The sequence below is a fragment of the Garra rufa genome, chromosome 4, assembly GCF_049309525.1.
Source record: "Garra rufa chromosome 4, GarRuf1.0, whole genome shotgun sequence".
Classification (NCBI taxonomy): Eukaryota; Metazoa; Chordata; class Actinopteri; order Cypriniformes; family Cyprinidae; genus Garra; species Garra rufa.
In genome coordinates, this window is record NC_133364.1 from 28,376,554 (window position 1) to 28,448,642 (window position 72,089).

General features: G+C 39.8%; 2 protein-coding genes across 2 annotated transcripts in view; both read right to left on the minus strand.

Annotated features, from left to right (window-relative positions):
* The window catches only part of gad2 (glutamate decarboxylase 2), a 24,598-nt gene extending 18,349 nt beyond the window's left edge, over nt 1-6,249 (minus strand). Inside the window, exons 1-7 of the mRNA XM_073838940.1 lie at nt 5,544-6,249; nt 5,211-5,273; nt 4,752-4,895; nt 4,006-4,239; nt 3,277-3,367; nt 2,626-2,738; nt 2,049-2,164 (exon numbers count right to left, since the gene is read on the minus strand). Coding sequence (XP_073695041.1) covers nt 2,049-2,164; nt 2,626-2,738; nt 3,277-3,367; nt 4,006-4,239; nt 4,752-4,895; nt 5,211-5,273; nt 5,544-5,616 — 834 coding nt within the window. The 5' untranslated portion in view covers nt 5,617-6,249. The remainder of the gene's footprint in view (nt 1-2,048; nt 2,165-2,625; nt 2,739-3,276; nt 3,368-4,005; nt 4,240-4,751; nt 4,896-5,210; nt 5,274-5,543) is intronic.
* A 1,314-nt stretch (nt 6,250-7,563) lies between these two features.
* Nucleotides 7,564-55,476, minus strand: LOC141332859 (myosin-IIIa-like). Its single transcript, XM_073837820.1, has 21 exons — nt 55,101-55,476; nt 48,746-48,956; nt 47,005-47,146; nt 42,914-43,067; nt 42,320-42,408; nt 39,238-39,367; nt 36,522-36,598; nt 33,505-33,546; nt 32,168-32,230; nt 31,919-31,999; nt 31,625-31,830; nt 30,002-30,113; nt 29,761-29,923; nt 29,602-29,688; nt 29,395-29,518; nt 28,066-29,206; nt 26,140-26,284; nt 21,307-21,398; nt 21,170-21,210; nt 9,620-9,805; nt 7,564-9,406 (listed from the first exon to the last, which is right to left on the minus strand). Exons 1-21 carry the CDS (start codon nt 55,474-55,476, stop codon nt 9,292-9,294), a joined length of 3,777 nt encoding a protein of 1,258 aa, XP_073693921.1. The 3' UTR covers nt 7,564-9,291.
* Nucleotides 55,477-72,089: the final 16,613 nt, after the last annotated feature.

Below are 72,089 nucleotides of genomic sequence, written 5' to 3' on the forward strand. Positions count from 1 at the left end.
AGATATTTAACATTAAAGATGTTTACATATAGTCCACAATAGATAAAATAATAATTGAATTTATAAAATGACCCCATTCAAAAGTTTACACAGTTGTTCATGAGTCCCTTGTTTGTCCCAAACAGTTAAACTGCCTGCTGTTCTTCAGAAAAATCCTTCAGGTCCCAGAAATTCTTTGGTTTTTCAGCATGTTTGTATATTCGAACCATTTCCAGTAATGACTGTATGATTCTGATATCCATTTTTTCACACTGAGGACAGCTGAGGGAATCATATGCAACTATTACAGAAGGTTCAAACACTCACTGATGCTCCAGGAGGAAAAACCATGCATTAAGAGCCAGGGGTGAAAACTTTTTAAATTTGAAGCTCAGAGTAAATTTAACTTATTTTGTCCTCTGGGAAACATGTCTGTAGCCTCTGAAAGGCGGTACTAATTATAAAAATATGATATTTAGGCAAAATAAGAAAAATGTACACATATCCAGTCTGTTTAAAAGTTTTTTACCCCCCGGCTCTTAATCCATATTTAAAGCTGATTTAAAGCATATTTTTTTACCCTTTTGGAGCATCAGTGAATGTTTGAACCTTCTGTAATAGTTGCACATGGGTCCCTCAGTTGTCCTCAGTGTGAATAGATGGATCTTAAAATCATACAGTCTTTGTTGCAAAGGGTTCAAATACACGAAAATGTTGGAAAACCAAATAATGTGTGGGACCTGAAGGATTTTTCTGAAAAACAATAGGCAGGGCAAACTCATGGGACCCATGAACAACTATCACTAAACAAAAACAAAAACAAAAACAGCTGTGTATCATTCAGGTACGCACACAGTATTAAGAATCAAGGGGATGTAAACTGAACAGGATCATTTTTATAAATTCTTATAAAAAAGTATTATTTTTCCTTGTGGACTATATGTAAAGATCGTTTATGTGAAATATCTTATTCAGGTCAGTACTAAATATAAACATATATGAATGTATAGTGCATAATGTTCCTGAAGATCCTGAAAAAAATGTACTTAACTGTTAATAATAATAATAATAAATGTTTCCTAAACAGCAAATCAGCATATTAGTATGATTTCTGAACAATCATGTTACACTAAAGACTGGAGTAAGGATCCTGAGAATTTAGCTTTTATCACAAGAATAAATTACATTTTAAAATATAATTATAGAAAGCAGTTATTTTAAATAGTACAAATTTTTCACAATATTACTGCATATGCTGTATTTTACATCAAATAGTGGGTGAGCAGAAGTGACTTCTTAAAAAAAAAAAAAAAAAACATTTAAAATCTTACTGTTCAAAAACTTTTGACTAGTAGTGTATATAATTAACCTTCGAAAAGCAAAATACCATGCAAAATATCTGAACTGTCCTACAGTGAAAATATAATACTCACTGTCTTTATATGCTGAATTTATTATTATTATTTAATAACAATAAAAGCTACAAGCATATATGAAAATGCTCTACAATCAAACCATTATGTGAAATTATATATATATATATAGGGCAGTTGACATAACATGCAATTTTGCTGGCTTTAAAGAAAAAAGCCAATATTTTTTTTTTCTCTTAGTATTTCATTTTGCTGCACAGAACACACATTTTGTCCATAATCATAAAAAATGTCTATTTGACTTTGCTTTCTTTCTTTCTTTTTTTTTTTTTTTTTTTACTGAAACACAAAATTCTCAAAATGTGGACAGAAATACAGTTTATATGGAAAAACTGGTATACAGTAGTATATTATTATTACTATTAATATATTATCTGTTTGGGGTGTGTTTTCTCAAGTGACTGGTCATAACTTACACTGCCTTAAATTAAAATAAATATTCTGATTTTAATCATTTTATTATTTCACTGTTTTGATACTGATTACAGAGTTCTTCATTGTTTAACAAGCAGAATTGTGGTTCAGGAAAAACATCATTCTTACAGATTGTTGTTAATTACTGTCATACATAAATATATAAAAATAATGGATGATATGAGAATAAGAGATAAAAAAAATATAAATAAATGGACATACATGTTCCGATGTGAAGGCCACCAGTCTCGGTACGGATGACATTCCTTTCTCCTTCACCTCAGGGAACATTTTATAGCGAGCCAGCAGCATGGCATACATGTTGGAAATGGCGCCACCTAGAGGACAATAAAGCAGTTTTACCATTCCATCACTCAGGTAACTTGACCTCTGTCAGTTGTTCCTCAAGCCCTGAATGTCATTTACTCTGGTGTAACTGTCCACATCATATCCCAATTGTGATTTGTTTATCAGTGGCTAAAATCCAATCCATTTATTTTTTTGCGAAGTGGGGGCAGAAAACAGCAGCACATAATTTGCAATCACTTGCATCACTCACTGGAAATATATATATATATGTTTTTCTTTACTAGTGTGGTTGGAATCATACATTCACCATTGGATAATAATTGTATAACTAAAAAACACAAATAACCCAGATTGTCATTTTTTAAGATGCTCAAAGACATCTTCTCATAACAAATTCACACTTTTAGCCATTTGCTCTCCTTGCGCTCATGTCGCAACAGAAACACACAGTGCATATTAAGGCAGGTCACACAGATTGACAGCTGCTTACCCGGAGAGAATATTCCATCACCGCGGCCGTCCTGCCAGCCAATGATCTCCCTCATCTTCTTCAGCGTGACGTATTCCAACAGCACGAAGACTGGAGCCACCTCATAGGTGAACCTGTTTGCACAGAGATCACATGACCCAGTTACACAAGCCAGAAAAAATGTCACGACAAGCAAAAGTCACGACAACCTGTTTCGCAACTGATGTTCGAGAGGATTTTGCAACAGTCTGCAGGTTCTACAACTATAATAATATTTAACATTTGATTTCTAATACAAGCGATTAAATAAAACTGTTACATTGTTATTACAATGTTATTACATCGTTATTACATGGTTATTACATAGTTATTATTTTTATTAACCGTCTGTTAATTAAAACTTTAATTCCCAACATAAAATAGTTGTTCTTATTAGCCTGAATGTAAATTTCCATCTTATTTTCTCTCTGTGAATGGCACAAGATGAGAAAGTGGCGGTTAAATTTGCTTTTCTAAATTCATCAGCCTTTCATTTTATGCCATTCAATGGATATCTGTGAGGTTAAGCCAGCCAACCACAAAGACCAGGCCAAAATAATGCATATGAAGGCAGAGAAAACGGAAATGACCTCAACCCGCTTTGTATTTTAATGGAAGGAGACACACACTCACATATTGGTGTTGGCAGTGGAAGTTAGCCAATCGGCAGCCAAGCCAACCATGTCTAACCCAGTGGAGAGCTGATTGAAATACCTGGGGTGTGCTGAAGATAGAGATAACATTGGAAGAATACAAAATTAACAATTTGACGTAAAAAAAAAATATTAATGTCCCACTAATCTATTTATGGCACAGTATTAATAGTCACTTGCGGCTTGAGGTAAAACACTTCAGAAGGAACGCCGGCGCAGGCAGCAAGGAAACCAATCAATCTTTTTGATCATTTATAATTATTCCCCAAACGAAAATCACTTTTCAAAAAAAAAAAAAAAAAAAGCCTCTCAGTTTAAAATGCCACCAGAGAAAATAAAATTGTCCCTAGACGCATTCATTTAATATCACGTCATGTTCTGATGTGATTCGTTTTGCCTTCAGGCACAAACACACACTGATGCCTGTGGAAAAAAAATCTTTTACAAGCGAGACAATCAATAGAAGAATTTACGTAATATATATGTTAGATTATAAATAGATGTAATATGAATACTAGAACACGAAATAAAATATATCTATTTTACACACACACACACACACACACACACACACATACACACACACAAATACCAACCAAACGAATTTTTATGCGTTGGATCTAATAGAAATATCTCATTTAAGGTAACAATTGCAGGTTACCACTTTACAGTGCATAGGCTATTATTTTCAAATTACAAAGACACTTACCGGTTTTTATGGCGTATTTTAGCGTGGCGCGACAGCTGATCAGAATATCATCCAGAGTCTCGGGTTCGTCCGAAAGCTCCCAATTATTCCTTTGGAGCAATTCATTTGGATAGTGAAAATCAATCACTTTCGTTGACCTGTCAAAAGATTCCACTATATAAGCCAGCAATATATCCACAACCTCCTGCAGAAAATTCATAGTCTTCGTGTCGCCATCCAGTGCAGGTAAAAGATCTGTGAAACAATACCATGATTGTATTAGAATAACAGATGATGGCATTTAGTGCGAGAATTAAGAGTAGCTATAATAGCTTCATTTAACCTTGAAAAAGAAACAAAGGACAACGTCTTGGAAATGCATTGTTACGTATTTATGTGGGCTACAATAATCTTTTTATCCATTAGTTTGCCCAAACATGCACAGGCATTTTATTGCATTTTTTATTATCATTATTTCTACGTACATAAATGTATTTTTAAAACGTGTTTCGGGAATAATACAGACGACGAGCAAAATCAAGAAATAGCTAATAAAATATAAGCCTATATTTGAAAGAAAGAAAAAAAACGCTTTTTAACGAAAAGCGCAGAATGGGTGAACATACAACAAACAAAAATGAATGCAAATATATTTAAATTGAATAAAATCACGTTATGTAACCAATATAAGCAACCATGAAACGAGCATTTCAAAGCAATTTGGCCTTTTATTGTAAGTTGTGATAGCGATGTGATATATGGTTTACCTGTTGAATAGAGATCAGAGAAGCACGCGGTGGCTTTGGGGCAGTTACAGGGTTTATTACAGCCGCAGCTCTCGACTGTAGACCCATCTTCTGCTTTTACTTGGGCTTGAGCTGTTTTCTCAGCCTCTCCGACATTTAACAGAGCTACAAGAAAGGGTTTCTCTATTAATTGAATAAAAAATAGCATCTCGCACACTGTATAAAAGATGTTTTAACAACACTTAATTATTTCCAAACATTTCAGTCTAGATTCTAAAAAAATAAAATAAGAGAGAGAGAGAAAAAAAAGATATGTATATATATAAACAAATCAGTAATGATACTGAACAGTTCACCGTGGAAACATACGCATGAAAACATGTTCTAATCTCACGCTGTTTATAACACACATTATAACAAGGTAGATGAGATACAAAATAAAGATTTTACATTTAGACCGCTTGTTAAAAATAAACATACCACATAATTTGGAGCCGATGCCTCCGGAGAATTTCTGGGCCGCCGCCTGGCACCATGCTCTCGCTGAAACGATCAAGCGCGAGTGATTTCAACACCATATCCGTCAAAAAACTTCCATTATGAACAGCAATAACCCATAGCGTGGAACTTGCCCTAAAATACCGAACTAAATTCGGATGTTTATTATCATACGACATGGCTGATATGACATTTCAAGGTTTGAAATTAACCTTGACACAACAAATGTCGCATTTCTTTGTCTCACAGCCTCACTAATACGTAAAACACAATCATGCTTCAATCAAGCTTCTTTCTGAACGCCATGTCACTTACGAGTGTTCGGGCTCTGACTGCCGTTTCCAGCCGGATTTTCAGCACCCATAAACCAAAACCCGTGTGATGCCATCGCGAACAGAGCGGATCAGAGCAGCGACAGAGAAACGCGAGCAGCAGCCATCCAGACGCGCGTCACGGGGGAACGGGAGCTGTCCACAGCCGTGGTGCTGAATCCTGCCCAACGCGTCGAAAATCCAGCTGCAATGTATTTACAGTCACACCTGTCCAAACGCGTCAAATCAAGTGTTTTAATTGCTAAGGTGCTCATAAAAGATGTTTAAAGCCTTCAGATGGAGAACAGCCGAGACTGCGCGTCTATATTCAGTTGGTGCGCCGTGCGCAATGATTTGGAGCAGCCGGGGACCGTCACTGAACTCATGGAGAAACGCTGGCACTGATGGAGACACAGGCATCCAATAGCTCTCATTCTCTTTCACATACCTCAGCTTTAAACTAAACTGTATATTAAAAAAAAAAAAAACACTAGTTGCAATCCGTTGCGCGGCTCTCCAACATGCAAACTTGCAACTTTAGTGGTAATAAAAGCGTCTTGTAGCGTAAAGATAATCCGCTTCACGTCACCAGAGACATTCCGACGCCATTCGGGTCATGACGAACTATTTTGCGTCGTTAATCGTGACCACACACACTAGTTTATGCCCCTCCTGGCGCACCACCCGCATCTGTGCTGAAGGCACAACAGTTTTTTTTTTTTTTTAGATTCTGTAATTGCTTTACTCCAGCAGTGAGCAGACTTCATCAAAAGCAGGAGGAGCAGCCGGGCTGCTTCATGGACCATGACATTCAGATCTGTGGTCCACATCCATGCCTCTTTTCATCATCAAACAATTTCGTATTACTAATGAAACCAGACCCAGTTTCAAACCTGAACTGGAATACCTAGAATTAATAAAAACATCACTGTGAATTTATTTATACCATTCTCAATTGTGTGCGGCGATTGTGCGCAATGGCACACATGCCATTTGTTTCACATGCATATAATACAATGAAACCCTAAATACAACAGAAATAAATTATGATTATATTATAGGGTGTAGAAAATAACAGGTTATGTAAAATAATAATAATAAGCGTTTTTGCCCACTTAGCCTACATTAGATTGTGTGGCGAAAACGAGAAAAATCACATAGAAAAACAGGCCAAGATTGTTACACCGAAAAAAATAGCATTACATTAAAATACAAACAAAAATACATTGTTTTGTTCGATCAGTTATAAAACAAAATTCGAACCCACGATACGATTCTACAATTCTAAAACAAAACTAAACTGTATTTTAATTTCATCAGTGTTACATAAACATAAAATTCAAAAACTTTTAATAGCCTACCATATAATGTATTTTACATTAAAAAAGACATAAACGGAATGAGCTAAGAAGGATGTAAGAAATTAAACTGATTTAGTAATTATTATATTTTACAGTAACTTTAGTCTGCTCAGGGCTTAACATCAGCCATATGCACTTTAACATTTTATTAGACGAATTACAGATTTAATTAAGTATTTATAAAATCATATTTACAAATAAGTGGCATTTCAAGAATACACATATCCATATGTATATGTATTATATGAAGAAGTACCTTTTTCTCCCCGTCAGATTGGGCGCGGCCATTTGTACATTTTATGGGTGTGGCTTCTGGTCTTATCGCATCCAGCTATTTTTAGCTGTACAAAAACGTTTTGCTAAATGATATTGGTAATTGCTGTATTTTATCATATTATATTTAATGTATTATCTTAATTATGAACACACTGGTGTTTAGTGCAAAAAGTTTTACTGTTTACTGCACGTTGTTATTCTTGTGTTTATTTCCCTGTAGTGGATAATGAATCTGAAGTCTCACCCATAGGTTTACTTCCACTTTGAGGAAAAAGGTGGATATATTTAGGTACTGGGAAATTATTCTAATCCATATATCAATGGTTATGAAGAAATGTAGTAACTGAAAGATAACCTAGTGGTCAAATATAAAGATCAATTTATGAATGTCTTTAAAGACGAATCTTTATTCACAGATTAGCACAGAATGTACAGAAAACATCAACTGCTAAACCCGAGTTAAAAATGAAGCAAGGGCAGCACAAATGTCCTGTCACAAGATCGGCCCTTTGGCTCCATTCATAAAAACATAATTTCTATTCATTTAATCTCTGATTAGACAATCAGTGTTATATTCTGTACAACAAAAATAATTAAGTAGTCACTATTCACGCAACTACTTTAAATAAAGTCAGCGCTTTCTGAAATAATGCAGAGGTTTTTTGGGAAACCAAACATAATGGTAACAACAAATGGACTAGAAACATTACAGCTGAGGTCAAAAGTTTACATCCTCCTTTCAGAATCTGCAAAATGTTAATTATTTAACCAAAATAAGACGAATCATTGTTTAGTTATTGAATTTATAAAAAAGAATCCATTCAAAAGTTTACATCCCCTTAATTCTTAATACTGTGTTCTTACCTGATTGTTTTTTTTTTATTTTGTTTTTTTAGTGATAGTTGTTCACGAGTCCCTTGTTTGTCCTGAACAGTTAAACTGCCAGCTCTTCTTCAGAAAAATCCTTCAGGTCCCACATATTTGTTGGTTTTCCAGCATTTTTGTGTATTTTAACCCTTTCCAACAACAACTGTATGATTTTGAGATCCATTTTTTCACACTGAGGACAACTGAGAGACTCATATGCAACTATTACAGAAGGTTCAAATGCTCACTGATGCTCTAGAAGGAAACACAATGCATTAAGAGCCGGGGGGGTGAAAACTTCTTGAATTTAAAGATCAGGGTAAATTTAACTTATTTTGTCTCCTGGGAAACATGTAACTATCTTCTGTAGTCTCTAAAAGGCAGTACTAAATGAAAAAATAAATATGATATTTAGGCAAAATCTTTACTCTGTTCAAAAGTTTTCACCCCTGAATCGTAATGCATGGTTTTTCCTTCTGGAGCATCAGTGAGCATTTGAACCTTCTCCAATAGTTGCATATGAGTCCCTCAGTTGTCCTCAGTGTGAAAAGATGGATCTGAAAATCATACAGTCATGGTTGGAAAGGGTTCAAATACACAAAAATACTGTAAAACCAAAGAATTTGTGGGACCTGAAGGATTTTTTTTCTGAAGAACAGCAGGCAGTTTAACTGTTCAGAACAAACAAGAAACTCGTGAACAACTATCACTAAACAAAAAAACACAGCTAAGAATAAAGGGGTGTAAACTTTTGAACGGGGTCATTTTTATAAATTAAACTATTATTTTCTCTTCCGGACTCTTTATTTCGTATATGCCTCTTATTTTGCTACAATAATTAACATTTTGCAGATTCTGAAAGGGGGATGTAAACTTTTGACCTCAACTGTACTTAAAGAAACCGAACAACCAAAAGACGACTATCCTCTTCTTCAGTGAGCCTTACTGGATCAGTCTGATTTGAACGAATCACCTCAACTGATACAGACCTGCCTCAAAAGAATGAGTCTTTCATGCATCAAACATTTTTTTGTGGAGATTAAAAGCCTCAGATTATTGTACGTGCATGGAAAAGAACATGTGGTTGGTACATCATTCAAAAATCCTCCTTTTGTGTTTTACACAAGAAAATCATATGGGTTTGGAACGACATTACAGTGAAATTTCTCTTCCTTTAAGGACAACCAGCATTTTTTGCTGACCTCGCTAGTCACTGACAGTATTTACAGAACTTCTAATGCTTGACGGTCAGGGCTGTGTTAATAGCCTTCGTCTCTGGGAGGTCTTCCTCAGTATCTTTCTGTAGTCATAAGGGTTGTCCTCACTTTGACTCTCTGCAGAGGGCATTCTAGAGAACGAGTGCCTGTGGACAGAGAGAGGTAGATAAACCGTGACTTCACATGGAAATGAAGACGCAAGTGAGAAAGCAAAAGAAAGCGGGGAGGTTTTTACGTCTTGATATCTGCATCTTCTGCTCAAACACATTTATCATGTCTGCTACGCAGTGTACTGCACTGAGGTCAACGTTTCGAGGATGGTATTTGTTAAACAGACAGAATGTGTAATGTTCTTTCACCTCTTTTCCGTTGGGTCCTTAGGGAGATCAGATTTAGGGACGACAGACAGTGGTCTCTCAGAAGAGTGTCTTCTTTCAGTGGACAAACTCCGTTTGCTCGAGCGCCGTCTGTCACTAGGCAGGCTTGTGGACTTATTGCTGGACAAGCCCTGGTAGTACTGGTCATCATTGTCTAGCCTTTTGGGGCTGTTGGATGCAGAGAAAACAGATGAATTTGTATGTATTAAAGCTTGATGATCAGGACTCATTCCCATCTACTTTGGAATGACATATGGTTTAGTGAATAACAACATAAATACGCTTGTTTACAATGCTGTGTTTGTAATTCTTTGTTACTAAGCCCTCCATCCTTGCCTTCAGCCAAAGTTTATTGCTCCCGTTCATAAATAACATCTATTTTGTCATAGCAGGCTGCTATTAATGGGTGGCCATTATGCCGTATTGAGTGCATTTCATAGCTGTTCTGCAGTATGTAAGCGATGGCCTTTAGGACAGGCTCTGATTCATGGCTGGCTTTTCGGCAGTGATGGACTCAAATGGAAATGTTCTTTCAGTGGACTTTACTCGTTGTCTTAGGGCTTATCAGTAGCGTTATGTAATGAAAACAACAATCTATGAAACCAATGAAGCCAAGAGCCTATGGCCTGCCAGCCAGCTGATGCAATTATATCAGTCAGCCCCACTGGCCTACTGATGCACTTCCTGTCTGTCTCGCTAACAAACCAAAACTATTATTTTAATACCAAAAATATATTAATATCAAAAGGATTATGTATATTGTATACTTACAGAACATTTTGTTATCATAAAGAATAATTATTGAATAATCATTATCATTATTATAAAAATAAAGTTAAGCTTTTTTTTTAAAAAAATAAAAAAATAATAATAATTGTATTTTTTTAGTAATCTTTTTTTTAAATAATAGTTTTTGTGCTGAATTAATTCGATTTATTATATAATTCATATATTAGTTATGGAGAATTGGTGTAGAAAACCTCATCAAATGATTGTCAAAATGGCAAAAATAAAATATTAATATAAAGCATATTTTATTATTACCATAAAAAGGGTCTTAAAGATACTACTACTACTACTACTACTATTAATAATAATCATCATCATCATTAAAATAAAGTATATAAGCTTTTTTTCTTTTTAACGGAATAATAATTTTTGTTCTAATGCTGAATTAATTATATTTATTATACAATTAATATATTAATTACATAGATAATTTGTGTGATTTTTTTATTTTGAATGCCAAAAAAACAAAAAACAAAAACGTCCCAGGTTACGTATGTAACCCTGGTTCCCTGAGGGAACGAGACACTGCGTCATCAACGCTCTGGGGAAATGCCATTGGCGAACCCGCCTCTGAATCAGTCTGTAACCAATAGAACGACGGGAGTGACGTCACCGGCGCGGTGACGTCAGCGACCAGGAAGTATATAAGCACGTGCGTTTCAAACCGGCTTCAGCTTCCAGGAATGAAGCGAAGCGCGGCAGGAATGCGGGAATTATGGTCAGAGACGCAGTGTCTCGTTCCCTCAGGGAACCAGGGTTACATACGTAACCTGGGACGTTCCCTTTCGGGAACTCCACACTGCGTCATCAACGCTCTGGGGAACGATATACCAACTATCCATAATTCCAAGTTCCTGCCCAGTGGTGTTTGTCTGGGAAAGGAAAAAGGAAAGCGTTGCTTCTGGTGGATCAGGCCAGGAAGAGCTCTCTGCCTGGGGTTACCAGGACAAGAGAGACAATATCCCTCTGTCTGGGGGACCAGCCCAGAACGAGAGGGCAGTGCCAGAAGATACTTACCTGAGGGGCACTGATGGTTCTCCGCCTGGGAAACTGCCAGGACAGGAGAAGTATTACACCTCTGTCCGGGATAAATGCCAGAGCAAGAGGGAGATGGTATATACCTCGGCCCTCGGGCTCACGAGGAAAGTGGTCGCTCAGTCTGGGGACACCAGCAAAGAGGGACCAGAAGAACTCCGCCTGGAAAACTGCCAGGACGTGAGTGTGATGACATCTCTGCCTGGGACGCACCCAGCGAAGAGGAAGAATGATGAGAACCTCGGCCCTCAGGCACACGAGGAAATAGTCCAAAACTCCGTCTGGGGAACAGCCAGCACAGGAGGCACTGGATTGGCTCCGCCTGGAAAACTGCCAGGACGCAAGCGGAATTACATCTCTGCCTGGGAAACTCCCAGCGAAGAGGGATCTGATCCGCCTCGGCCCTCGGGCACACGAGGAAAGGAGTCCACCTCTGTCTGGGGACCAGCCAGACGTAGAGGGACAAGAGGTGTCTGGGGGTACCAGAACACCAGGTTGCTTCGCCTGGGAAACTGCCAGGACGCAAGCGGTATTACATCTCTGCCTGGGACGTACCCAGCGAAGAGGGATAAACCTCGGCCCTCGGGCTCACGAGATTTTGGTCATACACCCCAGTCTGGTCACCAGCCAGATAGGGGGTTCTCCTCGGCCCTCGAGCACACGAGGAGAAAGGATGGTCCTTTGTCGGGGCTTACCCGGATCAAGAGGGACCCAAGTGGTGCCTGGAAACTTCTGGCCAGAGCACAGGAATGGCTCCGCCTGGAAAACTGCCAGGACGCGAGTAGAATTACATCTCTGCCTGGGACGTGCCCAGCGAAGAGGGAATGCAAGAACACCTCGGCCCTCGGGCACACGAGGTGGAGGCCTCTGTCTGGTGACCAACCAGACCGAGAGGAAGGAGTCGTCCCCGGCCCTCGGGCACACGAGGAGACAATAGTCCTTTGTCGGGGCGCACCCGGACAAGAGGGACACAAGTAGTGCCTGGAAACTTGTGGCCAGGGCACTGGCATGGGCTCCGCCTGGGAAACTGCCAGGACGCGAGCGAAATTACATCTCTGCCTGGGGGGTACCCAGCGAAGAGGGAACTTCTACCTCGGCCCTCAGGCTCACGAGGTATAACTCCTGTCAGCTCAGGACAGAGGAGCCTGGAGTGGCTCGTAGGTCTAGCTCGTAGAACCTAACGAAGGTCAAAGGTGTAGACCAACCCGCCGCACTGCAGATGTCCTGGATAGGGACACCTGCCATCAGAGCTTTCGAGGCTGCCATGCCTCGAGTAGAGTGAGCCTTGACGCCCATCGGTGATGGGAGGCCAGAGGACTCAACAATCCATCTACTGAAGTATGATTAGCTGCCGGGAGCCCCCTCTTAGGGGGACCGTAACAAACTAGCAGTTGCTCTGACTTTCGCCACAGTTCAGCTCTGTGGACATATGTGTCCAGTGCTCGCACTGGACACATGCAGTATACTTCCGATGGTCGTTCTCCACGAATGGAGGAGGATAGAAGGCCTGTAGGGTGACTGGCTGTGGTACCACTGTTGGGACCTTCGGTACGTACCCTGAAGGTCTCCTACTCTCCTCAGAGAAGTAAGAGCCAACAGCAGCGCCGTCTTAATGATAAGGAAGCGATCAGAAATCTCCTCTAAGGGCTCGAAAGGAGGCCTACAGAGGGCTTCAAGTACCACAGCGAGACCCCATGATGGGGTTCTGGGTGTCACCCGTGGCTTTATCCTGAGTGCACCACGAAGGAAACGTGTGACCAGAGGGTTCTTACCCACTAACACGCCACCAAGAGGGGTGTGGAAGGCCGATAATGCCGCCACGTAAACCTTCAGGGTGGAGTGGGCTAACCCGGTGGAGAGGCGAGACTGCAGGAACTCCAGCACTGTACCAACCGGGCAGTGAACTGGGTCAGCGTGTCACTCTCTACACCATGAAGTGAAAAGTTTCCACTTTAGGCCATAAAGTTTCCTTGTAGAGGGAGCTCTAGAGTGAAGGATGGTCTCAGCAACCTCGGTTGAGAGACCTCACTTATGAGATGCGCCCCCTCAGGGGCCACACCCATAGTTTCCACTTCTCTAGGTGGGGGTGGCAGATTGCGCCCCCAGCCTGAGAAAGGAGATCCCTCCTGATCGGAATCTCCCAGGGAGAGCCGTCTAGGAGGGCTATGATGTCCGAGAACCATACTCGGGTCGGCCAGTTTGGGGCTACTAACAGTAGACTGACTCCGTACCGGCGTACTCTTTCTAGAACTCCCGGGAGCAGGGCGAATGGGGAAAAGGCGTACAGACGGAGCCTCGGCCACGTCTGTACCATGGCGTCCAGTCCCAATGGAGCTGGAGGCACTAGAGAGAACCAGAGGGGACCTTGCGATGTCTGTTGAGTCGCAAAAGGTCCACCTGAGCCTGGTCGAACACTCTCCATATCTGCTTCACCCCTCGGGGTGAAGCATTCCATTCTCCGAGCCTCAGCCGGGCATCTGCTCTTGAGTGCACTGTTGGAGGAAAGCGTATGACCCAGGGGATTCTAACCACTGACAAGCACCGAAAAGGGGCGTGGAAGGCCAGTAATTCCGCCACGTACACCTTTTGGGTGGAGTGGGTCAACCCTGCGGAAAGCGAGACTGCAGCGACTTCAGTACTGTACCAATTGGGCAGTAAGCTGAGTCATATTTGGTGCTGGTTACACCACGCAGTAAACCACTTTCCCTTAAGGCCATAGGACTTCCTCATAGAGGGAGCTCTGGAGTAAAAAGGATGGTCTCAGCAACCTCGGTTGAGAGACCGGTCTCCATGAGATGTGCCCCCTCAGGGGTCACCCTCAAAAACTCCAGGGAGTAGAACGATCAGGGGGAAGGGCGTACAGACAAGGCCTCGGCCATGTCTGTGCCATAGCATCCAGTCCCGCAGGAGCTGGAAGCAGTAGAGAGCACCAGAGGGGTCATTGCGAAGTCTCATGAGTCGCAAATGAGTCCCCTGAATCTGGCCAGACACTCTCTAACTCTGCTTCACTCATTCTGGGTGAAGCATACATCCCCGGGCCTTGGCCCCTGCCTCGACAGGACGTCTGCTCTCATAAAACACCAAGATTTCCTCCACATGTCCAGGGCACGTAGGCATTACCGCGTGACCTTGAACTTGCGGAATGAATTTCCCCCTCGGGGAAAAACCCTTGGTCTTGAGCCACCACTGTAGCGGCCTCATGTGCAGCAGGCCAAAAGGTATTACGTTGGCTGCTGCTGCCATAAGACCTAACAGTACTTGAAACTGTTTGACAGTGAGTGACAGGCCTAGCTTGACCGCATTTGCTGCAGTAAGGATCGACTCGATCCGAGCAGGAGACAACCGTGCCTGCATCGTGGTCGAATCCCATACGACACATAGATAAGTGGTTCTCTGTAATGGAGACAGCACACTTTTCTTGGCGTTGGGTCTCAACCCCAATTCTTTCATGTGAGCGAGAGCAGCACCTCGATGCTGCCTGGCTTACAGTGGTCGAGTATATGGATGCTCTGGAATCATGGAGGAGCCAGAGCCGCATCCACACCCTCTGCGAAAGTTCGGGGGGGAGAGTGCTAGGCTGAAAGAAGAGCTCCCTGCTGTTGTTGAGGAAGGATGGAGACATTCTTAGATCTATCGTGACAAATTCGTCCTCGGACCTGATTTGTGACGTAACCGCCAGTCTGAACTTCAGTTACTCTGACTGAAAGATTCAACTGTCTGAGATCTAGGAAGGGCCGTAGCCCCCCATCCTTCATGAAGAGGGACCACCTCGATGGTCCCTGTCTAGAGCCTGCTCGGAGCCCACCTCGGTGGAAGCCCCGCGTTGAAGGAGGGTTCTTTAGATATAGTAACCCTTCTTCACAGAACGCAGGACCCACGTAGATACTGTCGGCAGTCATAATAACGCTGCCAGAAGTTCTACTGAGGGTACCAGCCTCTCGAGACTGGCCTCTATTTTGCCCTGAGCTTACAGCTCGGTGCCCTGTAACGGTGAACCGGCAGGAGACACCTGAACTGCAGCTGCAAGTGCGGGCGATTGAGGGAACGGAACGTCGGTGACGCTCTCCGTATCCACCTCCTCAGAGGAGGATAAACGGAGCACTGAGGGCCATTTGCTGGAGGAAGTACCGCCTAGCGGGCTTCCAAAACCAGCAATTGGCTGCCAGTTGTCCCTCCATCGATAACCAGACCCTGCTCTGGGTAGTAGTAATAAAAACGCCCCATATGCAGGTCCCATGTAGATATATTCAGCAGTAGTATTCACGCTGCTCGAAATTCTACTAGGGGAACCAGCCTCTCAGACTGGTTTCTGGTACTACCTAGGGTTTTTAATTCAGTGCCCTGTAACAGCTCACTGGCAGGAAGCACTGAATTTAATCCCTCTAAAGACCCCCGTGGGGGTGGCGAACTCTCTAGCTCCACTACGTTTCCGGGCGGAAAAACTAGAGAATAATGTTCGCGGGAGATTGCCGCGCCCTGTAACACAAGCAGGGTTGGCTGACAGATCTCCCTGTTTTAGCCGAGGACCTCTCAGACTGAAGCACGACCCTCAGATCGGGCTTTAGTTTTTGAAGCCCCCGGTCAGGAATGTTGCTAACCCCGTCCTCTAGGTATTACCGGAGGAAAAACGGACTGCAACGCTCCATTAAGAGCCTTTTATGTAAGGAGCTGATACACGGCCGGTTACTGCTCCCGTACAGCATCCGGCACGTGTACTTTTGCACATCAGGCTTGTATATATACATGTGGCCTGGAAAGCAAAGACGGAGCTTCCAGTGATGATGCCAGACTGGGTGACAGATAGCTCGTAAGCGTCTGTTCAACCCCCGGCACCATCTTATACCCGTGCTCATTCAGCCCCCATTATTAATAGTAAACTATTCAAAAAAGGGGGTGAAGAGCGGGCTAAACTGGATTTTTCCGATCTAAACAGTGATTTTCTTTTTAACTGTGTAGATTGGGAAAAAACAAAAAGGCTCCTTTTTGGAAGTGCAGATCTTAGTCCGAAGAAAACAAATAGTTTGCTTTCCTACGGCTCATCTCTAAAGCAGTGGTCAAAAATAATTACTTTATTATTTGGATTGGCCATCGCTTTATTCAGTACTTCCAAAGCTCCTAACATTGAGGCAATCAGGGGGGGCGGTTGAATACTTTTGACAACGTTCTCCACATCAACCTCCTCGGAGGGAGACAAGAGAAACGTTGAGACCTCTTTCTGGTAGGAAGAACCGCAGCGCAGGCTTCCTCATCCAGTAGGAGATCATCCGATCTGCTATGCGGGGGAGGAGATAGGGGATTACCCGTCTCCATCCCTCTAACAGATCGAGCTGCGAACCGCACGAGTGCAGCTGCCGCTCCGCCTTTTTTGCGGAAGCGGGGCCAGACCCGTGAAGAACGCTGGTGAAAACTCCCTCCTCAAAGAGAGTCTTCCGAGAACGGAGTATGTGCAGTAGAAAGCGTGCTTTCACACCGCAAACAGCCAGCCCCCTCAAGGGCTGACTGAACATGCTCCGCACCCACACAGCCACACACAGACTGCGTGTATCCCCACCAGCAGAAAGCTTTCTCTGCCGGCAGGGAGGGACACACTGTCTGTGAGGCTGCTAAACCGCTAGAAATACTTTTCCCCCTTTCTAAGTTGGTAACATATCCACTCAAATAAAAGTTGTGCAAACTGGCACAGAAAAGCAGTGGAATGAAACAGACAAACAGACACAGAGCGCTTCGCTGAATGACAAAAGCTGAAGCCGGTTTGAAACGCACGTGCTTATATACTTCCTGGTCGCTGACGTCACCGCGCCGGTGACGTCACTCCCGTCGTTCTATTGGTTACAGACTGATTCAGAGGCGGGTTCGCCAATGGCATTTCCCCAGAGCGTTGATGACGCAGTGTGGAGTTCCCGAAAGGGAACAAACGTATTAATATAAAAATGATAGCAAAAATATGTAATACTTATATTTTCTAATGGAGTAATAATTGAATTAATTATATTTTTTATTTAATTATATATTAATTAATATGGAGAATTTGTGTGGAAAACATCATCAAATAAATATCAAAATGGCAAAAATAAAACATTAATATACAATATATGAATATAATATATAATTATACAAAAAACATGTAATACTTAATTTTTTTGTAGTATCATGAAAGAGTCTTAAATATAATAATAATAATAATAATAATAATAATAATAATAATAATAATAATAATAATAATAATAATAATAATAATCTTTATTAAAATAAAGTATTTAAGCTTTTTATTCTAACTAGAGTGATATTTGTTTTTCTGACTTAATGTTAAAATAATTATATTTATTATTTAATTAATATATTAATTATAAGAAGAATTAGTGTGGAAATTCTCATCAAATAAATGTCAAAATGCCAAAAAAAAAAAAAAAAATTAAAAAAATTAAAATAAATAAAAAATAAAAATAATAACGTAAAACATATTAATATAAAAAATGTAATACTTATACTTTTGCATTACAATAAAAGGGTCTTAAAGATGATGATGATGATGATGATGATGATGATGATGATAATAATAATAATAATAACAACAACAACAACAACAACAACAACAACAACAACAATCATTATCATCATCATCATTATTATTAAAATAAAGTATATAAGCTTTTTTTAAAAATTGGAGTAATATTTGTTGTTTTGGCTATTTATACAAACCATTAATAATATAAAAATGATACAAAGAATATGTAATTCGTATATTTTTGTATTACCATAAAAAGGTTTTAAAGATAATAAATATTATTCCAATACTACTACTACTACTGCTACTAATAATAATAATGTATTTAAGCTTCTTTTTTTTTAATTGGAGTAATATATGTTGTTCTAACTTTATGCTCATTATTATATTAATTACATGGAGAATTTGTGTGGAAGTCCTCATCAAATAAATAAATAAAGCATATTAATAAATGATAAACACATTATGTAATATTTGTATTTATGTATTTCCATAAATGGGTCTTAAAAATAATAATAATCATTAATAAATTAAATATTGTATCTGTTTTTTTTTACATTTAGAATAATAATTATTGTTCCGACTTTATGCTGAATTAATTGTATGTATTATCTAATTATATATTTTATTTAATAATAAAATATTAATTTAAAACATATTCATATAAAATGATGGAAAACAATATGTAATACTTGCATTTTTGTATTACCATAAAAGGGTCTTATAGATAATAAATATTATTCGAATAAAAATTTTTTATAAAATACTTTATTTTAATAAAGACAACGATAAAGGAGAATTTGTATGAAAAACATCATTATATTAATGCCAAAATGGCAAAATATGTTTATTTTCTTCAAGCAGAATACAATTTCTTCTTTATTTTCTTTAGATTTTGAGTTAAAGTGTGACTTGGACACAGTTTTCAAAGGATTCATTCAAGCGGCAGCTACACGGTCCTGGAAAAACAGAGTGTTCTTCAACGTCTGTTTGCTCTGTCTCTCTAGTTCTGCACATTTGTACTGCAGTACACCATCATTACCTGCATGTCCTCAGCTTGCCCTTTTTTTCCCCTCAAGATACCTTATTGGTCCCATATCTCTCTCTCTGCTTTCTCTCTTTACACTGCCAATCTCTTTCTCTATTTCTCTCTGACAGAACATGGGCCAGTTATCAAACAGAGCTAGAGATTGGTCTGTCCTACTGACCTTCTCACTCTTAAAGTCAAAATAAAAAGCTCAAACCTTATTTGACTTAGTATTTACAAGTGAAACAAGATATTCAATGAGAATAAAATATACAGTACATGTTCTGATCTATCGTTCACAGCAAAACCAAAAACATAACTATTATGGAAGCATTGATACTGAAATGATGTATGCTGCTCATCTCTAACTTGCAAAAACTACTGGTCCTTGATGATGTGTGATTCTGTGAATGTCATTCTAAAGCATCCGGCACCCTGTCTGTCTGTCAGAGCTGTTTGTCACTCAGCTGGCCTGTGAAATCTCCTGTCAGCGGTGCTCATGGAGGTCCAGATTCATGTTCACACACACTATATTTCACACATGCTGTGACACTGCAGATTTGTCACACTAGCCTAACTCCTGACATCCGAATGCTAAAGGAACTAGTCGTAATATGTAGGCTATTAGCATCAGCGTCAGCTTTTGTCTATACATATTTTGTCTATATACATTTAAAGGTTTACATACACCTTGCAGAATCTGCAAAATGTTAATCATTTTACAAAATAAGAGGGATCATGCAAAATGCATGTTATTTTTTATTCAGTATTGACCTGATTAGGATATAATTCACAGAAAAGATGTTTACATATAGTCCACAAGAGAAAATAATAGTTCAATTTATAAAAATGACCATGTTCAAAAGTTTTCATACACTGTATTATTAATACTGCGTAGTTACCCAAATGATCCACAGCACTGTTTTTTTTTTTAGTGGTAGTTGTTTATGAGTCCCTTGTTTGTCGTGAACAGTTAAACTGCCTGCTTTTCTTCAAAATGAATCCTTCAGGTCCCACAACAATGACTGTATGATTTTGAGATCCATCTTTTTACACTGAGGACAACTGAGGGACACATGTGCAACTATTACAGAAGGTTCAAACACTCACTGATGCTCCAGAAGGAAAAACCATGCATTAAGAGCCAGGGGTGAAAACTTTTGAATGGAATGAGAATGCGTACATTTTTCATATTTTGCCTAAAAATCATATATATTTTTTTTATTTAGTACTGCCCTTCAGAAAGCTCCAGAAGATGTTTACATGTTCCCCATAAGACGAAATAAAAGAACCAACGCATTTGTGGGACCTGAAAGATTTACTTTGAAGAACAGCAGGCAGTTTAACTGGACAAACAAGGAACTCATGAACAACTATCACTAAACAAAAAAACACAGCTGTGGATCATTCAGGTAACAACAGAGTATTTAGAATCAAATGTATGAAAACTTTTGAACAGGGTCATTTTTATAAATTCAACTATTATTTTTTCTTAAGGACTATATGTGACCCTGGGCCACAAAACCAGTCTTAAGTCGCTGGGGTATATTTGTAGCAATAGCCAAAAATACATTGTATGGGTGAAAATTATTGATTTTTCTTTTATGCCAAAAATCATTAGGAAATTAAGTAAAGATCTTGTTTCCATGAAGATTTTTTTGTAAAATTCCTACTATAAATATATCAAAATGTCATTTTTGATTAGTAATATGTATTGTTAAGAACTTAATTTGGAGAACTTTAAAGGTGATTTTCTCAGTATTTAGATTTTTTTGGACTCTCAGATTCCAGATTTTCAAAGAGATGTATCTCAGCCAAATATTGTCCTATCCTAACAAACCATACATCAATAGAAAGCTTATGTTTTGAGCTTTCATATGTTGTATACATCTCAGTTTTGTAAATTTTAACCTTATGACTGGTTTTGTGGTCCAGGGTCACATATGTAAACGTATTTTATGTGAAATATCGTATTCAGGTCAGTACTAAATAAAAAGTAACATGCATTCTGTATGATCCCTCTTATTTTGTAAAATAATTACCATTTTAAAGATACTGCAAGGTGTATGTAAAATTTTGAACTGTATATATAGCTTTTGCCAATTTGTCTGCAAAGCAGCAGCATCTAAAGAGGGTACATTGTTGTTTAGTATAACACTTCTGCTAATTGATTTACCTTTGTTTTCTTGGCCTCCTTTTATCATCCTGGACAGACCTCTGGAAAAGACCAGAAAAAGTGTGAGAAAGATCATTAAAGCTGAAGCCCAGATAATCCTTAGATAAAGTGAGTGTTATTGTGTGATGTTGACTCACATGAATGAGTGTGTAGTATGTGGAGTCCTCTGGCGTGTTCAGGGTCTTTGGTTGTTGTGTGCGACGAGACGTTCGTGACTGCTTTGTGTCGGCTGTAGATCAGAAAAATAAAGGCTGAAAAACAACAGAAAAACCCACAGTGCCTAGTGATATTTGACCTTGAATCCAATAGTTTTAAATCCTTTCAAGATGTGTTCTTATGTCTAGCCCTATAGGTCTCCTGTGAATGTGGAGCAAGGAGAATATAACAGCTAATTCCCTGGTGGGGAGCCCCATTGCTACACGTAGAAGAATAGGATCAGCACACAACATGCAGGTGACCTTTGACCCCTTTGTTCTTATCGAACAAACCGTATGGCGTGGTTTAACCCTTGGGCTTTGCAATTTGTAATTATCCACTAACAATCAATCAGAAATGCCCTACCAGTCACAGCATGTTCCTATACTGACACAGACATAAAAACATAAGAATCAAAATGAAGCTGTGTTCTAAACCCTAGTGAGCCTTCTTGTTGTCTACTGTCTACACAGTCAGCACTCTAAGGCAGGCAGAATGCTAACTGAAAAAGAAGCTCATAAATTCCTGATTTGAAACGCTCAACATGGGCCTCACTTGAACTGCACAGTAGGATTGATTCTCAATTGTTTGCAAAGGAGTTTGCAATTAGGATGTTACTAAGCTAACAATGCAATATGTACTGAGCATAATATATCGCACAAACTGGGTAAAATAGTAAACCTCTACTTAACTATTAGACTACTTGTATTACTAAATTTATAAACTTAAATTTACAGTTGAGGTCAAAAGTTTACATACTGTACACCTTGCAGAATCTGCTAATTATTTTACCAAAATAAGAGAGATCATACAAAATGCATTTTAATTTAGTACTGACCTGAATAAGATATTTCACATTAAAATATGTTTACATATAGTCAACAAGAGAAAATAATAGTTGAATTAAAAAAAAATAACCCCGTTCAAAAGTTTACATTCACTTGATTCTTAATACTATGTCGATCCACAGCTGTTTTATTTGTTTAGTGAGTCCCTTGTTTGTCCTGAAAAGTTAAACTACTCACTATTCTTCAGAAAAATCCTTCAGGCCCCACAAATTCTTTGTTTTTTCTGCTTTTTTGTGTATTTAAACCCTTTCCAACAATGACTGTATGGTTTTGAGATCTGTCTTTTCACACTGAGGACAACTGAGGGACTCATATGCAACTATTACAGAAGGTTCAAATGCTCACTGATGCTTTAGAAAGATAAATGATAAATGAGCCAGGTGTGTAAACTTTTGAACAGAATGAAGATTTTTCTTAATTCACCTAAATAAAATATTATTTTTTCATTTAGTGCTGCCTTTCAGAAGCTACAGTAAAATAATTAACATTTTGCAGATTCTGCAAGGTGTATGTAAACTTTTGATCTTAACTGTATAATTTCTCTTATTTCTACTCAAAAAATATTTAGGCCTAAATTCAAGCTTTTTATACTTGAATTACATTAAAAAATCCATCCATTTGGATTAACTAAACAAACTAAGAAACTTAATGATATGCATATTTGAACATAAAATTTCTGTACTTAAAAAAAAATATAAAGGCATAGTTTATTAACTATTTGCATCTATTTGACGGTATTTAAATCACAAATCATATTTTAAGAATGCATCTATTCAAATTACAAAATATTTTCATTGTTAAAACAATTACATTTATTCAATTAACACGTATGAGGTTAAACTATGGATAAGTGAATACATAAAATACATAAATCTTAAAATTAGGCCTAAATATTTTTTAAATACACCTATGATGTCTAAAAAATGAGTAACACATACTATATACTTATTGTAGTAATTACAATAACTGGTTAATAATAACCCACCACTAAAACTAACCTGAACCATGAAGTTACCTTATGTTACCCAGTACTTTCTTAGGTAAGTACACTGTAAGTACAGGTACTATAAAAAAAGTGCTCAAAAAAGTGTAACATGATAAAAAAGAATGTCTTTGATACAGATACTTCTTTATCAAATATGATTTTTCTTAGTGATCAACACCAAAAGGTACAAAAAATGACCTTTGGTTTATTTGAATAGTATCTGCTAAGTCAAGCACTGTTTATCATGTGGAAAGGTCCAGTGTAAAGAAAATTAATCAATGTCCACCAGGACCAGCGGGTACAGGCTGGAGAGTTTGTCATATTTATTGAACGTGTCTCTTGAAAGGTCATCAGCAATTCTTGATTGCTCAGAGGTATAAAGCCAATTTGCAGCTCTTATATTAATGCTTGCAGTAATTGCCGGGGCACTTTTGCATGCAATGCGATTAGCATTTAAAGACCTTTCATGTACATGGAAATGTGACTGGCATTCAAAGGTCACTTCTATGTGGAAACAATAATAATTGCATAACAATAATTGTTTCCACACAGAAAGACGCTGGTTAAGATTATTTATTATGAGTGTGAAGCTGTCATTTAACAATGACAATAAATCATGTGACAGATGACCACTGTATTTACGGAGCAAATGTAATCCCCTTAGCAAGATTTTTATAGAAGTTCAACTTTCACAGATGAGATTACGACTATGTGACAGAAGAAAACAGATCAGGAGGCCATGTATGTCAACATAGAAACCATAATCACTGCTGACAGAATAATCTGGTTTCATTTAGACACAAGGTGCATATCACGAATAATAAAATCTCTAAGAATTATCCTCCCAAAGTAATTAGACATATCGCAACAAAAATCAAATGAACAGCAGATCTGCTCAGCTGGGGGAAATTTCGTGATGACACATCTTGTTGAGCCCAATTTGCATGTTGAGGCACTAGACATGCAATTTTTGATAAGATCAGTTACTGTTAGAGAAAAGGAAACTTCACGTTCTGATAAAATTGACAGAAAGCAAGCTATTTTAATCTTTACAGCTATATTCTTCACATTTAAAAAAACAACAACCTCAAAGTAAAAAAATAACCAAAGCTACCCTTGTGAAAAAACTACACTTTATCATTAATATATATGCATATGTGACCCTGGACCACAAAACCAGTCATAAGGTTAAATTTTATAAAACTGAGATGTATACATCACATGAAAGCTCAATAAATAAACTTTCTATTGATATATGGTTTGTTAGGATAGGACAATATTTGGCCGAGATACATCTATTTGAAAATCTGGAATCTGAGGGTGCAAAAAAATCAAAATACTGAGAAAATCACCTTTAAAGTTCTCCAAATTAAGTTCTTAATGCATATTACTAATCAAAAATTACATTTTGATATATTTATAGTAGGAATTTTACAAAAAAAAAAAAAAAAAATTCATGGAACATGATCTTTACTTAATTTCCTAATGATTTTTGGCATAAAAGAAAAATCAATAATTTTGACCCATACAATTTGTTTTTGGCTATTGCTACAAATATATCCCAGCGACTGAAGACTGGTTTTGTGGTCCAGGGTCACATATGTCACAACGTAAGTCCCGCCTACTGAAATTCAATTCGTTGGCGGGTGGGGGATTCGGCTAACTTTAGCCATGAATTATGGACAGCCGCTTTTGGGATGCTTCAGCGAGCCGCAGGTCGGTTCGTTTAAACGCGAGCTTTAACTAAAGGGTCCGCAAACTGCTCCGGTAGCCGTGCTGAAGCCGCGCTGTTCACAGGTGTTGTACAGAGGGTCCAAACACACACAGATCCGCGGCTGATGTAAACACGAACATTGACTAGTGATCATCCGTGGACACGTCGGCGCTGCGCCTAGACGTGCAGTGTGTGGTAAGAGATTTATTCATCATACAGTCTAGATAGCTTCATTAGCCTTATGGTTTTGGGCATGCAAATAATTAAATACATTAACACAATAATGATAATATCACGTATGGGTGATCTCAGAGGCTGATGATAGGACCAACAATATTGTAGCGTTTTATTCACCCTTCATGCATCCTAGGTGTATATGACTTCCTTCTTTCAGACGAATGCAATCGGAGTTATATTAAATCAATTCTGGCTCTCATACAACAGCATACGAATGGCACGGGCAAGTGTTGCATCAGTCCAAAATAAGTCGATCCATAATAAAAATGTGTCTCACATGGCTCCGGGGCGGTCGGTAAAAGCCTCCTTTAGCGATCAGGGGCCAGTTGCATAAACTTAGTCTCTATGTTAAGACAGTGTCTTAAGAACTCGTTTGACCAGCTAGCAGATAACTAAGGGGCAATCAGTCTTATATTTTGGATCCAACTTAGACTAATCTAAGTTTTTATGTAACCAAATTTTAAAAAATTTGACCAGTCTTAAAGAAAAAAAATGAATGACTAACTTTTAAGTCTGTCTAAACCTTTTATGCAACTGGCCCCAGATGTGTTTTTGTAAAAAAAAATATCCATATTTAAAACATAAGAATCACTTTAATCTAGTTTGCTGCTTTGGGAAGGGGCGCAGCAGGGCGGAACGTGGTCTATGCTTTTTGCCAATAACAACACAGTGGGACTGCTGACCAATGACAATACATTTGGTTTTTCGGAAGGTGGAACCCGGAATTAATCGTGTCGTTTGTGCCAGCCTGGAGAGAAAGCTATTGTAATAATGTAAATTATGTGAGAAATTATGCGTTTTTCGAACCACCAAGCATGACAGCATGTTCAAGTTCACCCCCAAAACAAAATAAAGACTTTGTAAAGGAGCATAAAAGGACCCCTTTAAATACACTTTTAAGAAGTATACTTAAGTGTCAACAAACATGAGGGGGGGGGGGGGGTATTAAATTTTCTTATGACTTTGGACATAATTTATGAAGGACATTTACCTGGTGGCTGGTAGTATCCCATGTAGCCATTCATGTCTTGTCCTTTCACAAACATTCCATTTTGGCTGGGGTTGAGCTGATGGGCAAGGATGATTTCATTTAACTTCTTCTGCAGTGTCAAGTATTCCTCAGAGGCCTTGGATACCTGAGCAGGTTACAAAGAATGTCATCAATTGAATTTACACACCTTCATATCTATCCCCATACATTACTAGCATCTCAAAAGTAAAGTGGGGAAAATAATTATCCCCTGCTGATTTTGTACGTTTACCCACTGACAAAGAAATGATCAGTCTATAATTTTAATGGTAGGTTTATCTGAACAGTGAGAGACAGAATAACAACAACAACAAAAATCCAGAAAAACGCATTTTAAAAAGTTAGAAATTGATTTGCATTTTAATAAGCGAAATAAGCTTATCAAAATCCCTTATCAATTAGCAAGATTTCAGGCTCCCAGGTGTCTTTTATTCAGGTATTGAGCTGATATTAGGAGCAATCAATCAAGAAGATTCCAAACTCTCCAACATGACCAAGACCAAAGAGTTGTCCAAGGATTTCAGGTACAAGATTGTAGACCTACACAAGGCTGGAACGGGCTGCAAGACCATCACCAAGCAGCTTGTTGAGAAAGTGACACCAGTTGGTGTGATTATTCGCAAATGGAAGAAACACAAAATTACTGTCAATCTCCCTCTGTCTGGGGCTCCATGCAAGATCTCACCTTGTGGAGTTTCAGTGATCATGAGAACGGTGAGGAATCAGCCCAGAACTACACGGGAGGAACTTGTCAATGATCTCAATGCAGCTAGGACCAAAGTCACCAAGAAAACAATTGGTAACACACTATGCTGTGAAGGACTGAAATTCTATTGCGCAAGTAAGGTTCCCCTGCTCAAGAAAACACAAGTACAGGCCGGTATGAAGTTTGCCAATCAACATCTAAATGATTCAGAGGAGAACTGGCTGAAAGTGTTGTGGTCAGATGAAACCAAAATCGAGCTATTTGGCATCAACTCAACTCGCCGTGTTTGGAGGAGGAGGTATGCTGCCTATGATCCCAAGAACAACAACCCCCCTGTCAAACATGGAGGTGGAAAAATTATGCTTTGGGGCTGTTTTTCTGCTGAGGGGACAGGACAACTGCACTGCATCAAAGGGATGATGGAAGGGGCCATGTACCATCAAATCTTGGGTGAGAACCTCTTTCCCTCATTGAAAATGGGTCGTGGATGGGTATTCCCGCTTGACAATGACCCAAAACACATGACCAAGGCAACAAAGGAGTGGCTCAAGAAGAAGCACATTAAGGTCCTGGAGTGATCTAGCCAGTCTCCAGACCTTAATCCCATAGAAAACCTGTGGAGGGAGCTGAAGGTTTGAGTTGCCAAACGTCAGCATCAAAACCTGAATGACTTGTAGAAGGTTCTACAAAGAGAAGTGGGACAAAATCCCTCCTAAGGTTTGTGCAAACCTTGTGGCCAACTACAAGAAATGTCTGACCTCTGTGGTTACCAATAAGGGTTTTGCCACCAGGTACTAAGTCATGTTTTGCGAAGGGGTCAAAAACGTATTTCATTTATTTTCATTAAATTGCAAATCAATTTATAACTTGATGTGTAAAATGTGTTTTTATGGATTTTTTGTTTTGTTATTCTGTCTCTCACAAATAAACCTACCAAATTATAGACTGATCATTTCTTTGTCAGTGGGCAAACCGTACAAAATCAGCAGAGGATCAAATAATTATTTTCCCCACTGTATAAAAACATTGGTAGCCAACTATTTCTCATTTTTGGCAAATCTCAATTTCTTCTTTTATGTTCAACAGAAGAAATACAGGTTTGGATTGACATCAAGGAGAGTAAATGATGACAGATTTGTCATTTGTGGGTAAACCTACACAAACACAAAAAAATTAATCACCTGTTTGAAGAGTGACTCCACTTCCAAATCCTGTTTTTGTGATGTAGCCTTCAGGTTCTTCCTGTCTTTGTAACCCCTAAAATTGCTTTGGATTTTAATGGCTGCCTGCTCCTCATCATATCCGTCTTCCTCAGCCTGAGTGTCCGCCTCTTCCTCTTCACCTTTCCGTTCTAGCTGAACATCTGTGATGTCCAGAACTTCCTCATTCTCCTGCTCCTTCACCTCTTCTGCCATTTCTTGCTCCTTTCCAGTGGTTCCTTCTCTCTCTTCTCTCAATCGCTTTCTCTCCCGGTGACCTCTGAAATTGCTCTGTAAAACAGTTGCGGCATTTTCTTCATCTGCCCCCTGAAAATCTAGCTCTTGCTCAAATTCTAACGGAGGTGGCGGAAGTTCCTCAAGAGAAAAGTCTGGTTCTGAAGCGTCTGGATCAGCCATATCTTCATTTGGCTTTTTCTTAGGGATTTTACCTTCCTCCTGGAGTCTTTTACGCTCTTTGTGACCACGGAAGTTGCTTTGAAGAACCACAGCGGCTTTGGCCTCTTCATCTTCTCCAGGTGGTTCAACTGGAGTCTCATCTCCCTGTTCCATCTCCTCTGTGAATTCCATCAGTTCTTCTGGAGGTGGTGGATCTGGAATAGGAAGCTCCTCTTCTTCTGGTGGACTTGTTGTCTCCTTCTTCCCTCTAACTGGCATCTTCCCCTCCTCTTTGAGTCTTTTACGTTCTTTATGACCTCTGAAGTTGCTCTGGAGAACAGTGGCTGCCTTGGATTCCTGTTCATTGTCCTCATCTCCTCCACCTTCTTCCTCAGCCTCTTTACCTTCTTCCTCCATATTTTCCTGCACGTCCTCTTGTACAGCATCCAAATCTTCTCCAGAAGTGACTTCTTCAGCAGTGGATGAGGAAGCAGCCAGCTCATCCCCGGTCAAGGTCTTATTACGTTCCCGACGCTCCTTGTATTTCTTCCTTTCTCTGTAACCTCGGTAATTGCTCTGGAGGACCACAGCAGCCTTTTCATCAGCCTCATCCATTACTACTTTACCTCCTTCCTGTGGCGGTTCCTCTGAAACTGGACCTTCTGCTTCTGATGGGGCCTCTGTGACTTCTTCTGTCTTCTCAGCCTTTTCCTTATGTCTGGCTTCCCTGTGTAAAATAAATCAGTTTATACCACCATAGCACTGCTGAATTCTTGATTCTATGTGTACCTTGCTCTGACTGGCCAATTTCAGTATATTCATCCATCCATCTTCTAAACCACTTGGCAAACATAGGGTTGTTGGGATGTTGGAGTCCATCCCAGGGAAACACCCTGGAATAAGAAAAGGACTTACTTTTTCCTCTTAAAGCTTTTCCTCTCTTTGTGTCCCCTGTAATGGGCCTGGATCTTTGCAGCAGCTTTGTTCTTCTCATCTAGCAACTCCTTGTATTTCTGCCTTGCCAGATATCCTCTGCAAACTGTATGAAGAGGCCATAATTTAGTGGAAGTCTTTTCCTTCTAAACTCATTTATAAGAGTGTCTTCAGGACTTTTTGTCTTACCTGCTTGGAATTGTGTGATAGCAGCTTCTGACTTTGCTTTGCTTTTGTCATCAGCCACTCTTTTTCTAACTTTGTGTCCTCTGTATGCTAGAAGAAAGACTGGTTCAGCAGAGTATTCTGCATTTACATACACATCTATAGTCAACTACATGAGCTCACCTGACTGCAACACCACGGCACTTTGTTCTCTCTTTTCCAGCATCAAACGGTATCGTTTAAATGCCATCCAGCCCCGTACATATGCTTGGACTAGAACAATCCGATCTGTGGTCTGCCTCACCATCAGATTCAGTTGCTCCGCATGATAGTACTTAAGAAAAACCTGAACACATAATTATCAGACTTATGAAGTTTGATAAACAACAACAACAGCAGTTATTAATGCCATTCATTCACAAACCTTTGTTTTGCCCAAAACCCAGTTCTCTAGTTTGGCCTTCTCCAAAATAACAGCACATGTCTCTGGATTCATTGGCGGCTCCTCATTGGCTCTAAATGCTAATATAAAGTACCTGAAAAAAGGAACAGTGGTAAGTAAAAGTCAACACTGATTATAATTATAGACTATAGAAGGAATCCCTTTTCCACCAGCAATGTGCTAGTGTCAGTATCGGAAGGTCCATTCTATGCATTTCCACAGACAAAAACATGGTTCTTGCCAGTTTTTGATGGGTGTTACTTTGGATGTTAAGGTTTCAAGTTTTCAAAACTAAGACCAAAGGTCATAATGAGCTATAATGGGTTCCATTATGGCTTCGCTTGTAGGGGGGCTATGTAGTCACATCATGTCATTGTTAATTTCTCATATCTAGTGAAGATCCTTCGTCCCTTGCCAGATTACTGGGTCCAGCACCAAAATAAACAGAGGAAAAGGGATTCATGCACTTTATATACATTAGAACAGTTGAGGTCAAAAGTTTACATACACCTTGCAAAATGTTAATTATTTTACCAAAATAAAAGGGATCATGCAAAATGCATGTTGTTTTTTACTTAGTATGCCCTAAGATATATCACATAAAAGACATTTACATAGTCCACAGGAGAAAATAATAGTTGAAAATAACCCCGTTCAGAAGTTCTTAACACTGAGTTGTTACCTGAATAATCCACAGCTGTGTTTTTTTGTTTTGTGATAGTTGTTCCTGAGTACCTTGTTTGTCCTGAACAGTTCAATTGCCTGCTTTTCTTCAGAAAAATCCTTCAGGTCTGACAAACTCCTTGTTTTATTCAGCATTTTAGTGTATTTGAAACCTTTCCAACAATGACTGTATGATTTTGGATCCATCTTTTCACACTGAGGACAACTGAGGGACTGAAGGTTCAAACACTCACTGATGCTCCAGAAGGAAAAAAAATATGGCTGGGGGGGGGGGGGGGGGGGGGGGACTTTTGGAATTTAAAGTTTAGGGTAAATTTAACTTATTTTATCTCAAGGGGAACATGTAAGCATCTTCTGAAGCTTCTGAAGGGCAGTACTAAAAGAAAAAAAAAAAGATATTTAGGCAAAATAAGAAAAATGTATGCATTCTCATTCCATTCAAAAGTTTACACCCCTGACTCTTATTGCATGGTTTTTCCTTCTGGAGCATCAGTGAGCGTTCGAATGAGTTGCATACAAGCCCCTCAGTTGTCCTCAGTGTGAAAAGATGAACCTCAAAATTCTACAGTCATTGTTGGAAAAGGTTTAAACACACAAAAATGCTGAAAAATCTAAGAATGTGTGGGACCTGAAGGATTTTTCTGAAGAACAGTGGACAGTTTAACTATTCAGGACAAACAAGGGACTCTGAACAACTATCACAAAAAAAAAAAAAAAAAAAAACACAGGATCATTCATGTAACAATACAGTAATATGAATCAAGCATATGTAAACTTTTCATTAAAAAACTTCAGTACTAAATAAAAAATAACATGCATTTTGTATGATCCCTCTTATTTTGGTAAAATAATTAACATTTTGCAGATTCTGCAAGGTGTGTGTAAACTTTTGACCTCAACTGTATGTAGTAACTGTCCAACCTCTCAATGAAGTTGTTGAAGAGAATGCGATGAGAGTAGCCCTGTCTGCGTATCTTGGCCGTCTCTAGAATACCAGTGTAGCGTAGTTGGATCAGAACCTTCTCCCTGTCGAACTTGTGGGCTTGGCGATCATTGTTGGGTTTTATGCAACGAACAAAGTGAGGCTGGCCTGCCACCATCTTTGACAACAGGTCCATTAGAGAATACTGCAAAGTAAAGTGAAAAAACCAAGACTCTTAATGGTTTAGAGTGGCGATTTTTACCTTTTTATTAATAGGTTTTCAAAAGTCTTACTCTGAAGTACGAGGCCACAGTTTGAGTCTTCATGTTGGTGGTCTCTCTGGGGTGACGTGTGGTGTCTCCCGTGCTCTCCGCCTTTGCAAACACAAAATATTCAGCATGCTGAAAACTTGTGGTCATGTAAATTTACAAAAAGGATATTGGGGCTTTTTTTATAATTTGTTTATAATAAATTTACACATGTTGCCTTTTGAAAAAAAGGTTATACAACAAAGCCAAAGGTCAGGGTAAACACACAATCACCGTTTGTACAGTGTCAACGGGCATTGTTTTGTCATGGGTGGGAGTTAATTTCCGAGAGAAAGACTGAAAAAGAAATGCATAAAGATTGTGAAAAGACAGTCTGATTTGAATCCATAAAACTATTTTTATTTTAAATAGTAAAGAAACAATATACATGCAGGGTTCATTAGCAAAGCAATCTAACAAGCATTAATTTCGCCAATCATCAATAGGGGCAAATTCCTTCTTTAAAATGGCCATGAATATTTCACCAGGTTATATTAGCAAGGTGTTTCAACATCGAACACAAAGCAGAATCACACACTGACACAGGTGCTTTTATTTTACGTGGGCTAAAATGGATGGAATCTTTCATGTGAAATTTTCTAAAGACAGCATGCTTAAATATGCAAACGAATGGTAATGTATGCAGGTCTTCATCAAAGACATAATTTCAATATGTTTAAAACCCTCATTCATTTCAGAGTGCAACCTGAATGTGAGCTCTAAGTAGCTCATGTGTTCTCTGAGGAATAATAAACTTGATGCTAAAAAACATAAAACTTAGAACACAACTAGATGTTTTTAAAATACAACTGCACAAAAACACATGACGGTAATTCTCCTTAATTCCACAGGGACACTCTATTCTAATGTGAATTATATGAACTAATCAAGCTGTAAATCAGCCAATCTACAAATGCATTAGCTATTAGACAGCTGGTAGGGTCACATGAGAAGATACTCTTTCATTCTCACAGACATGGGTTTTCAGAAAATGGTGCCAAGTGTGTCCATGATTACTGATGCAATTAACGGATATTTGTTGCAGTATTTAATAGATAGGACTGACTGAACTTTTAAACGAAACAAAATGTTATTTTCAAAAATTCAAATGGTGATTTTCTCTTTCAGAGTAGTTTATTGGCCTCATCAAACTCAACATTTCAATATCTTTTCAGTATCTTTTCACAAAACTTTACATAAAAAATATTCTTGGTACAAATAATGAGTGTAATAAGTGATGTGGTGCAAATGAATGATAAATGGATAATTAAAATTTTAATTAAATCCTAGAACATTTTAAATGCTGAAAGCTGAAACTAAAAGTCTAATGCAGCTGATGCCTAAGACACTATTGTCCTAATGCTTTGGGCCTGAGGTGGGAAAAATATTTCTTGAAAGTTCAGAAGTAACTTTTTTGAATAAAATGATGAGACAGCACAATTTTCTGAGAAAGACCCACATATACATAACCAGACACCCAAAACCAATGAGCACAGTGCTGGCTGGCAAAAGGCGCATATCCTCTATGAGCATGTCTCTAATGTATAGCACAGATACTACAGGATCATTACCTCACTGAATGATACAGAACTGAACAACATAAGACCCTCCAACTTTAGACAGAAGATATTAAAAGGAAAGAGAAATGGAAATGTCATTGATGGGTATGGAGTGTGGAGAGATGGAGAGATAAAACAGGTGGGAAGAAAATTTGTACATTTCAAAAAGTAAAAGCACTGAAGTTCTGGTCACACAAAGTCTAATTCTTGCTATTAACAAACCATTAACTCTGACTTTTGACTCAAAGTTTTAATTTAGTGCTTACACTACCAGTCAAAAACGATTTTTAATGTTTATTTATTATTTTTTTTAAACATTAATTAAACATGGCTGTTTTAATGTTTAAAGTCCCTTCTGCTTACCAAGCCTGCATTTATTTGATCCAAAGTACAGCAAAAACACTACAATTTTGAAATCTTTTTACTATAGCTTTCTATTTGAATATATTTTCAAATATAATTTATTCCTGTGATTTCAAAGCTAAATTTTTAGCATCATTACTCCAGTCACATAATCCTTCAGAAATTACTCTAATATTCTTATTTGCTGCTCAAAACACATTATTATGTTGAAAACAGTGGAGTAGAATTTGATAAATAGAAAGTTCAGAAGAACAGCATTTATCTGAAAAAATGAACAAAAGCTTTTTATTTCAGATAAATGTTGATCTTTGAATTTTTCAATTTTTTCTTAAATAAATGACATTTTAAAACATATTCAAATAGAAAACAGTTATTTTAAATAGTAAAAATACTTCAAAATTGTACTGTTTTTGCTGTACTTTGGATCAAATTAATGCATGCTTGATGAGGAGAAGAGATTTCTTTAAAAAACATTAAATATCTTACTGTTCAAAAACTTTTGACTGGTATTGTAGTTAAGGTAGTTGTTAAGTTTAGGTATTGTGTAGGATTAGGGATGTAGAATATGGTCATGTAGACATGTGTTAATACTAGGCATACTAATAAACAGCTAGTTAATAGTAAGAATTGGTCCTTATACTAAAGTGTTAACGAAGCTCTCTTCAAAGAAAAACAAACATTAGCCCACTGACTTATGAATGCTCTCATTTCTACACCTTCTTCACTTTTCTAACACCTTCAGTATTCACTATTTTGCACTGTGTAGTTGGTAATTTCACATGCAATAAGCCATAGCCAATCAAAACAGAGGTCATTTACTTATGTAAGTCTTAAAGGCACAGTAGCAATGACAAAACACTACAGAGCCCCTAATGGGACATGGTGATGCAAATATACGACAAATTATATTTGGTGCTTTTTCATTTTCTCGTACTGTGTTTCATAGAGAACTATGTCATTAGTTAAGGGGAGACTTTGCAGGCAAAAACACTGTTTATTCATGCACTTGTCATGTTTTAGATTTTGGGCTTTTTGGATTTATATAAAGTGTTTTTTTCAGACTAGTGGTAAAAAAAAAAACATCCAAAAGACACTGTTAAGTGTTTCTTTTTTGGCACTTTATCTATTTGTGTTAATAGATTTCAATTACAATACATATTTTTAAAGGCTGTTTTCTTAAAATGAGTTTTTTTGTGCTAGAAATGTGTGCAAATTAGCACATATTTCATTAAATAATGCTTTATTTGCATATTTAAACCTAACATTTTAGAAAACTTGTAATACAATTTTTTTTTTTTTACAATTATCAATGTAATCAATCAACTTGGTAAGTAAAGTCATAACTATTCGTTTTTTTTTTTTTTTTTTACCCTATTCACCTACAGTGTCTCGCCTTAAATTTTATTGTAAAACTACTGCATTCTCCAGTTGTTTTGTGTTTGCTCCAAAACATTTGTGGGCTTTCAATAAAGTTTGAATTTGCTCCTAAACAACTGTGTTCTATCAAGAAAGTTTACAATCACTCAGATACGTGTGTTATCAAGAAACTTTGCATTCATTCCAAAACATTTGCATTCTTATAAAACGATTGCCATCTGTTCACTCCAAAACATTTGCATGCTCTCAAGAAACTTTGTGTTCCCTCAAAGCATTTAAAGGTTTAGTTCACCAAAAAATGAAAATTAGCCCATGATTTACTCATCCTCAAGGCATCCTAGGTGTATATGACTTTCTTGTTTTAGTCAAATCCAATCTGAGTTATATTAAAAATTGTCCTAGCTCTTTCAAGCTTTATAATGGCAGTGGGTGGGTGCTTCTGTTCAACAGTCCAAAACAAGTCCAATTAAAGCTCATTCATCAATAATAAACAGTGCCTCACATGGCTCTAGGGGGTGAATAAAAGCATCCTGTAGTAAATCAATAGATTTTTGTAATAAAAAGATATGTAAAGAAAAATGTTGGAGGATTTCGATATAAGCCAAGAGGAGACTCCCTTACTAAAGTAAGTAAACTTTGCTTCTGTAAACAAATGTTGGTTTCGGGATCAGCGACGCATACCCAATGCATACGTTCTGCGTCATCCACCCGGAACGGCTTGCATGTATGACAGTTAGCACAAGCTAAATAAAAATGATTATTATGTCTTAAATATGGATATTTTCTTACAAAAATGCATTGATTCGCTGTAGGAGGCCTCTATAAACCCCCTAGAGCCATGTGAAACACATTTTATTATGTATGGATGCATTTTATTGGACTTCTTTTGGATTGTTAAGCAGAAGCACCTGCCCACTACCATTATAAAGCTTGGAACAGCCAGGATAATTTTTAATATATCTCAGATTGGATATGACTGAAAAAAGAAAGTCATATACACCTAGGATACCTTGAGGGTGAGTAAATCATGGGCTAATTTTCATTTTTGGGTGAACCAACCCTTTAAATTCCCTCAAGAAACTTTGCAATCGCACAAAACATTTACATTCTCTTGCAAAACTATTGCATTCCCCTGAGTAACAAAAGTACAGAATTTTGTGAGCAAAGTTTCTTGGAAGAACGCAAGGGTATATATATTTTTTATCCTTCCATGTCATTGTATTTTATCATTACCATGTCCCTTTACGAGCTTTGTAGTACACAGAGGAGAAGAGGGCAAAACGAGGTACCTTGGCAAAGTTAATGGTGCGTTGTGATTGTTGTGTGCCCATACGAGCAGCCTTGCCTTTAGTGTGAGCCAGGTTACCTGCACAAAGAGAGAGGTCAGGGGAAATATCTTCTCTCAATGCGATAACCACACACATTAGAAATCTGCTGTTGATACTTCATTAGATTAGATCACATGTTCTTTAAAGATAATCTACCATTTATCGTAAGGTAAACCATTTCAAGGGCACTGCGATATGTGGTCTTTAGAGGTCAGTGCTGACAGATAAATAAGCTTCACAATGGTCAAGTAGCTAACAAAAGCCTTATGAATGAAGCCCATAGGTTTGAAATCCCAGCAGAATTCCTGGAAACAATCCCCAGTGAATCTCACTGGACGTAATCGACTGTGTCAGTCAGACGACCTCCATTCATCACATCAGATCACATGGGAGTGAGCACATTTTCTTTTCTAGAGAGAGTGCTACACGCATTCACTCAGACCAATAGATCAAAATCTCTGCTTAACATTTCAGACAGGATGGTGTTTGCACTGTCATTTTCATTCTGTGAGATTGTGGTGCAGTCTATAATGCAGTTTAATTTAATAGAATGTGACTATACTGTTCATTTGGCTGCTCGTGCAATCTATGCTAAATCACTCTACAGTATTGTTGCCTTATCTAGCAGGTCACATATATACGGTTGAAGTCAAAAGTTTACATACACCTTGCAGAATCTGCAAAATGTTAATAATTTCATTAAGAGGGATCATACAAAATGCATTTATAAAAATGGCCCTGTTCAAAAGTTTAAATGCACTTGATTCTTAATAGTGTGTTGTTATCTGAATGGTCCACGACTGTGTTTTTTGTTTGTTTGTTTAGTGATAGTTGCCCTGCTGAAAAAACAGCATATGCTGGTTAGGTAGGTTTTGGTGCTGGGATGCTGGTTTTAGCTGGTTTATGCTGGTCCTTTGTTGGTTAATGCTGGTCCTTTGCTGGTTCATGCTGGTCATTAGCTGGTTAATGCTGGTCCTTTGCTGGTTTATGCTGGTCCTTTGCTGGTTTATGCTGGCCATGTTGCTGGTCAAGGACCAGCATAAACCAGCAAAGGACCAGCATAAACCAGCAAAGGACCAGCATTAACCAGCAAATGGCCAGCATTAACTAGCAAAGGACCAGCATAAACCAGCTAAAACCAGCATCCCAGCACCAAAAACTACCTAATCAGCATATGCTGGTTTTTTCAGCAGGGTCAGAAAATGTAAATTTAGGAGTGCTTCTTGGACTCAAAACAAGTTTGTTAGAGGTGCTCTTTGGATGGGAAAATATAGTCGAAAAAGCAAGAGGAACTCTAAGGCACTCTCATATAGAAGTTAAAAAGCCTTTATTGTAGCAGCTTGGTCACATTAAACCTTTCTAAAAACTCCAACGCGTTTCTGCAACATAGCCTGCATCAGGGAGTCAAAAAAAAAAAAAAAAAAATGTTCATGAGTCCCTTGTTTGCTCTGAACAGTTAAACTGCCTGCTGTTATTCAGAAAAAAATCCTTCAGGTCCCACAATTTCTGTGTTTTTTCATCATTTTTGTGCATTTGAACCCCAACATTAACTGTATGATTATGATAACTATTACAGAAGGAAAAACGTGAGAAGGAAAATAGCTGGGGGATGAAAACTTTTGAACAGGATGGGGATTTTTTAATTTTTCTTATCATTTTCACTTTGCATTTAGTACTGCCCTTCAGGGGCTACATAAGATAGTTACACCAGAGGCTACATAAGATAGTTCCCAGAAGACAAAATAAGTCAAACTTACCCTGATCTTAAATTCTAAAAGTTTTCACCCCCCCCCCCCCCAGCTCTTAATGCATCTGGTTTCCTTCTGGAGCATCACAGAGAGTTTGAATCTTCAGTAATAGTTGCTTACTGAGTCCCTCAGTTGTCCTTATTGTGAAAAGATGGATCTCAAAATCATACAGTCATTGTTGTAAAGGGTTCAAATTCACAAAAAGAATTTGTGGGACCTAAAGAATTTTTCTGAAGAACAGTGGGCAGTTTAACTGTTCAGGACAAACAAGGGACTCATGAACAACTATAATAAAACAAAACAAACAAACAAAAAAACCCTAGATGTGGTTTATTCAGGTAACAACACAGTATTATGAATCAAGTGTATGCAAACTTTTGAATGGGGTCATTTTATATATTCAGCTTATTTTCTGTTGTGGACTATATGTAAACGTCTTTTATGTGAAATATATTATTCAGATCAGTAATAAAAAATAACATGCATTTTGTTTGATTTTGACAAAATAATTAATCCATGTGTTTTAGGCCTCAGTTAGTTTCTTGTTTTGCGACTGAAAAGTAATCAAACTGCAGGACTGGTGGATGTACTCAAAGCAACAAAATGTTCCCATTTACTTTTTTTTTCTCTGGCAGCACAATGGAAAAAAAATGAGTAATTGAACGAGGCAATTACACAATGATTGGATTGACTGACACATTGTTAGAGGTCACTGTTTAGAAAATCTGTCTCTTACAGAGAGAACGAATGAGACACACACACCTAAAGCTTTATAAGTGCATGTCTAAATGAATGTGTGTGGATGTGTGGGTTCCTTAGCAACATAAAACAATTATATCTGTATTCAAAGGGACAGAAAATGAAGCATCTAAACAGCAGACGAACCAAAGGCTTTAAGGGTTTCTACAGAGTACAAAGTCAAAGCAAACCTGTTTTAGTGAGCGGGTGAGTAACCAGTTTACGGATCAGTTCATTCTCTGACGACCTCAGCAGAAGAACAATATCAGCGGGCAGAGCATCTCTGTTCTTACCCAGGAAGCCGCTGGCATTATAAATTACCTGACCACACAAGAAACAAGATGCATTTACATCCAACAGACTATTATCTTCACAGATGAACTTGGCTAAAAGGAGTAGTTCACTTTCAGAACAAAAATTTACAAATTATGTACTCACCCCCTTGTCATCCAAGATGTTCATGTCTTTCTTTCTTCAGTCGTGAAGAAATTGTGTTTTTTGAAGAAAACATTTCAGGATTTCTCTCCATATAATGTACTTCTATGGTGTACCCGAGTTTATACTTCCAAAATGCAGTTTAGATGCAGCTTCAAAGGGCTCTAAATGATCTCAGCTGAGGAAGAAGGGTCTTATCTAGCGGAACGATCGGTTATTTTCTAAAAACATTTACAACTTATATACTTTTTAATCTCAAACGCTTGTCTTGCCGAGCTAGATGTTAAAAAGTATATAAATTGTCAATTTTTTTTTAGAAAATAACTGATCGTTTTCAAACTCGGGGGCACCATAGAAGCCCATTATATGGAGAGAAATTCTGAAATGTTTTACTCAAAAAACACCATTTCTTTACGACTGAAGAAAGAAAGACATGAACATCTTGGATGACAAGGGGGTGAGTACATTATCTGTAAATTTATGTTCTGAAAGTGAACTACTCCTTTAAAGGGTTAGTTAAACCAAAAATGAAAATTCTGTCATTAATTACTCACCCTCATGTCATTACAATACCTGTAAGACCTTCGTTTATGGGACGATTTTAGTCTTGAAATTCAAATGAATCAAATAGAATCGACAAACAGATGTGAATGCACGCGTGTCGCCTGATCCACAAATGCACATTTTAATCACTACATGCACAAATTATGATACTTTAATACAAACCATAACATTCACAAATATGTCTCTGTTTGAACAAAATGCTGCACATTAATGTAATTCTTAACTCTGCAGACACCAGTTGGAAAGCATTTGTTTCAGTGTAGTGACGTAAATTTGTGTTTTTTTTTTTTTTTTTTCAAATCTTGTACACGTTATTGAATTGCACTGGGCCTTGTTTGTGTGTGAAATGCTGTAAACAGCGAAAATGAAGTCTCAAAATCCAAATGAACTGAACAAGATTGACTTGAACAAGATGTCAATAAATGCACGCGTGTCACCTGATTCACAAATGCACAGAATCATTTTTGCATGAGCAATTTATGATGTATTAATGTAGAACAGAACATTTTTACAAACATGTCTGTGTTTGTACAAATTGCTGCACGATCATTTAATCCCGAATTACACTGACTCAAATTGAAAGGCATTTATTTGTGTTTTCTAAGATACATGCATAAAATATATAGCCTGGAAAAATCCAGACCCTAATCTATTAAGATTTAGGGTCTGGGATCGAGCAATGAAAACTGCCTAACTCGAGGGGCGGCATCAAGCATGCATTTTAAACTCTAACTGCACGCAATTGGATAACGTCACGACCAATCACAACAATACACGCTTAGCTACCAGCAGAGCTAAATGATGTTTCATTAACAAAGTTCGGGAGAAGCACGTCAGATACTTAGCGTAAACATCACAAGTCAATCAGCGCCATAGGTTTAAATACAGCTGACTCACCTCAATTCACTCGATGGTTTATCAGTAAACCTCCACCACCCCATCTCATCACTCCGAGTTCTCGCTACTCCTATTGGGGGGTAACGTACTCTGGGAGTAGCTCGGAGCCCTTCACCGGACAGCACGCCAAACATGCACTACTATTCTCCGGCTAATTATATGTAAGCGTGAACTCGTGAACTGATAGATTAAACTCCTGCCGTATCCAGTCGGCAAAACAGCAAAAACGTCCTTCTTGCAAAGGAACGATTCGAGTTTTCGGTTTTCTGTTCCTCTTTTATATGGAAAGCCAAGTCTAACTCGTTCATTGTAGTGGCCAAAGCCGTTTCAAACAACTTGTTGTTCATCTGTAGCGACAGCGATCTTTACAAGTTTACTATATGATTCGGACGTCGCAGTGCTGTCATCAACAGTTTAGCTCGCCTCTGTCCCGCCTACATCAGATACACCGATTTGATTGGTTCCCACAATTGCTTACGTATTGCAGTAACCTGCATCATTGCTCGATGCCAGAGTGTCTTGCAGAGACAATTCAAATTGTGCTCTCGCGAGACCTCTGGATTTCCAGGGTATAAAATATATGCAGTACATGGATAATTGTGCGTGAATCTATTAATTATTTTGAGTCTAAAATCTTCCCATATTTGTTCATCTTCGAAACACAAATTACGATATCTTTGATTAAATCCGAGAGCTTTCTGACCCTGCATAGACAGCAATGCAACTGAAATGTTCAAGGCCCAGAAAGGTAGTAAGGACATTGTTACAATAGTCCATGTGACATGCGTTGTGTGGTATTGTCACGAACGTGCATCGAAGACTGACACGGAAGAGAAGAAATTGTTGAATAAAGTAATTATTTTTGTTTTGTTTGTGCATAAAAAGTATTCTTGTAGCTTCATAAAATTATGGTTCAACCACTGATGGACTATTTTTTCGATGTCCTTAATACCTTTCTGGGCCTTAAACGTGGTAGTTGTGTTACGGTCTAGGGAAGGTCAGAAAACTCTCTTACGGGTTTGGAACGACATGAAGGCGAGTAAATAATTTTGGAAGGACCTATCCCTTTAAAGGGATAGTTACATACACAAAAGTTTTCATTTTTTATATAGTGAAAGTCAATGGGCAAGTTCTTCACACTATTAAAAAAAACCCTGTTTATTTAAGAGCTCTGTGTTTGGGGAACACGAAATGATTCTTTAATGGCACTGCTGTTAAAACTCCATTTTGGATCCTTTATTTATAGCAGTGCAAATAATGCCAGAATTGTCCTTTTTGGATAAACAACCCATCTAATTCTCTTTTCATAACTTTGTCTCTGTGGTATGTTTGAAAAAGATGCATAAATAAATACTGATAAATAAAAAAAAATTCTACCTTGCCTGCGTAGTGATGGATTCCAAAGCCCAGATCAACTCTTTTTGGTCTCCAGAAGTGTTTGGACTTTAAGTTGTCCTCAAATTTCTCTAAACAAACAAGACAACTGCTTGTTAATCACAATGTATTCACTTACACGCCCATCCAGTCACAAGTTCATTAATTCAATAATTAATTTGGTCATTTAATTCATCATTTGTCAGTTCATGTATTCATTTGCTCATTTGTTCGTTCACCCTTATTCATTAATTCATTTGTGATAACATAAGATACACGTGAATGAATTCATTCATCCGTTTCATTCAGTATAAAGCAAATAAAGCTAAGTCATGGAAAAACAGCTAGGCATCTAGTCTTGGCATGCTGAATTATTCAGCTGTCAGTCAAAGACTTGTCAGTCAAATGTTTGATGACAGCCTCTCCCTTGTTCTTGTGGGTTTGAGCGTACATCTGTTTGCATGTGTGTGCGTGTGTGTGTGTGAGAGAGAGTTTAAGTGTCCCTTGGTCATAAGACACCAGGCGAACAATACTAAAGCTTAAAGCTCTATGATGTAGATGTTTCTGCGAGAAGGTCAGTTGTTGAGAGGAACTTGCCGACAAGGGTCTGGTCAGTCGCCTGAGGAAAGCGACTCTCCTCATCTAGTAGCGCTAACATGCCCATGGGCTTCTGAAGGAACAGATCCAGCAGTGGCCGGTTGTCTTCATATTCAATCACTCGAGCATCTACGTCTTCATTCAGATACTCATCCTGCAGAGAAACCAAATGATTTAATGTAGTTGTATGAGGTTATTAAAATCTGTTCTATTAGAATTAGAACAATACACAGTTTTGTTCGAGAAATGATAGTTTAGACTGGTGATTGACTAGAAATCAGTTATTTTACATTGTAATCATATTTCACAATATTTACTGTATATATATATATTTTTTTTTTTTTCAAATTAATGCAGCCTGGGTGAGTGACGGAGACTTTTTAAAACATGATAAAATACTACCAACCCCCAAATTTGTAGAACCAAAGATGTAAAACTATCTGTGTTTACCTATTTTTAGGTAAACAAAAAATTTAGCTGCAAGCAGCGATTACCGGGGTTCAAGTGCTTTAAGAAATTCAAGCACATATGAAAAAAGACATTACATTACATATTATTTAGCAAGCCTTGGAACTACTTGAATCAATGATTAAACATGCATTTTGGGCAAATCCTGGTAATTTACCATAGAAATATGATGTTTTTAACATTTATGACTGTCTTTGCATGCATGTTGAGAATGTGAGCTGTGCTCACCAGGTTTTGTGAAGTTTTTAGTTTTCGCTTTGGCTTTATAGGCTTTTGGCTATGTTTGGATAGGCCCCTTTTCTAAATGACCCCATTATAACTTTTTTGGCCTAGAGAGTCCAGAGAATTCTACTGCAGTGTTTTTTTCCCCTAACTGAGCGAAAAACCTAGGACTAGTTTGCAAAAATAGTTTTTTTTTTTTTTTTTTACAGTTTCTCAAGCATTTAACAAATGGTTTAATTGACAGCAGTGGTTCTAGAGGCAAAGTTGTTCAGAATGAGGAGGTCTATCGTAAGACACAAATTTTGTGTGTACGTGTGAAAAACCATGCAATATACAATAATTTACGCCTTTGAAAAATGAGATATTGCCCCACAGTGGCTTATTTCATTTAAATTTTCTCACAGATCTTTAGGGCCATGAATCAAACAGGCCACTAATTTTCATTCCAACCGACCTCCACTACCCTGTTCTAATAGGTGCTCAAAGTTCATCGGCCATGTCCTTATAGCCACTCACTGCACTTTGGACCAATGCCATGCATACCAATTTTCATGTCAATAGGACAAACAATTTCATAGTTATGACCATTTTTTCCTGGCCAAGTGGCTAAGCTTCACAATATTTTTTTGTGTGACCTCAGATTCAGCTCTTATATATGCGTTATGAGTTTGGCAAAGATATTTAATTCCGTTCAAAAGTTATAAAAGCCCCTTTCAAACGTTTTGGCGTCCCTTTACGACGGAGAGTCGAAAGTTCAACTTTTTTTGGATAATTATTGATATTCACTCTCCAGAGAATTTTCCTACACTGGTTTGGTTTTGATTAGGCGAAAAACCTAGGACGTTTTCCACAAAAGTAGTTTTTTTCAAAAAATGCAGGGTGACGGACAACGGCTTAGGAGTTATTATCGTTGTAGCGCCCCAGTCAGGCCAACTGGGGTGAGCCTTGGTAACGCTGTAGATGATGTGAGTACTACCATCCCTTCAAGTTTCAAGTTGAGTTACGGTTTGGTCTGCCTGACAGGTTTTACGTGGAGATTGCTGATCCTTGGCCACTCTAACAATTACAATAGGGTTTCAGTGACAATTTTGACTACATTTCATCCGGTCCAGATTTTTTCTTATTTCTCGTCCATGAGTCAAACAGGCCCACCAAGTTTCGTTCTAATCGACCTCCGCTAGCCTGTTCTAATAGGTGCTCAAAGTTCATTGGCCATGTTTTCTGAGATATGCAAATGTCCTTATAGCCACTCACGGCACTTTGGACCAAGGCCATGCGTACAAATTTTAATTTAATTTAATAATTTAATAAACATAATAATTATAATTAAAAAAAATATATATAATTAATTTAATAAACCCTCTTTTAGTGCCTTGAAGTGGCCAAGCTCTGTGATATTTTTCCATGTGAACTCAGATTCAGCTCTTATATATGCGTTGTGAGTTTGGCAAAGATATCTCATTCTGTTAAAACGTTATAGCCATTTTAGTAAAGCCCCTTTCAAACATTTTGGCATCCCTTTGCGACGGAGAGTCGAAAGTTTTTTCGATAATTATTGATATTCACTCTCCAGAATTTTCCTGCACTGGTTTGGTTCCGATTAGGCGAAAAACCTACCTTTGGTTCCGATTAGGCGAAAAACTTTTTCGCAAAAGTATATATATAAGTATATATATATATATATATATATATATATATATATATATATATATTTTATTTTTTTTTATTATTATTTTATTTTTATTTTTTTTCAAAAAATCGAAGTACTTAAAAAATGTGCAGGGTGACGGACAACGGTTTAGGAGAACGGTTTAGGCGCCCTAGTCAGGCCAACTGGGGTGAGCCTTGGTGACATTGTAGATGTAGATTATAGATGTGTGAGTACTACCATCCCTCCAAGTTTCAAGTCTCTACAAGTGACGGTTTTGTCTGCCTGACAGGCTTTATGTGGAGATTGCTGATCCTTGGCCACTCTAACAATTACAATAGGGTTTCAGCTGCAATTTTGACTAAATTTCTTCATCCAGTCCAGATTTTCTAATTTCTTGCCCCCAATACAACATGAAAAAAATAAATAAAATACATTCAGACATTACATTCATATTTTGAAATGTCTAGTTTGATTACACTATGTCTCTGAATGTGATGTTTTCTGAGACTTTTACGTTTGACGCTGATATTGTAGTGCACCTGAATTTCTCCTTGGGGAACATACTTCTGTTCATCCATCCACTAATATCTGTAAGCTCCCAACAACACTGCTGACTTCTGCTAGCTGATGCCTGGAGCTCCGTAGCCGCCTAAATCTGAACTACTCTGTGTGTCAGGCAATTCCTGCTGCTGCACAATGACTTCCTGTGAGCAGAGCACTCCACCCAAAGAGCAAATGTCATGTCTGTCTTGTCTCTAGACTGCCATGTTGATAAATTACAATACACAAATGGACTTAAATTATTCACTGGCGAAATGCATCAACAGACATATAGAAGCTTGTCCAAGTAATCCAATCTCTGGTGTAGAATAGAGCTTTTAGCCGCGGGTAAAGTCATCCTGCGAACAGGGAACAACCTCATTTTTTGGGACAGTAAGACTGCTGCTGACACACAAGCCCCAGGGATGCAAAAACAACAGAGATTTGAAGCAACACTGGCACACAAAAAACAAAAAAAACAAAAAAAAAAAACAGAAAAAACACTTTTTAATGTTTACTTCAGGCAACATACTCATGAGTTCTCGGAGTAGAAAAGAAATAATAATACGGAGAACACACATTAACAAATATGTTATGAAAAGAATTTCCAGGTAAAGCTCACAAAGCAATGTCTAGGTCACATTCCACTCCAAAATATTACTGTTATTATTATTGTAGCAATGCCTAACAGTCAAATAACAATGCCCTAGCACCCTCTCAGCAACTGCCTAGCAAATAAATATACTTGTTAGTTTTATCCATATAAATATTAATGAATTATGCATCAACCACAGAAATGTGGGCTCACAGCCACACATATACCTAAAGGAGCATTTTCTCTCTACTTATAGAAACAGAACAAAGTCAGCGGCTCCTGACGTAACCCTTGTTTCAGATGATTTATGAAGGCACTAATGTGGGTTAGTCGCAAACGTTTAGAGGCACCAAATCACTTTTCCCCTCAAGGCTACAGTCAGCCCAGTCAGTCTGGGGAATTGCCACGCTTGTCTGCGTCAAAAGAAAACGGAATATTCGACTCCCCTTCCCTCCATTTCTCACAACACCGTGATACGATAAATGATGAGGTGTTACTACCATTTAGATGGAAATAAGGCTGTGCAGAGGAAGAAAAATAAAAATGCTCTCAAAAGGCATAGAAAAGCTCCCAAACAACTGAAGACTGGATAAAAAGACCAGAGACTAAATGTACCTGCTCCCAGGCGAAGATGTGCTGGTTGAAGTAGAACTGGATCTGCTCATTGGCAATGTTGATGCAGAGCTGCTCAAAAGAGTTCCTCTTAAAGTTTTCAAAGCCAAATATGTCCAGAATACCGATGTTTAGACCTTCCTCCCTGGAGAGAAATTCAAGGATTCACGAATTAAGAAAAATTGGATTGAACTATTTCTTTCTAGTTTCTGGTCAATTAGGAGATATTCTAAAGTTGTTACAGTCTTCGATGGTGGTCTTGAAAGACTTTGATGTATAGTGTTTGAGTTCATATTTGGGCTATTCTACAGAACTGGTCCAAACTGCTGTCCCACAACCAAAAAACACATTTAAAACGAATTTAAGTATTCAAATAGATGTTTATTATCTGTTGAAACCCACAATAATATTTAAAATATCTGTAGACTTAATATATATAAAATCATCATTTAGTGGGTACTTGCAATTGGAAGGTGGCTGTCCCGAATCCTAACCCATACATTTTAACTTGAATTTAAAAATAATATTGAAATAATTTTTGTAGCTTTTTCCATTGTTGTTTTTTTCTTTATTTTATATTTTCTTTGTAAATTATGAAACTTTATGTTAATTTTCATGTCACTACCGAAGCTATGTTTTAGTCCATTGGTTGAGACTGATTTTAACTACACCTCTACATTAATGATCAGGAAATATTTATGTGTCCATCTCTCTCATAGCTACACGGTGATAGGCCCCATCATTTTAAGGTAAATGTGTTCAAAAGTATGTAAAATGTGTGTAACTTTAAAGAACGTCACTACCGAACGCCATTTTTGACAAAAGGGAACACATAATCCTTTAATTGGGGGAAATAAACAAAACTTTAGTGCAGTTACACAAAATTTTAGTATTTTAGTATGAGGGTTAAAATTCTGTAATGTAATGTGGTTACTGCCAAAACATTACTGTCACTACCGAAAACATGCAGTTACTACCAAAACATGTGATGTTTTGTCAAAAAAAGTATACTGAATTATCAATTATGATAGTGTTTGTTTCAATATATATTCACGAATCCTTAAGTTTAAATCAGTATGATCAACTTTTGCCTTTTACAAAGAAATTTTTGATATAAAATGCAACTAATCTCATAAATCACACTTGAAAATAACTTTCTATTTTGAAAAAATAAATAAATGAATAAATAAAAAATAAAATAAAATATCTCACAGACTGTTACTGCACCCTCTGCTGCTTCGCTGGTTACTTCCGGTTTGGCAGCCATATAAACAGGGCCATGCCAAACAGGAGGTTGCGAAGTATTGTTTTGCTCTTGCGGACTCTACCAAGCGTTTTTCCTTGTTTCCATTGCCTTGTTGTTTTTTTTCCATTGCCTTTGCCCTTGTTCTGTTTTGTTTCCCAGTCTTAGCCATAGTCTTGCCTTGTTTGATCTTGTATTTTGACCCTCGCCTGTCTTATCGGATTATGCCTTTGTCTTTCCCTGGATGTTCCTGTTTGCTGATGTTTGTCCCTGCCTGTTCTGACCACGATCTGTACAATAAAGTTTGCGTTTGGATCTACTGACGCTGTCGTCGAGTCCCAGTTTGTAACAATACAATTTGCAGACATACAACATTTGTGGAAAAATAATTTTTTTTAAAGACGTTTCCAACTCTGACTTTGAACCAATTCTGTAGAATGGCCCATTTAGAGTTTTGATTGTAGACATTGAAATATTGACAAATCTGAGCACAGTTCTTACTCTGACTGGTTGTCTTGTTTTAGGAGAGAGTTGATTCGGTTGACGATCCAGCTAAACAGGCGTCCATAGAGGGCTTTGCCCATAGCGTCCCGTACCTCAGTGGCCTTCTCCACTGTGTTTGACCTCACGATGGTTTCACCCCGTGTGACCACACAATGAGAGGTCAACGCTTCCTGGAGCTCATCTGCACGGATACACAGCAGCGATGCAGCTGAACATGCAAACATATAAAAACATAATTATGTGCTAATTTAGTTTTTTAGGAGCTGCATGCCACTTCTATTCAAAAAATTATGTACTGCATTGCTTATTTTAAAGTACACTTTTAGTTTATGTAACAAGTCAGAACATCAGTTTTGCTACCATCTCATGAAAATACAACAAACAAGAAACTAATTAAAATAGAAATAAAATCTAGAATAGTATTTTAATAATACTAAATCCAAACAACAACAAATACATTTATTTGACATACTCTTAGTTTTAGTATCTAGCTGAATTCTTTACCTTAAAATGTATTTGAAAGATATTACTAAGTGTTTTGCTATTGTAGGAAACACTTCACAATAAGGTTGCATTAATTTATGGCCCCTTCCATAGACGCAGCATTGCAAACACCTTCACATTAGCGTTAACTAGTTAACTTCATTAGTTAACATTAGTAAAATTCTTTAAATTTTTGTTAAATTATTACTCTGAGTTAATGTAATTTTATAAACTAACAATAAACAGTTGTAATTTTATCAACTAACATTGACAAAGATTAATAAATACTGTAACAAATAGAGGTCGACCGATATTAGGACTTTACCGATATTGATAGCTAGGTTGGACCACACTGGCCGATACCAATTAATCTACTGATAATTTTTTAAATGAATACTGAATGGAAAATAAATAATGCTGACATATTTAAATAAAAAGTGACATACTGAACCATATTTTGTAAATAAATAAAAAATATTAATATTAATTATATATTGATCATTACAGTTAGTTCATAGTTTATTATTGTTAACAAAAGCATTTTATTACATTTTTAAAAGAAATGAACACACTTTAACAAGGAACAGTACTTCTATTCTACAGCTTTTATCAATCTTAATGTTACAAATGGACTCAAATTGTAAAGTATTACCATTACATCAACAGTCAAGCAAAAGATGGCCATCTTCAAATATCTACACAAAGTCCACAGAATTGAAATTAAATACATTTAGAAATACTGTGTACTTTCACAATTTAACTAAGCTTCTATTCTAGAACATTTGTGATTATCTAATCAAAATATGTTGGTCACACCGGGCAAAAGTGCAGCGCCACGTCTTGAAGAACTCGCAGCTATATACAGACTTTGCTGTATAATGAGGACCTTTTCAGCCGCTCTAGCAATGAAATCAACCCGGAAAAACTATCGGCATGGATTTTTGCTGATAACTGATAGTTTCGCCAATCAACTATCAGTGTCAATGAATCGGCAAAACCGATACATCGGTTGACCTCTGGTAACAAATGCAGTGTTTATTGTTAGTTAATGTTAGTTAATGCAATGTAAGTAATGCAAAACAACTTATGAAAAGCACTTAGCATGAATTAGCTTTTCCAGTTTTAAGTTTAGTTTAATTTTTAGCTTTTTTATTATGCTTTGGTTATTTCTATTTTTTATTTCTTATATATTTCTATATATCTTACAACCCATTCACGACCATAAGAATTGGGGAACACGTAAAAATACGTACAATTTAGCAAAAATTTAGATTGAGGTTGTACGTATTCATACGAATTAGCTACCTCCTAAAATATGTCCCAATTGCCATGAGATCATGTTGGCTTTAATTTATTTTGATTACATTTACTGTTTGGTCTTAGTAATTTTAATTCTTCAACATCAACCTACTGTATTTATTTCATTTAGTTGCCAAGTTTAAGTTTTGGTTTTTCACCTACTGGGGCCGAATCCCAGTTTACATATCTAGTTCTGCCATGAAACTCTAGATGACACAGGCAGACGGGTTGTTAACGTAACTGATGATATCACAGAGTTATACGACTGGCATAAGCTGATTGGTTCATGTTGCATACGCAACCAATGAGCTTGCAGCTTGCTGATGCTAGTAGCATTCACTTGGGAATTTTGCAGCGCGCTTTCAGAGTTCCTCTGAAACCCTCCACCGTCTCCAGCTTCACCTGTAAAGATCTGCTATGGGTTATTTAATGATATTTTTGCAGTAGCAGTATGTCTTAAATACTCACAGCACCGTATCGTCATATACTTTGCCAGTAGCAAGTTCTGTACTTAATCTACAACTACAGCAGTAACCAACAGCAGCAGCAATTTAGCACTAGTAGCATAGCAGATCTATTCCACCAAGACCAAATACACTAACACTGTCATATCTATTACCATGCTAAACTTTTCTGAGATTTGTCATGACATAAATACATATACTCATCAGTAATAGCGCATGTCACTAGTTCCGGTATACTTTTAGGTTCATACATTTAAAAAAAGGGCTGTCTTCTGTCTCACAATATTTTTTCCTGCAATGGAAAAATCAATGATGAAACATTTCAATCTTCCTTCAATGACATTTAATATTAAATAGTACCATCTAGGTTACGAAGGTAACCCTCGTTCCCTGAAGGAGGGAACGGAGACGTTACATTGGGATCTTGCTTGAGAGACCGATCATCTCTGAGCCTTATATAAAAAGGCCAATTGCAAATTGGCGAGTGGACGTGCACCACTCATACAGGCTTTTTGCTGAAGAGCCGGGAGAGCCCGGCGTCAGCGCGACGTCAGGTCGTGGCAGGGGAATGTAACGTCTCCGTTCCCTCCTTCAGGGAACGAGGGTTACCATCGTAACCTAGACGTTCCCCTTCAGTCGAATCACTTCGACGTTACATTGGGAACTTAGACCCATGGAAAAGGCCATGACCCTGACGCCGCGTTACGCCAACGCCACGTGCAGGCAGGTCCTTTCAGACGGCTATTGTAACGTAACCTTCCCAACGCCCTGGGGCCGAGGTAGAGGACCCCACAGGGGTGCCAGTAGTACTGAAGCAAGGGTTGGGGGGGCGGAGCACATGAAACATTTTACATGTGGAAATGAGAATAATTCGATGTATCCATAGGCATAGGGATACACGAGGGGAATAATACTGAGGTAGTTTGCCACAACCTTGCGGGGAGAAGGAGACCCGGCAGGAGCACAGTCAGAAACTACTCCGCACTAGGCTGACTGCGGGGCATGGAGGACCCAGGTTCGCTTCTTGGAGGGAACAGCTGGGAAATGGCGCACGGATCCCAAAGGAATGGCGCAGCAAGCCGGCACCAGCCGGTCTCCCGTTTGCCTGATGTCTTATGTTAAGACACGGGAAGACACGGCCTATACGCGAAGGTTATAGAACCTGGCGAAGGTATTAGGTGTCGCCCAACCCGCAGCTCTGCAGATGTCTGTTAGAGAGGCGCCATGAGCCAACGCATAGGACGAGGCAACACTCCTTGTTGAGTGGGCTCGAAGACCTAAGGGGCATGGCTCTCCCTGGTATAAATAAGACAGGGAGATGGCCTCAACCACCCAGTGGGCCAACCTCTGTTTAGAGACAGCATTCCCTTTCTGCTGACCTCCAAAACAGACAAAGAGCTGCTGGCTGCGTCTAAAGGGCCGAGTGCGGTCCACGTATGTACGCAGAGCGCGAACTGGGCACAGTAGCGCAGCGGTTGGATCCGCCTCCTCCAAGGGCAGAGCTTGCAGGTTCACCACCTGATCGCGGAAAGGCGTGGTGGGAACCTTGGGACATAACTGGGCCGGGGTCTCAGGATAACGTGAGAATCGCCGGGCCCGAACTCTAGGCACGTTTCGTCGACAGAGAAGGCTTGTAGGTCCCCTACCCTCTTGATGGAGGCCAACGCCGTCAGGAGCGCTGTCTTAAGTGACAGATATTTCAGCTCAACTGAGGCGAGTGGCTCGAATGGGTCGTCCCGTAGGCCTCGTAGGGCGACGGAGAGGTCCCAAGAGGGTACGGGGTGCGGTCTGGGAGGATTAAGCCTCCTGGCACCCCTAAGGAACCTCACGACCAGTGGGTGCTTACCTAAGGATGTTCCATCCACTGCATCGTGATACGCTGCGATGGCCGCAACATACACTTTGAGAGTCGAAGGGGACAGCCTGCGCTCCAACTTCTCTTGCAGGAAGGAAAGCACAACTGCAATCGTGCATCTCTGGGGGTCCTCTGCTCGGGAGGAACACCAGTCGACGAACAGACCCCACTTCAGTGCATAAGCCTGCCTTGTAGAGGGAGCCCTGGACTGAGTGATAGTATGAATCACGGCCTGTGAGAGGCCAGTGAGGTCTGACGCGTCCCGTCCAGGAGCCAGACGTGCAGGTTCCATAGATCGGGACGCGGGTGCCAAATTGTGCCCATCCCCTGAGAAAGAAGGTCCTTCCTCAAGGGAATTTTCCAGGGAGGGGCTGCCGCGAGGGAAATGAGTTCTGGGAACCAGGTCCGGGTGGGCCAATGTGGCGCAACCAGCAGTACCTGCTCCTCGTCCTCCCTGATCTTGCACAGGGTCTGTGCAAGGAGGCTCACTGGGGGAAAGGCGTACTTGGGCCCCGGAGGCCAGCTGTGTGTCAGTGCATCCCTGCCGAGGGGTGCCTCGGTGAGGGAAAAGAACAACTGGCAGTGGGAAGATTCGGGGGAGGCAAACAGATCTATCTGGGCCTCCCCGAAATGGCTCCAAATCAGCTGGACTGTCTCGGGGTGGAGCCACCATTCTCCAGGGTGGGTGGACTGCCGTGAGAGCTGGTCGGCTGCACGGTTGAGTTCCCCTGGTATGTGAATGGCACGTAGCGATTCCAGCCACGTTTGACTCCAGAGGAGCAGATGGCAGGCGAGTTGTGACATGTGTCGGGAGCGTAGACCACCCTGCCGGTTGATGTACGCTACGGTCGCAGTGTTGTCGGTACGAACAAGCACGTGTTTCTGACGCAGCACCGGTCGGAAGCGGCGAAGGGCCAGAAACACCGCCAGCAACTCGAGGCAATTGATATGCCACTGCAGTCGAGGTCCTGTCCAGGAGCCCGATACTGCTTGCCCGTTGCATACAGCACCCCAACCCGTGGTGGAGGCATCCGTGTAGACCACGGTATGCCTGGACACCTGTCCTAGGGGCACTCCCGCACGTAGGAAAGCAGGGTCGGACCACGGGCTGAATAGGCGGCGACACTGCGGGGAAACGCCAATCCGGAGTGTGCCACGGTGCCATGCCCATCTCGGGACTCGGTCGTGTAACCAGCGCTGAAGCGGTCTCATATGAAGCAAGCCCAGCGGCGTGACCGCGGCTGCAGCTGCCATATGCCCCAGGAGCCTCTGAAATGTTTTGAGAGGAACCGCTGTTTTGTGCCTGATTTTCTCCAGACACTTCAGCACTGATGACGCGCGCTCGTTGGTAAGGCGGGCTGTCATTTCGACCGAGTCCAGCTCCACACCGAGAAAAGAGATCCTCTGCACTGGGGAGAGTTTGCTCTTTTCTCGGTTGACCTGAAGGCCCAGACGGCTGAGGTGCTGGAGCACCAAGTCCCTCTGTTCGCACAACAGATCCCGCGAGTGAGCTATGAGAAGCCAGTCATCGAGATAGTTGAGGATGCGAAAGCCTGCCTGCCAAAGAGGGGACAGGGCTGCCTCCGCGACTTTCGTGAAGACGCGGGGAGAGAGGGACAGGCCGAACGGGAGAACCTTGTACTGATACGCTCGACCCTCGAAAGCAAACCGTAGGAAGGGCCTGTGTCGAGGAAGAATCGAGACATGAAAGTACGCGTCCTTCAGGTCGATGGCTGCAAACCAATCCTGGGGGCGGATGCATGTGAGCATGCGCCTCGTGGTGAGCATCTTGAACGGCAGCCTGAGAAGGGACCGATTCAGTGCTCTGAGATCCAGGATGGGTCTTAACCCACCGCTCTTTTTGGGCACGATGAAGTAGGGACTGTAGAACCCTGACTTCATCTCGGCTGGAGGGATAGGCTCGATTGCGTCCTTCGCCAGTAGGACTGCAACCTCCGCACGCAGGACAGCGGCATGTGTGTCTGATTGGACAGTAGTATGGAGTACGCCTCTGTACCTGGGGGGACGCCTGGCGAGTTGTATCGCATAGCCGAGACATACCGTCCGTATCAACCACTGCGAGGGGCTGGGAAGCTGAAGCCAGGTCCCCAGCCGAGTCGACAGGGGTATCAAGGGAACGTTGACCGACGTGACCACGGTGGGGCAGCCTGGGGGGGGGAAGGGGAAGGGGACTGATCCCAGAAGGATGAACGTCCTGGAGAAAAGTCTGGCTGCATGAAGCAACGCTTACCTTCTTCCCTGGTTCCCGCGCTGGCGATATCCAGCTCCGGGTCTGGTTCCGAGGAGTGGAAACACTGCTCAGGAAGAAAACCCGGGGCCAGAGCCCCGGAGGTGAGAAATTCAGCTCTTTTTGTGACTTTGTGGGTACCGCCGACCCGTAGGCCGGCGGCGATGTTATATGGGTGCACAGCAACCCCCGGCCCTCCACCGGAGTTGGGAGCGGAGATGTCCTCGCCCCTGAAAGAGCAGATTTCTTCACCTTCCGGGGTGCCCGTCTCAGGGACGCTTCGTAGCTCGCCTGCGGGTGTTCTTCGCAGGACCCTGAGGAGCGGGCGGCGTCCCTCTCCCACGGCCAGCTCGACGTCGGGCCGCGAGTCTCGCTTCATGGATCTCAGCGGGGGACGGAACTTGTGCTGGTTTAGGGGCCGCGGGAGGACGCCCTCGGCGACGGGCAGGCGGAGGCGGAGGCCCAGGCGGCGGAAAGGGAGTCCTTGCTTCGCGGCGGGGCAAGATATGTTTTATGGCCTCCATCTGCTTCTGGACCGTGGAGAACTGCTGGGCAAAGTCCTCCACGGTGTCGCCGAACAGGCCACCCTGGGAGACAGGAGAGTCGAGAAAGCGTACTTTGTCGGCCTCTGCCATCTGAGCCAGGGTCAGCCATAGGTGCCGTTCCTGGACCACACAGGTGGACATCACCTGACCAAGGGAACGCGCCGTGACCTTCGTGGCCCGGAGGGCGAAGTCGGTGGTGGCGTGGAGTTCCTCGAATGTCCCTTGGTCAGGACCACTCTCGTGCAGGTGTTTGAGAGCCTGCGCCTGGTACACCTGGAGTGTCGCCATGGCATGCAGGGCGGTGGCAGCCTGCCCGGCAGCGTGGAAGACCTGCTCCGTAAGACCGGAGGAGGCCCTACAGGCTCGGGAAGGGAGACACGGACGACCCCGCCAGGTGGCAGCACCGCGGGGGCAAAGATGTACTGCCACGGCGCGCTCAACCTGAGGGATCGCCACGTACCCCTTGGCTGCCCCGCCATCGAGAGTGGCGAGGGGAGAGGAGCTGGAGTGCGCTCTAAACGAATACGGAGCGCGCCACGATTTCGACAGCTCCTCATGCACCTCCGGAAAGAAAGGGACCGGGGGAGAGCGCGGCGGTGCCGCCGGTGCCCTCCCCAGGAACCAGTCATCCAGCCTAGAGGGATCGGCCGGAGGCTCGCTAGGGACCCGTAGGCCGGCGGCGATGTTATATGGGTGCACAGCAACCCCCGGCCCTCCACCGGAGTTGGGAGCGGAGATGTCCTCGCCCCTGAAAGAGCAGATTTCTTCACCTTCCGGGGTGCCCGTCTCAGGGACGCTTCGTAGCTCGCCTGCGGGTGTTCTTCGCAGGACCCTGAGGAGCGGGCGGCGTCCCTCTCCCACGGCCAGCTCGACGTCGGGCCGCGAGTCTCGCTTCATGGATCTCAGCGGGGGACGGAACTTGTGCTGGTTTAGGGGCCGCGGGAGGACGCCCTCGGCGACGGGCAGGCGGAGGCGGAGGCCCAGGCGGCGGAAAGGGAGTCCTTGCTTCGCGGCGGGGCAAGATATGTTTTATGGCCTCCATCTGCTTCTGGACCGTGGAGAACTGCTGGGCAAAGTCCTCCACGGTGTCGCCGAACAGGCCACCCTGGGAGACAGGAGAGTCGAGAAAGCGTACTTTGTCGGCCTCTGCCATCTGAGCCAGGGTCAGCCATAGGTGCCGTTCCTGGACCACACAGGTGGACATCACCTGACCAAGGGAACGCGCCGTGACCTTCGTGGCCCGGAGGGCGAAGTCGGTGGTGGCGTGGAGTTCCTCGAATGTCCCTTGGTCAGGACCACTCTCGTGCAGGTGTTTGAGAGCCTGCGCCTGGTACACCTGGAGTGTCGCCATGGCATGCAGGGCGGTGGCAGCCTGCCCGGCAGCGTGGAAGACCTGCTCCGTAAGACCGGAGGAGGCCCTACAGGCTCGGGAAGGGAGACACGGACGACCCCGCCAGGTGGCAGCACCGCGGGGGCAAAGATGTACTGCCACGGCGCGCTCAACCTGAGGGATCGCCACGTACCCCTTGGCTGCCCCGCCATCGAGAGTGGCGAGGGGAGAGGAGCTGGAGTGCGCTCTAAACGAATACGGAGCGCGCCACGATTTCGACAGCTCCTCATGCACCTCCGGAAAGAAAGGGACCGGGGGAGAGCGCGGCGGTGCCGCCGGTGCCCTCCCCAGGAACCAGTCATCCAGCCTAGAGGGATCGGCCGGAGGCTCGCTAGGGACCTCCAAGCCTATCCCCCTGGCTGCACGGAGGAGCATAGCCGACAGTTCGGCGTCCGCCTCCGAAGGGACAGCGACCGCGGAGGGGCGCTGCGCCAAAGGGGCGGAGGCCTCACCATCTGACTCTCCCTCTGATGCAGTGATAGACATCTCGTCCTCCGCAGGAGCCCCGAAGGAAACGCTCAGCCCGGCGGGCGGGGAAGCATACTGCTGCGGGAGCTCGACGGGGCCACGCTGAGATAGAGAAGACCGCAGGGCTTTTCGGGCCGGCGGAACGTTCTCTACTGTGACCTGGATGTCCCCCCCGGGCCTCCCTGCGGTGGCCGAAAAACATTGACGGCTTAACGACCGGCCGCGGGAGGAAGGCGGGGGGAGCCGGCTTGCGAACGAGCGGCGGGACTTCAGCGTGGCCATGGACATGCACTCACAATGCAGGCATGATCCATCCGTGAACGCTGCCTGAGCGTGCTCAAAGCCCAGGCACGTGAGGCAGCGTTCATGTCCGTCCGCAGGAGTGAGGAAACTACCACACCCAGAAACGCACGGCCGAAGAGCCATTCTGAAAAGAACGTCTGATCGGCCGCGAGAAATTGCTCTTTTGTGACCCCGCAGTGTGCACTCGCCGGGGCTGCTCGCTGGATGCAAAAGGCTTTTTGAAGCCGTGAAAACGGCTGCCCGCGGGACCACGCCGGCGGCCGCCAATAAGCTCTTTTGTGAAATTCACTCTCTTAGATTTGGCAGCACACCGGCGGGAGGGAGTATGAACTCCTTGGAACTCTGGAACTCTTTTTTGTTTCTTCTGTAGCGTAGAAGAGGCTCGAGACATCAGCTCTGAAGCAAAAGTCTGACTGAGTGGTGCCTTATATACCCGTATGTACGGGGGCGTGGCCGGCGCACACGTCCACTCGCCAATTTTCAATTGGCCTTCTTATATAAGGCTCAGAGATGATCGGTCTCTCAAGCGAGATCCCAATGTAACGTCGAAGTGATTCGACTGAAAGGGGAACTGTTGTTTAATCATCCTTTCTATTCATATTCACTCTCATTTTTTTGTGGGATAAAATGAGTTATTGTTTACAGGCCCTCGTTCTGTACGGAGGGGACAGTGTATTTATCCTCACTGCTGTTTGGTAAATGCCAGGCTGAACCCTAATTGGCAGGCGCATTTGGCACAGCGCTATTTGCCGAGACTGTCTGTCTGTTTGGTTGCGCTGTGGGGCCGTACGGACCGGTGCTTGCAGCCCGGCATCTGCAAACCTCACCCTGAGTGATATCATGGACTCACAGATGCGTGCTGACATTTCCCCCCTGCAGCAGGAGTAGCTGCGAGCCAACGGTGGAAATGTCAACCCCTACATGGGCGACGCGGAAAGAAATCATTTAAATGTCTGACAGTACAAAGCAAAATATCTCTGAGGAAAGTGACTCCAGACTCCAATGTAAATTCTCACTGCAAAAAGTTAATTCTTACTCAGTTTCCTTAAAAAAAGAGCTATATATATTTGAGAAAGTTGAGTAAATTATTAACACACACTTGATATATATATAATTTATTTAAGTTTGCACTGTTCTCTGTTTTTTTGCATTTTGTTTTCACCAAAAACTTCACTGCATTCATGTTGTGAAATATATATTTTAAGCAAAAGAAAAAATGCCTTCCACAGTTGTTTTTAATTTCTCTTGTTTATTATTATGAAACAGTTTAAGAAAGTACTGATTTTAAATTAAATCATTCAGATTTACTGATAAATATTTTTTTTCCTTTCTAGTGCAGTCTAATGATTATCTGCCCTAAGATGCTGACTATTTTCCAGTTAAATCCTGGATCAATTTACATGTAGTAATTCAATAGCAGCACCCTGCAGTAATCTTAGTGTAGCCATATGATCCCTGTTATAGGCTTACTAGCACTGAAATTGTTTTAAAGGAGTCTGCAATTATTAAAGAATAGTAATAATGTCTAGTTCATAAAAGTGCCCTGTGGCACACACACTCATTGTACTATTAAAGTAAAAAAAAAAAAAAAAAACAGACATGTGCACTCATTCATTCACATATTTAGACTGCAAACATTATTGCTATTTGTGACAGTGAACCTGTTTTTACTTATTTACTGTATCTGATCCCTTTCTTTCTTTCTTTCTTTCTTTCTTTCTTTCTTTCTTTCTTTCTTTCTTTCTTTCCATTCATTTATTATTATTATTATTATTATTATTTTCTTGAGAAAATAGAGTTGGTAGAATCTTACCTTTGCACATTATATCCATCTATCATAAAGTGTTATTTTACAGAAATTGTAAATGTTTGTCCCATATATACCAATTCATTTTTACACTGAATCATCATAATAAATTTCACAAATAATGCAACAAGAAATTATCATTTTTAACGGAGTAAGAGTCTTTTTTTAGTCTACATTCTGAATCTGTCCTCTTTTCTTGTCCCATGGGCAAAGGATTTCTAAATCTACCCCGTGACCCCATGTCCATGCACATTTCACAGCTCAATTCACACATTACTGAGGTGTAAACAGCACACGTTCACACATCTTCTGTATTACAGAGCACTGCTGGCTTGCATGTTAGCCTAATGTACACATTTCCTGTGATTTATTACTTCCTGATATGTTTGGCATGAAGGTCCTGAGAGATTAGTTATATGATTTAAATTTACATTTGCACAAATATTTAGATCAGTAATTCCACATCATCTGCCAAAATATTCTGAAAGAAACTAACCAAATTGTAGTCATCATTGTTGAAATGGAGTGCTACTTTTAAGGAATTTTAACTGCAAACAGTATTCATATTTATTAGAAAAAGAATGTTGGGTTTACATGTTTTATGGGGACATTCCATAGGCGTAATGGTTTTCACACTGTACAAACCGTATTTTCTATGGCCCTACTCCTACCCTACACCTAAACCTAGCCCTCACAGGAGATTGTGCACACTTTTACTTCCTCAAAAAATAGTCATTGTGCATGATTTTTAAGCCTGTTTCCTCATGGGGACCTAAGAAATGTCCCCACAAGGTCAAAATCTACTGGTATTACTATCCTTGTGGGGACATTTGGTCCCCATAACGTGATGAATACCAGGTACACACACACACACACACACACACACACACACACACACACACACACACACACACACACACACACATCTTTAATGAATGTTTTTCTGGTAACACTTTATAATAACGTTCAGTTGTAAGTCATTTATAAGTGGTTAGTTAATGATAAAATAATGATTTGCAAAACATTCATAAATGCTCAATAAGTGATATGCTAACAATTTATGTATGTTTTGTTAATTCATTTACAAGTAATTTACAAGTAATTCGTTAATGATGAACTATTCATTTACAAAACATGACTATGCATTCATAAATGATTAATAAGTGATATTATGTTAGTATTTTTATGTTTTTTAGATTAAGTTGTAAATCATTTACAAGTGATTAGATAATGATGAACTAATAATTTACAAAACATGATTATATGTTCACAAATGATTATTAAGTAATATGCTAACAATTTACAAATCTGTCGTAAGTTATCTTAAAAAAAATAGCATATCATGAAATAATCAAACAGATCCTTGGAAAGTGGTTAATACGTTACTAGTTAATATATTATTTGTTACTTAAAAATAATTAAAATATCAGTCATTTAAATGTTTATCCTTCACTGAAGATCACATCATGAATAAATCATTTACAAATCTTTCTGCATCCCCTAATCTAAAGTGTAAACAATTCATCAGTTGTAAATATTTTACTCATTATTCAAAGGTCTTTCACTCAGTGTGTATACCCACCTGATACCCACACAATCTGGAACCGGCAGGTTTGTAAAACATTTACAACTGATGAGTAGTCTACACTTTAGATTAGGGGATACAGAAAGTGTTGTAAAGCCTTTTATACACCAGATGTAAGAAAGATCTACAAATGACTTGTAACACATTTACAAATTATGAATTGTTTACACTTTAGATTAGGGGATGCAGAAAGATTTGTAAATTAAATATTCATGGGTTTACACAACAGCTTTTGAATACTTTGTAGTGTGTACTGCAATGTAAGGGCTGACTGGTGAGGGTAAAGATGTCTTCTTTGGCAAACATGAGCTGCGCCCCAAATGACACACTATACACTCTGCACTTATTTACTTATGCACCAATGCACTTTGCACCATGTAGTGTATGAATTATATAAGGTTATTTTGTATTTTATAACGCCCTAAACAAACTTTCACAGGAACCTCATTTTTTTGTTTCATATCAACTTCAAATTTGGAATAACTTATTTAGATGTAAGACTTTAAATTGATATCAAATTTAGGGTAAAACCTGTTATGTAAAATATGTATTTTATATAAAATATTATAAAAAAATGTACAGTGTATTTTCTTTACAGTAAATTTAAACTTCTGTAATTTGTTAATACTTTATTTATTTTAAAATTCCGCTTCTGCAATAATCTGCTGATAGAGACCTACCTTAGATCCAAAGTGTTCATGAATTACAACAATTTAAGTTTGGATAGTGCACTTCCACGCCTATTTTAGAAAATGGGGGTGACAGTTAAGGGGTTAACTAGTAATTTTTTAACCATTTACTAAGGATCTGTTTAATTATTTCATGATATGCCATTTTTTAAGATAATTTACGACAGATAAATCATTAAATATTACTTACAATAATATGAACATATCACTTATTAATAATTTATAAACACATAGTCATGTTTTGTAAATAATTAGTTCATCATTAACTAATTACTTGTAAATTAACTTGTAAATGACTTGTAAATGAATTAACAAAACATACACAAATTGTTAGCATATCACTTATTAATCATTTGTCAATGTTTTGTAAATGATTATTTCATCATTAACCAATCACTTATAAAAGACTTACAACTGAACGTTATTATAAAGTGTTACCGAATAATCCTTTAGATGTCTTTGTATCATTCTGGTGTAATATCAATTTAATGTCAACACTGTAACAAATTTCTGTAGTTTTCACAGCATTATTACTGTAAAATGAACAAATCCATACTGTAGAATATGTATACAGTATGTTGCTGTAAATCGGCAATGCATCATGGGTGAAAATACAACCGCGGGAAATTCTACAGTAAAATTATATTTTCCTGTGAATCACAGTACAGTAGTTGTGATCGGCATTTTTCTCTCAGCTGGATTAACTGACATAATGGGCGTATTTTTTCCAATTTGACCTCAGAAAGGTAAAGTTGCTTTTTATTTTTCCATATTTTTTGTCATTATTGTTATATTTACAGTTTTCACTCGAGACATGCGTGTTTAACTTTCAGAGAGCGTGAGAGAGATAGAGAGTCGACCGTGAGAGGGAGCGTGGAACTGGGCGGACATCCACATTAACCGGTAAGTGTTCGTGTATTATTGCAAAAAGCATTAAATTTTGATATATTTTCAGGCATAGCAACATTTTATTGCTGAAGCCATTATTTCGGTAAAGAACTGACATGGCTGAATATAAATTAATCTGGAAGTGTGTCTGTGTGTGTGTTTGTGGATTAGCCGTTTGAAGCCACAGTGTTTTTCTCTTGCTAGATACTGCGCGATGGATATTTCTTTAAAACGGACGAAAATGCAGAAACAGGTAAGGCATTAAAACTGCAAGACATTTTTCATAGGACTATGTGTTTTTTACTCGAGCTGCGTCAGTCCTCGTATATGACTTAAAATGGCTTCGCGCCACAAACTAAACGCTATTGTCAGCAATACTGCGTCACTCAGGACTAAAGGGCTAAAGTCGAAACGGCCTCAGACTAAAAGACATCAGATCTCGTAAGCCTCCGTCTATCAAATAATTAATGCTTGTTATTTAATGGTTACATGTTAGTAACATATCCGCTGTCACAATGCATCGATTGTCTTTCGGATATTATAATACATAACAATACAGAAAATAACAAAATACAAAACAAAAATCGCTAGCCCAGTGTCCCGGGGCTATTGTGTTTTCCAGTCGGGCTGGCAAAATGTTTCACCAGCCTGCTCGGGCTATCTTAAAGGAGAGGGCTCCTGTAGGTCCTTAAAACTCCTCAATTCAGTTGTTTCACATTTAAGACCGTACAAAGTGTTTAATACATTAAACAGTATAAGAAAAGTCTTAATTATAGTTGTATAAGGTCTTTTACAGTTAGGGACAGAAAGACAAGAATCGCGATAGGGCTGGATTAAACTTAAAAAGGTAATGATATATGCGTGCTGCATGTTTCAAAGTCAACATGCAGCACGGATGTCTTTATATGAATGTATCTGAAGGGAACCGACTGTGTCATGATCTGGGCTGTGGGGTTTCCCCCAGCCACCTGAGGTCACTGTTTCCCCTTTCCCTTGCACTGCACTTCCCTGATCGTTTACACCTGTCTTGTCATTAACACTAACAAGCTCACATCTGGTCACAATTATCAGGACTATAAGAACTCTCATTGCCCACTATTCTTTCTGGCTGCATTCTGTCACGTTACGGAAGGAGGAGATCTGGGTCCAAAATGCAGGTGAGTATTTTTAATAACAAGAAACAAAAATAAATAGAACAAACCAAAAAGGCCAACACGGCACACACGACAAGATCTAGACTAAAGCAGGAATAAACAGAACTGGGACAGAAACAAACCATACGGAAGACAATGCAGCCAGAAAGAATAGTGGGCAATGAGAGTTCTTATAGTCCTGATAATTGTGACCAGATGTGAGCTTGTTAGTGTTAATGACAAGACAGGTGTAAACGATCAGGGAAGTGCAGTGCAAGGGAAAGGGGAAACAGCGACCTCAGGTGGCTGGGGGAAACCCCACAGCCCAGATCATGACAGACTGTCCTCAGAATCGTGTCAATGGCATTTTCATTTAATCTTAAACCTAAACCTTAAATAAAATATATAATGCCTGATAAAACGGCGGTGCTGATTTGTGTACAGCCGTTACTAGGGAAACCGTAATATTTCAGCGCTCCTAAAGCGCCCCCTCGTGAGAGAGAATGAATTTTTAATTCCAATACATTTTTTCAGCTGTTTATGGTCAAATTATTAGTTATTGACCCATGTTTTATGCAGAAAACACATAGAGTTGTAAATGTGAAAAGTTAATGTGCCTTCTAAATATCTAAACAATTAAGACAGTAGCATTTATATTTTAAATAAATATTATAAATTATATACTTGATTTATCTCTTTTAATGGTATAAAGGCTGAAATACCGTTGTATAAGTTTTTTTTTTTTTTTTTTTTTTTTTTTGTGTGAAAACCTTTATCTGAACTGTATGTCTTTTTATGGCTTAATATGTTACCGTACGTTGTCCAACACCACTCATACTGTGTTTATTTTACTTGTGTAGCTCTTAAAAATTATCATAAATTGCCAATAAATTGATATTTAAAAAATTCTGCAGATACCCTGTAAAAAGTGAAATAAAATTCCTTCCTTGATATTTGTGTACTGAAAATATTTTTGGTGATATGTAGACCCCTATCTGATTTTCTATATTTTAAAATATAATGAAGCTGTCAGTTTTGCTTATAAACTTCCACATTAATAACATTTGTTTAATCTACTGCAGGGAAGAAGACTCCAGCCCAGGACAATGATGCCAGCTCATGTCCATCTCAGGAAAGAAAAAAGGATCCATGCTGAACCTCACATGCAGAAACCAGAATTATTGAATGACATTTTTGGTCTTCTGTTCGCACTTGTTACATATAGAGCTGTTTTACTTAAAATGCTTTGAAGAAAAGACACCAAAATATAAGCTTAATTGATGTCTGTAATATATGAAGACTGATATATATATATATATATATTGGTGGCCAAAATTATTAGAACACTAGTGTTTTTACCAGTTAAACATGAGTTATTTTTTTATCTTTTGCTGTAGTGTAAGTAGGAAATATCAGTTTACATTTCCAAACATTCATTTTTGCCCTTACTTGTAATAATCCAGTGGAATTTCTGTGAGATTTCAGCTGGTGAAAATACCAGTGTTCTAATAATTTTGGCCACCACTGTATAAATGTTAATTGTTTGTTTATTTTCACTGATATTAAAAAATTATATTAAAAACACTTTGCTAAGTTAGCTTCTTAACTCAAAATAAAATCAATTGATAGTGCTGTTATTTTATAATGCTGTTAAAACTTTCTCTGACAAGCAGCAGTAATGAAAACTATTTTCTGGTTTATCATGTAATGTTTGATATATACCCTGTACTGGAACTGAAGATTTTATAGTTAGAATCTATACATTTTTAGGTTTACGCAAAATAAAAAAAATGTTTACACACTGAAAAATACAAAATTGAAATGTATTGTATGCTATGCTATTTTATGTATTTTCACAATTTAAAGTCAATAAATGTTAATTTTGTGACAAAAACAGTGTCTTCTTTTTAGACTACACACAATTAAAGCAGTAATGTTCATTATAGTACAGTATACTAGTTACTATTTGTTAAAAATTAATTTATTCATGAATTAATTCATTAAAAAAGAGCATTCTATTAATCTGAATGCGATTATGGTACTGTGATATTCACTGTATAAAAATTACAGTAGTACAGTAAGTTACTGTGATTAAACTTACAGTCAGCATACTGTGGAATATATTACAGCAACTTACTTGCCAATTGCTGCCAGTAAGTTACTGTAAATTTCACAGTAATCTTGTTACATTAATGTACTAAATTGCATAAATGTGCTGTGGCACACGTACAGTCTTCTAAAGGTCTCCATTAGGAGTCATGCTCTGCTTTTGTCCCACCTGCACTTCAAGTGTTGAAAATGGAAAATGGACTGAACTGGTCTTGTAGGCCCCTGTGGTCTTGACCCAGTTAAGATGTTCTATAACTGATGACCTGGGCCCAGACTCACAGACAGGCTTTATTGAGACAATAAATGAGCGTAGCTTGCAGCTGCAAGGGAAGAGAGAGCATTATTTATGTATTTAGAGTAATGCTTTGCTAAGCCTCTCTGTCGGATCCCGGTTCTCTGATATGCCTGCATTACAGCATCAGGCCACAATCCCTCTTCTTGAAAATGTGCTGAGCTTCTAGATCAGAATCTACCCCTTAACTCTGACCCTATTCCCCTGGCTTCCTTTTATTTCACTGTTGGGTTTAGAGGATGTTCCCCTGTTAAAAAAAATCAACCCAAACTGCCTAAGGCAGTTTGCTGGTCTTGTTTAGTTGGTTTGAAGTTGGTGTACTTGGCCTCCAAACAAAATAAATTCACTTGAGAATCAAAATTGTATATTTCGTAACATATACAAAAAGGTACACAACTTTTAAGTAAATGTTTCAAAACATATATATTTTTTACTATATGCATTATAATGCTAGCTTGCAGCAACCTTAAACACTATAGAACCAGTCGATTAATACATCACTTGACTTGTCAGGATCATAGCCCACAATCAAAAGTTAATCACCATAATTGGATATGCCCACACACATAATGACATTTCATAATTATCTGTAGTGCCGATGAATCTGGGCACTTAGTGTTACGCAAGCTAGCTAATGTCAGGCGATAATGAAATGGCTGGGCATTTTAACTTAACATTTAAGAGAATCAGTTTGAGCCGTAAAGGTTACTGTAGTTATGCTATAATGTTTGTTGAGGCATTCCAGTCACCTCTTGTTCTATAGATAACTGAAAGATAACTGCTTGGATGTTTCTTTGGAGATTGCCACTTGCATGAGACTTAAATAACTAAAATTATAGGGTAATTTAGGCCTGATGAATCTTTAATTAAGTAGGCAGTTTAAAGACAGATTCAGAGTTTGAACATTAACAGATGGTATAGTTTGAAAAGATTTAGAGTGTTAGAAATGGATAAATATCATCTAAAAAAATGCATATGTATCATTGCATAATACAGTTATCACCACATGTAATAAAAATAAATAAATAAAAAAACAGAGCAATGTAGGGTCCCACTTTACATTAGGTGGCCTTAACTACTATGTACTTACATTGAAATTAATCATTTAGTACAATGTACTTATTGTGTACATGCATGTTTTTACATTGTACTTATCTTTTCTTAAAAACATATATGTAATTACATTTGTAATTCATTTATGTAATTACCACTGTTGACCCATCCCTTTCACCCTAACCCACCCTTAAACCTGCCCATACCACCAAAACTGTCCCTAACCTTACCCATATCTCACCTTAATAGAAGCAAAAGTGTTTTGCAATGCAATATGACCACATTAAGTACACTGTACTTATTTTTTAATGTAAGTACATAATAGTTAAGGCCACCTAATATAAAGTGTGACCCAATGTAGTGCTGTGCAGTGCAAATAACTGATAGCAAATCATTCTTTATTTCTTTAGGATACGCAGAGCAGTTCCCAACCTGAACTTGGAGAAAAAAAAAAAAAAAAAAAAACAGTTCAAAGGCTTGCATTTTTTGTCTTCCACATTCGCATGTGAATATAAACAGTACTAGCACTGTCTTGAAAGGCAGATTTCTGTGCATGTGCTTGGGGTGTGTGCGTAGAAAAACTAGTGAGTGTGCGACAATCAAATAGGCAAGGCTTGAAAACATACATAATAAACTTTTGTGTCCTGTGTCATCAGGCAGTCCTTTTTGCTGAGTCCTGTTATATAATATTATGCTAGACTTACAAACATCAGCGCTGTTTGCCTGATAGAATTATCAATGTGCTATTACTGCCCATGGAAAGCTAGTGGTAAACAAAGGAATGTTTGTGTACAAGTTATTATGGAAACAATAATTGACCCTTTTCAAAGACCCCCCTGTTGATATATCCAACAAGACATGGCACAGATCATGTTCTCACTCAGTTCAAAATATGTTTGCCTTTAGCAAAAAGGAAACTGTCCATGCGCCAATAGACAAGACCGAGTAGGTTACTTTTGGTATGTAACAAAGTCTCCCCTTTTAAATTTAGTAATTTCTTAAGAAATTCTATTACAATATAGATACACATAAAGTACACTTAAGTACAAATTTGAAACCCTTCAAAATTTCAATTAGCTCATGCCTGTGTAACATTCTGTAATTTTAATGTAATTAGAAAGGTATTACATGTATTTAAGCTGTGTACTAGTGGGTTAAATCAAACAGGCTATTCCATAACTTAGTTACATGGTAAGTACATTTTGTTTCATGTAAGTACAATGGCTACTACTAAGTACTTAACTAGGTAATTACTCTGTATTAAGGACACCTTAAAATAAAGTGTTACCAAAGGTTCTTCAGATTATAAAATGTATTCATTCATTCATTCGTTCATTCATTCATTCATTCATTCATTCATTCATTCATTCATTCATGAAAAAAATATCCATTCTTGAAAAAAATCTCTGGCACAACTGCTTCTGGCTCTATAGCGCTATCAAAACTTAACTATTTTTGGATGAGCATCTTGACCATAGCAAAATAGCAACATTGGCTCAAAAAAGGGAGTGAGTTTGAGGCGTGGTTATCTGTTATTGGGTGAGCCATCATTAGGTCTGCCATGTACCATCTTGGCATTGCTCTCTACATTGTAAACAACTAATCAATAGTCATTTGTCAATGGAGTCTTAGGGAAAAGTTTTTTTAGAGATCTACTTTTTCCAACCAGATGAGGCAATCAATTTGCCTTCCATTGAGACCCCTCTCTGAGAGATGGAAGTTAGATGTGTTTTTTCTTTTTTCTGTGTCCCTTCTCTCTTGCATTCTTTTGCTCTATCTCTGAGCTTTTGTAATGCTCTCTCCATATGCTAGAGTTATCTCTCTCTCTCTGGAGAGGTCTTCTGAAATACTCAGAGGAGAATGGAAGCATTTTCCGACTCTGTTCCACTCTGATGGCACTTTGTGTTTAAATGAAGAACAGAATGTTCCTGTCAGAGGCCCAACCCTTACTGGGACTGGCAGGTGTATTATACCTCTCGCTACTACGTCCCTGGACAAATTTAAAGGCAACTCAGCCACTTGCACAGCGGCAGCTCCCTAGGTCAACTACCTGCCTGTTTATCTTTTAGATTTTCTGTGTTGTCCATCCCCAACCCCCTCACACACACGCACTAAAATAAATTCAGGGATTCAGGACTGATGCCGCTTCCTAAATCTCACAAGCTTTCAATCTGACAAGTCAAGGTCATAGTGCTCTTCTCTAGAAAGACAAACTAAAAAAATTGAATGTGCATCTTGCTAACAAATATTGGGGTAGCTATTTTAAATCTACAAACTACATGATACTCATAATATAAAGTAGTAAGTAATCAAAACTGCAGCAAATTTTCCTCTGTGGTATTATGGATTAAATTGCAATACACAAAAGCACCAATGGAGGCACCATAATCCACTAAATGGCAGATCTGCACTGCAGTGACACTACAGTCAAAAAAAGCACTTAGATACACTAAGTTACAAATAATAATATTACATACATTACTTTTTAAATATTTAACTAATTACTTAAATTATATCAAATCAACTCATTTATATAAAAAAGTGTCTATTTCACACTATGCTTAATACCAAAGGCAATTTTCTTTCTTTTTTTTCCCCTTGGCTATTTAACAGAAAGTAGTGATACTACTAATTTAACATTCTCCATATAAAAGTGTTTACAATAACAGCCATTTTTCTTTCCCCAATATGTAGCAGTAATGTTATAACATGAGGTCTCATTTTCTCATCGTATTATGGTAACAGCTGTACCAAGTGAGTTAAGGCAATAAATAAAGATACAAGAAAAATAATTTGTTTTGTTTCAGCAAATCAGTTTGATTAATACTACTGTTTATTCATATGTTGTTTATTATGTATTGCTGTTTCATGGTTGTATTCATTATGTTATTTCAAGTAAGAAATTGCAACCAACTCGAGATCCTCAAACTTTTTGTGCTAGATGATCTCTTGTTGTTGTTGCTTTTTGGCAGCAGATGTTCATACTCAGGTTCTACAATTTGGTTATCTTAGGTGAGCTTCATACTTATAAAAAAGTACATGTTTTTATCACATGAGTTCATTATAAAATTGCCACCTTGTGAAACTGTTAGATTGGGTTGAAATTGTCACGAAGAGAAGGAGGAGATCTGGGTCCAAGTGCAGGGAAGGAGTTTTAATCATAAAACAATAAACAAAACACAAACAAAGGCCAACACGGCACAACACAACTAGAATCAAAAGAAGAAATTAAACAAAACAGGAAACACGGTCTAGGAGTCAGAATCAGGAACACAGAGAAACATACACAAAGACAATGCAGCCAGCATGAATGGTGGGCAAAGAGAGTTCTTATAGTCCATAAGATTGTGAACAGGTGTGAGCTTGATGGGTGCTAATGACAACAAGACAGGTGTGAACAATCAGGGAAGTGCAGTGCAAGGGGAACAGCGACCTCAGGTGGCTGAGGGAAAACCCACAGCCCAGATCATGACAGTACCCCCTCCCTACAGAATGGCTCCCAGACGTTCCATAAGTCTGGAGGGCGGAGGGGGAACGGTGAAACAGGGGGAGGGATGCACTGCAGGCCCGTGCAGTGGAGGAACATGAGTGGACACCGCCGCCAGAGGAACGTGAGCTGGCCTCGCCGCCAGAGGAATGTGAGCTGGCCTCGCCGCCAGAGGAACGTGAGCTGGCCTCGCCGCCAGAGGAACATCAGCGGACGCCGCCGCACCAGCAAATTATTAGTGGTTGCCGCCGCATCAGGAACAGAGATAGTGGTTGCCGCCGCTTCGGGCACAGAGTGAGTGGTCACTGCTGCGTCAGGAACGGAGATAGCGGTCGCCACCGCATCAGGAACAGAGATAGTGGTCGCCGCCGCATCAGGAACAGAGAGAGCGGACGCCGTCGCCTCGGGCACAGAGTGAGCGGTCACTGCCGCGTCAGGAACGGAGATAGCGGTCACTGCCGCGTCAGGAACGGAGATAGCGGTCGTCGTCGCATCAGGAACGGAGATAGCGGTCGCCGCCGCTTCGGGAACAGAGATAGCGGTCACTGCCGCGTCAGGAACGGAGATAGCGGTCGCCGCCGCATCAGGAACAGAGATAGCGGTCGCCGCCGCATCAGGAACGGAGATAGCGGTCGCCGCCGCTTCGGGACCAGAGATAGCGGTCACTGCTGCGTCAGGAACAGAGATAGCGGTCGCCGCCGCATCCAGAACAGAGATAGCGGTCGCCGCCGCATCAGGAACGGAGATAGCGGTCGCCGCATCATCAGCACCTGAGCCAGCGGTCGCCGCCGCTTCAGGAACAGAGTGGGCGGACGCCGCCACAGGAACGTGAGCTGGCATCGCCGCCAAAGGAACATCAGCGGCTGCAATCCCCCGAAAGTATGCCTCCCGTGCCGCCGCCGCCAAGCGAACGTCCACCGACGCCAGAGAGGTGTAAATGGTCGCCATCCATTCAGGCATAGCGTGAGTGGTCGCCGCATCATCAGCACCCGAGCAAGCGGTCACCGCCGCGTCAGGCACAGAGCGGATGGTCGCCGCCCCCAAGCGGGCGTACGCCGCCGCCAAGCGGGGGGACGCCGCCTCTTTGAAAAAATTCTTCCCCGCTGGACCCATCTTTGCTGGCTGCATTCTGTCACGAAGAGAAGGATGAGGTCAGGGTCCAAAAATGCAGGGAAGGAGTTTTAATCATAAAACAATAAACAAAACACAAACAAAGGCCAACACGGCACAACACAACTAGAAT

Coding starts and splice junctions, on each gene's coding strand:
- LOC141332859 (XM_073837820.1), bottom strand. CDS start 55,476: ATGAAGCGAGACTCGCGGCCCGACGTCGAGCTGGCCGTGGGAGAGGGA. Junction 42,409..42,913: donor GACTGACCAGACCCTTGTCG/GCAAGTTCCTCT, acceptor TTGTTTGTTTAG/AGAAATTTGAGGACAACTTA. Junction 9,407..9,619: donor AAGGACCCAACGGAAAAGAG/GTGAAAGAACAT, acceptor CTCTGTCCACAG/GCACTCGTTCTCTAGAATGC.